The sequence below is a fragment of the Macadamia integrifolia genome, chromosome 2, assembly GCF_013358625.1.
Source record: "Macadamia integrifolia cultivar HAES 741 chromosome 2, SCU_Mint_v3, whole genome shotgun sequence".
Taxonomy (NCBI): domain Eukaryota; kingdom Viridiplantae; phylum Streptophyta; class Magnoliopsida; order Proteales; family Proteaceae; genus Macadamia; species Macadamia integrifolia.
Window position 1 is genome coordinate 10,340,460 of NC_056558.1, and position 65,027 is coordinate 10,405,486.

Consider the following 65,027-nt stretch of genomic DNA (forward strand, 5'->3'; position numbering starts at 1 on the left):
GCTTGCGCTGGACAGATGGCCATGACTTCTCTATATCACGCAATACTTCTAACAAATTCATAATATTGCAGTTGTCCAAATTGAGTGGGATTTGGTAGTGATTCTTAAGTTGTGTCAGTTCTATGGGTTCTATGGAGTGTTTAGTTGTGTCGGTTCTATGGGGGTACACTGTGATGTTATTTCTTATTTAAGTGTAAAGTACACTTATGTCTAGTCTTTAGTTGTGGACCCGTCTTTAATTGTAATTTGTTGCTTTTACATCAATATAAATAAGTGCCCCACCCACGGTTAGTGTTCTGCTCCTCACTCAAATCTTGGGCAGTGTTCTATCATCTACTCGTCTCTCTTCCTTATGTCCAGGTACTGATTCGGGTTCTGTTATTGTTACATGGTATAAGAGCTAGGAGGTCGGGCGTTTGATCCCAGTTAAGTGCGAAGGGTTTGTGTTATGTGTTATCGTGCCCCTTTGGTGCCACTTGATGGTATCATGTGTAGAGCTGTGTGTGTGTTGGGGGGGGTGTTATTGTGTGTCATATACATTGTTGTGGCTCTTACCTAACGATTTGAGTGTTTGGGATAAATGGTTGTAATGTTGTGGCTCTAATCTAACAGTTCGAGTGTTTGGGATAAATGGCTGTAACAGTGATCAAGCTACCCATGCACATATCTGACTTGGTGCAGGCATACAACATCTTTATATGTGCAGAGGGACGTGCTTGCTTGTAGAAACTTGAGGTGTACTTAATGGCCTTTGAATCTTTGAAGCATGAGTAATGTTATTGGCAAATGCCATGGGGGATTTAGCAGGGTAAAGCAAACTTATTTGTAAATGTAGGTTTTGAAGACGTAGCTCAAGCTCAAGTGGTTGTCATTGATTTGACCTCTCTCTGGAAATGATCCTCCCTCATTCTCAACCCAGAGGTCATGGATTCTATTCCAGTTCATTCACATTTGTGTCAAGATTGACCATTCGCTATCCATTGGTTCACATGCTTGAGAATTATTTTAATTATTCTGCAGGTGTGGTTGGCTCAAAAGTTTGAAAAACTTACTCTTAACAATTAACTACATCAGGAAACATCAATATAGAATTATGTCTCAATAGCCCATATGGTTTTCCTCTCGAATCTCAAGAAAATAATCACATTTTAATTTGATGTATTATGAATATATGATATTTAAATTTCTGTAAGGAGTGGCTCTTTATGTCTTTCTTTTACCTTACCATCATTCTTACCTTCTAATTTAGTATTTGGGTCATGCTTTAAATGTTTATTATGACAATCTGAAGTCTGAACATCATACTCAAGTCATGTATTCGTTGCAGGTTTCATTTTTGCTTGGGATTATCCCAGTATTTGTGGCATGGGTTTACTCGGAGCTGCTGGAATACAAGAAAAACTCAATTTCTTCTAAAGTGTGAGTTACACATAATTGCTATTGAGCTTGATTTCCCATTCCAAACTTTTGAGATTGGTCCTTGATTTGTATTCAGAAACATGGTAGACCACGTAAAGAAACTTTTTTGACTGAATTTACCATACACCAGTTTGTATATTCCATGAATTCAAGGGACTTACTTGTTTAAACTTGCCATTCTAGCAGTATATTGTTCAACTCTTTACATTTTTTGCTCTGTCTTCCAAAATTTTCCAAATGAAGAGGCTGAGCTAGCAAGGAGAAATGTAGCACTTGAAAATGCTGTCCTCTATATTTTATCTCACAGATGAAGACTGGATGGTGGATGTTTTCCATTTTGTGTTATTCTTCAAATACTTGATGTCTTTATCCTTTGCTAACTATTATATTGAGTGCATTTTCCATAATTCATCCACTCTTGAATAGCTCATTTATGTCAAAATTTCTGTTTCTATCATGTAGTTTTCAATTATGTTCTCTGAGTTGAATTGTTTAGTACTAAAATTTCATTTGTTACTTGAAGTTTCGCTCTGGCATGTGATTGGGATCTCCCAACCACAGAAAAAAATAAAATAAAAGAAGAAAAAAAATTGCCGAAGGAGGTAAAATAATTGAATGTGCATGGAACCTATCAGATTTTCTTTCATCATGGGCATCATAAAGAGGAGGTGAAGACACATACAGGGCTCACTAGTTACAACTCATTACTCATCTCCATTTGCATCTTATCTTTAAAATAAGAGGAATACCCTGTTACTGGAAATCTGGAATGCCAATCCTGAAACTTAATAGCACTAAGTCTGGCATGAACTCTAGCTAATTAATCAATATTTTGTAGGAAAATGTTAAAAATGCTTTAGTGTGTCAAAGGGAAGTAAAGGAAAATTATAGGCCATATTTGACATGGTAAATTGCATGGTACATTTCTTCTATTGTGTCTATCCGCATGTGCTAGCTATTGTATTTGTGTGGCAATATAAATTATTAAAAAGCAAAAAAGGGGAAGAGGAAGTGTGGTTAGAATGAAAAGATGAACAGTTATTGGTGTATGTATCTGTATTATATTATATTTTAAAATATTAAATTATAAATTACCATGAATTTGTATCCATACGCATTTTATTTTTGCAAGGTGCTGTTCCTGATGAACATGACAAGTGGCACTTGTTGCTTCCATATAGGTATGGTGACTAAAATGATGTGATGTGACAAATATATCTTACTGTTATCCATGGACTGTTATTATGCCAACCAAGTCACTCAATGTACAGATAGAATCAAACACGAGTATCAAAGGTCCAAAACTGTATTACGTGTATCTTTATAGACTGGCGAATCATGCACAGAGGGTGTTCAGGAGATTATAATATTTTATATGCGCTAACAAATTCTATATTGTTCTTTTCTTCACTTACAAGTTGCAACTTAAACCTGAGTGTTGTTACCAGGCATCCAAATGAAGTTCTTTTTTCTTTTCAGGATAGGCTGTGGTTCTGGTGGTTACACACTATTGTTATATGCACTTCTCTCCAAACATCCGGTCTTTCCTTTGAAGAAATACTAATTGAATTTATCTTTCTAGTGGCAGGAACTCTGATGTCAATTTGGTTGAGTTGGGTAAGGAAACGGTTAAAGAAGATGAAAGAGCTGTTTTATTGGAGGGGGGAGGTCTCCAATCAGCTTCTCCTAGAGTTTCAAGTTTGTCTGTGACATCTAACATTGTCAGGTTTCATAGGAAAAAACATATCCATTGTAAAATATTATACAGTATGTAATTTGTATTATCTATAACATATTGCTTGTTTGGTTCAGATTCTTGCTGATGGATGAGTCATTCTTGCTTGAAAATCGACTGACTTTAAGAGCCATGTAAGTGAAGTTGCTATAAAGATTGTTAATTACTTAATTTCTTTGTGAGGGTCTGATGGATAATGAAGATTTGATTTTCTTTCAGATTCGAGTTTGGTCTCATGATGGCCTTCTTTTATGTTTCTGATCGTACAAATATCTTTGGAGAATCAAAAAAGGTGCTCTCCTGTTAATTTAACATTTCTAATCCAATGTTATTTGATGCATTACCCAACCTTAGTGGGCATATCCAACATTATCTTATCCATCAAAAAGGGAAAAGTGCAAAAATTATCTTGAATAAATGAAAGTAATTACGTGGTTGAGCATTGTGGAAAACTCTTGAGTCATTCATAGGGAAGAGGAAAGAAGATGCCGGTGCTCTATTTGTGCTAGTTCATTCCTTATGTTTCTGAAGGGTAAACTATATCTGAGCTTCCTCACAGTTAGAGTATCTTGAGTATGGTTTAATTATACTACAATATAGGTATCCTTCAGGACTAAAATAGGTACAAGTTGAAGGGATTGCAGAAGTGATGGGTTCAGGGAAGACTCAGTTTCCATAAATTGGTAAATGGTTATTATAACAGATAAATTAATGGCTGAACGAGTTCATAGAACTGAATATTGAAGGGTGCAATTTTTCAGCAGCAGGTTAAAAATCAGGTTTAAAATGGTGCTACTTTGGCGTGAAATAGAAAAAGGGCAGGTACGGTCCTAAATGAGGAAATAGAGTTAAGGTTGGAACTAAAGTGGGAAAAAGGTAAAAGGGGGGGGGGGGGGAGACCTTGAAATGCAATTCTTTGCCCTTCACTTTTGATTCACAAAGTCTGTCAGAGTTAAATGTAAGTCTGGTTCTAGCTCTCAGGTCGTTGTAGTCACTTATTTAGCTCCTGAGGAATGACGGTGTTTAACCTGTCATTGCTCAATCAGGGAGTCATACGGTGTGAATGAGGGATTGCAATAGTTAATGGAGCTTAAGGAGATTATGAAAAATCAATACTGTACAGCCTACATATAAAGATACAACTGAATCACTCTAAACATTAGTTCCTTGCAGATGTATCATCTGAGTTGATGTATTTCTTCGAGGGCTGTTTTCTTGCTGTTTGGATTCATTATGCCCTCTTTTGTTTTTTCTGCCTTTTGGGTCTTCACCAATATAAAGTTCATTCACAGCATTGTTTTGTGGCTTGAAAGATGGAATTAATTAAGCTGTTTGTATTATTCAATATTAGTTTCCTCTTGCAAATTGTTTTGGTACCTAATTTCTTCCCTCCCCCCTTTCATCATGAATGTAGAATTACAATCGGGACCTTTTCCTGTTCCTCTACTTCCTTCTCATCATAGTTTCGGCGGTGACTTCTTTTAAGATCCACCATGATAAGTCGCCATTCTCAGGCAAATCCATACTTTATCTGAACAGGCATCAGACAGAGGAATGGAAGGGGTGGATGCAGGTTAGTAGTTCCACGACATGATAAACACACATTATTTTTTTTATTAATTTTCTTGAATTTCATTTTATCAATGCTGAAATCGACATGGAGATATCACTTGACTGGTGGGGTTTGTTAAAAAAATTTAAATTTTTAGCGTGATTGTTGAGAGTGCAGCACGTTTTATAAATTTGAGATCACCCAAGAATGTCTTCCACTTCATCAATAGGCTTGCATTAACCTAAGTTGCATGCCTAATCAGAATGTACTGGTTTATGACATGCTTAAATACTTCCTTTTATCTTCATTCTCTAGCATATACTTTTTATCTCTTCTATGGGATATACTTCATCTCACCACTTGCAGAAAATTTGCTTGGCTAATTATTTGGGAACTCTTTCCTGGCGAAAGATTCTATGATTCTGCTAAGCTTCTATTTGTTGTTCTTCTTCTTCTGGGTTTGGGGTTCCAAAAACAATTAAGATAAAATGTCATGCATAGTATGCAAATATACATGGAAAGAATTATAGTTTCTTTTTTCTTAAGCTTTTTTCTTCTCAAACACTGAAAATTCGCCTCCTGCTCATATCCATAGAGTTCCATTTGAGTGTCCTTTTCTCTCTCTCTCTCTCTCTCTCTCTCTCTCTCTCTCTCTCTCAATTTATTTAATTATTATATATATATATATATTTTAAGTTTAAGCTGGTGAGGTTATACTTTATAGGGATTCTGAGATCATACTGCCACACTTTATCGGGGCTTTTATTCTCTCATATCTTTTACCCAGGTATTATTTTTGATGTATCATTACTTCGCTGCAACCGAAATCTATAATGCAATCCGTATTTTTATTGCTGCATATGTGTGGATGACGGGATTTGGAAATTTCTCATATTATTACATCCGAAAAGATTTCAGTCTCGCAAGATTTGCTCAGGTAATTTACCACTTAATATCTTTCTCTCTTGTCTTTTCTTTTTTTCCCATTATCAATATGTTCCAGACACTAATGATAATTTCTTGGGCAGATGATGTGGCGGCTTAATTTCTTGGTGACATTTTGCTGTATGGTGCTGAATAACAGTTACATGCTATACTACATATGCCCCATGCACACTCTTTTCACACTTATGGTTTATGGTGCCCTTGGTATTTTAAACAAATATAATGAGATTGGGTCTGTCATGGCTGTAAAGATCGTTTGCTGCTTTTTGGTGGTTATTCTGATATGGGAAGTTCCTGGCATATTTGATCTCGTTTGGAGCCCATTTACTTTTCTTCTTGGTGAGTAACATGTTAGAGGTTTATTTCATTTTTCCTTCTTTTGAATTATTGCTGATCCCACACAACGGTCTAGGTTACATCGACCCAAATCCTTCAAAACCAAAGTATCCACTATTACATGAGTGGCACTTCCGCTCAGGGCTTGATCGCTACATATGGATCATTGGAATGATATATGCTTACTATCACCCCACTGTAAGTTTTTGTAGTCAGACTGCTGTTTTCAGATTCATTTTGGGTCCTTGCTTGGAAATATTTTCTCCATATTTATTTTTCCAGTCTCATATAATTTTGTTAGTACAGGTTGAAAGGTGGATGGAGAAACTGGAGGAAACAGAGGCCAAGCAAAGAATATCAATTAAAACAGCTGTTGTGATGGTTTCTTTAGTGGTAGCTATCTTTCTCTTCAGCATTATGTTTTCCTCTTAAATATTTATTTCTGATGCATACCTTTCTTGCTTTGTGTAGGTGGGATATCTATGGTTCGATTATATATACAAGCTGGACAGAGTTACCTACAATAAGTACCATCCTTATACTTCGTGGATTCCCATAACGTAAGAATCTTTCCCTTTATGTCTAGGGATATGTTTAAAAAATATTTTTAAATTTAATTAGTTTATAATGTGCTTTCCTCCTGTCCTTTTCTTTTATGATCAGTGTCTACATATGTTTGCGAAATTTCACACAGCAGCTCCGTAGTTTTTCTCTGACTCTCTTTGCGTAAGTTGCCTTTACTCTAACCAACCACTGAAATAATTTCTGATTTCCTAAGTTGTCCATTTTTTGTGGAGGAATAGCTTGGTAAATTATGGCATTTTCTGCTAGCTACTTTTTACTGTAACTAGTTTTGAAATAGTTTGTCTTCAATTCTTTAGATGGCTTGGAAAGATTACCCTGGAGACGTACATCTCACAGATCCATATTTGGTTAAGGTGTGTACATATCATCAATTCATCATCCGTTATTCTGATTAGGTCTTGATGAAAACTCAATCCAACTCAACTAAATGTTTCTTGAATTAATTAGGGTGGGCTTGTATCTCAATGAGACCTTATATTTTATTATTTTTGAAATAGGTTACAACTGTTTGTTCTTTTACTAGGCAGATTTATATTGCATGATTAGTTGACTGATTTGCAATAATGAATTAAGTATTTCAATAATTGATGAATTATGAGCTGAACTAAGGTTCTTTGCGAGGTTTAAAGTGCCTGTAACATATCCACCACATCTGTCCAACATGTTTTTTTTTTTTTTTTTTTCCAGTCTGACAATACAATGCTAATGGTAAACCAAAATTCTCATTAGTGTCAAATTCAATAGCATTGATTGGATCAATACCGTGGGTTATTTTTTTATTACATTTTTCCTGGCGTGGTTTTCAAGTCTGTTGGTTTTCTTCATGAAATCTCTGTAAAGAGCCAAAACAGCTGCAGTTTGGTTTTGGACTAAGATCTTGGGTAATCTACATTAGATCATTTATCTATTTTTTGGATCCGACAGAATATGCAAAATCATATTTGCATGGATTTTTCCTGGAGCAGCAGTTGTCATTGAATGGTAGTATCTGCTCAGGGTAATTATGTGCCCAATGTGTACAGTAGTATTATTAGATGGGTGAATCAGGAAAAAAAGGGTGAAGGTTTCATGGAAAAATCTATCAAGTTTTATGATATCTAATGGTCATGCATATTTTCTGATATGGGGACATTTCCATGGTGGGTCCCCCCAATGGCTTGTTTGTTTGCTCGTCCCCATGTTCATGCTAACAATAAGGTGGAATATCAAAATCATCCCTTCCAAGATTTCCTGAATTCTCAGGCAGAGTAATCAATTTTCATGGATTAAACTGTTATATCTTTCTTATGAACTTTCACAGATCACGCGTGCCAGATGGACAGCCTCACTGGTTACTGTCTCTTATCCCAAACTATCCATTGCTGAACTTCATGCTTTCTACGTCCATATACATTGCAGTATGTAAAAAGTTACTTGAACTAAAATTCTGAAATAGAGTAGAAATAAATCAGGAATCATTTAGTCTTCCGTCTTTGGTTGCAGGTTTCGTATAGACTCTTTGAACTGACAAACACATTGAAGACAGCATTTGTGCCAAGTAGAGACGACAAGCGCTTGATGTACAACATGATCACAGCAGCAGTTCTCGCAAGTGCCTTGTACTCATTGTCCTTTGTTTTGCTACTAGCACCTTCGATGCTGGTAAGAATTTTTAGTAAATAAATGAAAATAAAGTTACTTGACCTCATATGCATGTGTGCATTTATTTTATTGGGTTCTGTTGAGGTTCATTGACGATGCCCACGGTTTAAGCGGAATTGGCAACCGGATCAGCCTCCATGGAATAACCAATTCAGCAGGAATCGACCTGTACTGTAAAAGGCAAGTACAAATTGGCCAATCCAAAGCGGCCGGAATAGGAGCCAGCCGATTCCGATTCTTCAAACCAGGATGACGCCCTAAGATGTCGAACTTCAACACCTTACCTGAAGTACCTAATGAATGATAATTGGGACTTGTCGACCTCATGTCACCAAAGAATTGATTTTTTCATTAGCATTTTGTAGTATTGAGGCATTTGTCGTCTTTCAGAAAGCCATTTGATCTCCATTTTGTTAATAAATTCATAAAATGATACTTGCAGGTATAAATTTGAGCATAGAGAGTCTCAATTTTCAGTTCCTCCACGTTAAAGAGCGTGTTTGCTCTCATAATATAGAATTCACCAGACATGGATAGCAGAGCCTGACTTGCAAGAATGGATGCACTCGCATCGATGATCACTGGCATTTGAGGGGAAGGGTTAAGATGCTAAAAGGTTTGTTAAAATGTGCATCATATCAATTGTACAGGCTCAGATAAGGTATTAGTTGAGCTTCCCTCTTCAATTCCCCCCCCCCCCATAAAGTGATTCTGAAGCAGAGTTCTACATTTATGATGGACCAGGACAGTGTGACAGCAGCGGAACGAAGTCCCTCATTACCCTAAGTAATATCAATTTGAAAATTTTTTATAGGTGAATAATTGAAATGTTAATTTTTTTTTTTGGGTTAAGAATTGAAATGTCAATTACAACATTAAATTAATGTGAAAATGTTAAACAAGAGTTTAGCATCATCCCATGCCAGTGGAACTTGCATATTACATTAGGTCTCAATAGGCCATATCCTCTCGTTGCTAGGCAAACAAACGGCAGTGTCTGTTTGCAAGTAGAGTGAAGGGAAATGTAGTCAAACCATTTGTGAAGGAACTTCTGTAATCTCTTTACTACATTTCTTACCATATTTTGTAATTGTGTTCTGGAAAAAAAAAAAAATCAATAAAGGGTAAATTTGTAATCTCAGCCAGCAATTCTTCCCATATTGTTATATTTTTAAAAAAATAAAAACATTTTGTAGCCCCTCATTAGTGCCTTCCCTTGAGCTGTTTGCTTAGAGAACTCGCTCCCTTGTGTTTTTTTTAGATATAAAACTGAGTTTGGTTTTCAAATCAAGGAAATTTGATTGCAAAGTAAAAAAAATATCAATCAAATTTAAAATGTGTTAAATTTAAGGGAAAATGTGGGGGTTGTGCCAGACACATGGCGAGGTATAAAGATTACTTGTCCCTTATGAAGGGCAATAAGCCAATAATGCCTGATCTGTTGATGCTTCCATACGCAGTTCCATTGGTTTATACGTTGGTGCTGAAGTTGCATTCCCAACCAACTTTCTCCTTAAAATAAAAAAAGAAAGAATGCTACTTGTTAATGTGTGTCTACGTCCAGACATAGTAGGTGTGAGAAGACCAAAGACCACACTCCCTCGTACTAAAGATGCTCCTGGGTAGACATGCCTTGGGGCAGTATTTTCTTGCCATAAATTTAATTATTAATTCCATAATTATATAAGGTAATGATTACAAAAATTTTCCTTGCAAACCAGATGGAACCAATAGGATAGAGGAGGAAAAAATCTCACCATTCCAACAAACAATTATCATAAATAATTTGTCAAAACTAATTACTCAACGACGACTCGAGATCATGCCGTGATATATATAAGGTTGCCTACTTGTATTAGATAGCTTTTTTTGTTGCCTCAAGAATTCTCAAACATTGCAATTAAACCATTTCATCAAAGTTAATTATGGACAGAAACAAGGTGAGAACTTGATAATCTTTCATTGAACAGGAATACCGATGTTCGTTTTTTTGCTGCACGTATGTCTCCAAAAAGTGATGCAATTAGACCGTATCATCAAAATAAAAAATTTATCAAAACTATTGGATTGAAAATGGAACGTGGTAAGCTGCTATGTAGCGTCTTTTGTAAAGAACATAAAATTGCAGAAAATGTTCCTTCTCTTCCTCACTTTTATTAGAACCCCTGTGCTGAAAACTCTTCACTTATCCTAATTTTGGTAGGACTCATGAGATAGGCCAAATGTCAAATTTGTAAGTTTATCGCGTAAAGCTCTTTTAATTTTGAAGATAGTCCCTCGTTCGTTGCGAACGTTATTGACACAAGTATCTCATTTTCTAAGCCAAAATTCAATACAGGATATAATAAATAGTGGAATAGGTTTAGGCAGAATTTATAAGTCACACAAGCGTTCTTCAAAGGATTTTATTCATAGGAAACCCACATTTTCAGAGCAAGTGTGAGGATAATACATAATTCATGCAGGATGAGAACCGTACATTTTGGCATTGCTGCAATCTTCCGCACACTCACCGTCATTTTTACCTTGGAAATATCATTGACCAACTCATACGCATTACATTTTTCTAAGGCTTCATTTGGTGACAAGAAAGAGAATAAAATTTCCGAACCTTTAAAAAAATTGTATTCATCATTCATATCTCACTACTAATTCCAAACCATAAAAATCATTTCATTCATTTGAAAGGTAAAATAAAGGAAAAATTACGTGATTACTTATTATTGGGTTTGTCTTTACAAAAAAAACCCATGATATATTTGGTTGAATGAATTTATCCAAAACGAGGTTGGGTATTACAAATATAAACAAAATAGTGTTTTTCATGTCTTCCTTTGTATACCTACGACTTGCACGAAAACACCCCCGCAATCGGTTATAATTTTTCCGATTTGTCATAATTATCTTCTTCAATCGATTCTAAATTGTTCGATTTCCAGCAAATATTCTCCTCCAAGGGGAGTCGTCTTCTTTCTCCTACCCCTTCTTCTTCCTCTTCCCCTTCCTCCTGCAACTCCACCCATCCCCCTTCCTCTTTTACTTCTTCCAGCAGCACCACCCGCCTCCACCCCTTGCAGCAACCCAACCCACCCCAAGAACCTCCACCTGTCACTTCCTTTTCTTCTTCTTCTCCTTCCTTCAACATTCACTCACCCCTACACGAGGAACCCCTACCCACCCCTTCCTCTTCTTCTTCCTGCAATTTAAGCTCTCTAGTTTCAGTTGAAAAGTGGACGAAAGCTAAAGGAAAGAGGAGTGAGAGAAACCCTTTTTGCAATGAACCACTTTGTTCTCTCTCTCTCTCTGATGGGTGAGGCGATGGGGCAGTGGCGAGGCCGATGTGGACGGAGGCTTGTGGCGGTTGAGGCAATGGGGGGAAGGGTGCGACAAGTCAGGCGTGATGGCTCTTGGTTGGGGGTTGAGACCTCGGTAGAGGTCGACGCTTGCAATGGTCAATCAAAGGGTGCTGAGATGCCATGAGTGAGACAATATGGGGATCTCTGCTTCTTTTTTTTCAGTTGATTTAGTTTTCCTGCTCACTTTGTCTCCCTTTGCTTTTGTTCTTGTTTTTGTCTTTTGTTTTTTCTTTTTCCTAAGTCTTTGTGTAGGTTTTTTTTTTTTTTTTTTAATCTGAAGAAAAGAAAAATTATTAACTACTAAAATGAATGTCCATCAAGATATTAGGATCCCTAATTAGCTTTGACTAAGAAAACTAGATCATTGTTGCTTTTGTAACAAAACTTCGGTTTAAACAAAACATCTGCAGCTTCCAAGAAAAGAGTATTGCGCTCCACGGCCATAAGTTTGCGTTGTCAGCAAACATGAGATTCTCCAACTCCCTTGCATCACTCCAGATTTCGTCTATCTCCCATCCTTTTTCCCTAGTTAGGTTCATCCCATATAATAGGCTCCTTGTTGTCGCCTCAAGATGCTTGCCTGTCATCATATAATTAGTATAAAGTAAGATGCACTTCTCTTCGATTATAAGCGAAACAACCCAACCAGAAATGTTTTTGGTGTTATCAGTGGTCCCTGTGCAAATTAGAACTTATTTATTGAAACAAGGGAGTATTAATGTCTGGGTTGGTGCATGGTTATGTATGATCACCTATTGCTCATCAGAGTGCATGCGGATGCCATTAGAGATCCAGTACTCTACCTGTTGTAGTATGACATACGGATTGGGTTTAACACGACTTGGTTCTTGTGTTTCCAAATGTAATAACACATAATAATAATAACACTGAAAAAGAAATCCAATGTAGTTGGGGTTTAATAATCCTTTGGATTTACAATGGTGTTAGTGATCCTCATGCCTTCACACGATTCTCAGGGTTTAGGGTGGGTTTGTGAGGAGTAATAGGAAGGGGTAATCGACCTCTAGGGATAATCAGGAATTGTGAAGAATGAAGGAAGAGTTTCCGCCCAAAGCTAGAGAGAAAAAGATACTTCCTCTTGGTAACTTGATGTTTTTGGATTTGCAGCAGGGAGATAAGTTCCATGGCCTATGTAGCGAACGAAGAGATAATCTCTAGGCTCATCAGAGCCAACGAGAGAGTTAAGGGCAAGTAAGATGTTCTTGACTGTGGGTTTAATGTATGAGATATCAACGTTGATCAAGATAGTGATATCACCACTCATGAGCATACCACATAAGGCGTAGGACAAACACTATTCTTGGTACTTTTGTAATACCCAAACTTTTTGATTAAATCGGTGGAACCAAACAATAAGGTAAACCCAATAGTGGATAATTAAGTAATTTTTCCTAAAATAAAAGTCGCATCCACAGAATTTTATACAATCATTGATGAATAATGCTTATGAAAGTTATTTTTTGAAATCTCTAAAATTCTTTGCTTCCCCATGATTCCCATTACAATCGAATTGAACCCTGGTTGAAAAAGAAATAAAGGAAAAAAGAGTAAAATCAAATTAATACTAAAATAAAAATGTTTACAATCATTATAAACTAACATAATTGATTACCCACCAAACTAACATCCTAAATCTTGTTAACAAATATATTTTTTTGGTGGTAAGATTTTGTTAATATTCACTGTGCAGTTAAATCACTTACGATTATAAAAGAATAAAACTTACATCTAAAAGACTTAATTACAACATAAGATGAGTTTTTTTTTATTTTTTATTTGGGGGGAGTGGGGGTGTAATAATGAGAGTTCCAAGTTAGATATTACACAATACGAATACAAAACTTTCCTCTCTAATTTATTATAATTTTGAAAAAAAAATAATTACAACCAAGAAAATATAATTACAAAATTCAAAGAGAATTATAAGTTAGATTACACAATCATGGCGACAAAACTTTCCTATTCTATCAGTTTCACTTCAATTTTTTAAGTGGCAACGATGGAGACTTTAAAGATTTAATTTGACCTATGAGGAACCACAAGATCAAATACCTTATATTCAAAGACAATAACTAAAGTAAATCCAGATATTGTCATTTTACAGCTCCCTTACCTCCCACCTGCTGGCTCTCATTCACAACTTCAAGACCAAAAGAATTGTAGGGAAGAAACATCCCATCGGCAACATCAATACGACTTTACCATATTATAGTTCAAAACACAGAAAACGAAGAATAAAAGAGCCAGGTAAAGAAGAGCGAGTCACTAAAATTTCATAAAAATAATATAGAATTCATATGAGCCTTTCATTATCCTCTAAGCCATTCTCCAATAACCTTGGTTCTTAGGCACAAATTGAACTCTACCAATTTCCACGTCCAATATATCCTCCCCCAACAATAGCCTGTCAAGTTCACCCTACCCTCACTTCTTGTTCTTATTCTCTTCCTTTTCCCTTTCCCGCTTCTTGTAAAGCCTCTCAAGAACACGCTTGGCCTCACATTGAGGGAAGTTGTCTAGGTCATAGTAGTGAGGTGATATGTCCACCAGCCTGCAAAGAGAACAGAATCAGCACATTATCCTGGAAAACTAACAAACAGCCCTACCACTTCAGCTTACATGGTATATGACCCACTTTGTCACCTCCTCTAGACCATGGAGGAACCAACATATCATCTTTTTATTACCCTATTCGTTGTCAATTGGTGTTCAAGTAGAGGCATAGACTAAGATAACCAGATTCAACAGAATAATAGTCCCCGCCAATTTGCCTCTTATATCTCTCTCAGCATAAATGACCATTAGCCCCTCTTCCTTGTCAATTGGCAGCAAATAGACAATAAAAAGTGAAATACCACATTCACCAAATAAAGGATTGGCCTATGATAACTGGACTCCAAAAAATGATTAAGCAACTGCCTCTAATAAGAGCTCTCTCAGCACAACTGCCCATGAGATTGTTCTTGAAGCAAATCTTAGGCCCTACTGTGTGAAAGCCTGCACTTCTCAACCTAGAGATAACCCAGCAGTTCAACCAATGGGAAGGACCCACGACAATACATGCAGCCACAATCCCACCCTAATATCCTAACCAGCTAAGCTTCTCTTATCACAATTGACCATTGAACATATTCTTTCATGAAGCAAATCCTAAGCCTACTGTGGAGGAACTACAGCCCTCAAACTAGACCATGTTTCTATATCGGCCTTGACCGATCCTGATCCTGAACTTTCCAATCCTGATACACATGTATGGTCCAAGGGTAAAAATGTAATAAAAACTCATATAAAAAAAAAGGGGTAAATCTGTCCAATATTGTCCAATCCAGGCCAATTTGGAATTTTGGATCGGTATCAGCCTTGACCAATCCGATGACTATTCCTGAGTTTTAGAACCACCTGCTGCAATCCAACTAAAAGATAAGCCCCACAACCTACACAATACATCCTAATATTACAATAAGTCATCAACTAGAATAGTGATACATAAAACCATGCACAATGTACGAGTAAACAGAAGGTCCTTGAATAGATGTAGAAACATACCATTCACCTCGAACATCAGTAACTGTACGAATGAAATTCCGACTCGTCAATACATACTCGTTGTAGATGACCCACTCCGGCTTGTGATCCAGGCAGTTAGAAGGATGAAGGTGAACCACCTGAACCAATAACAATTGGGGTCAATGTCATCACAGGTTTTTCTTCAATATACATTAGATTCTAGCAATTTCAATCAAAAAAATAACTCATCAATTGAAATATATGTTATCAATACTAGAAACATGTACCTGATTGTCTTTCACTGTCAAATAGTGACCAGTACGCTCAAGGTGAGCAACCTGCATAAAATAACCGGCCAGCATAGCTTTCCTTATGTTTATGTAGTAGTCTCGGCTGTTGAAATCTGTGCTGCATAACTTCAGGTTGAACCTTGCCATAATGCGAACCAACTGTTGCCTGACATTATCAGCAGCCTTCAGGGTCCTATGATTGATAAAGTTTTCGTAACACCACTGAGGATCTTCATCTGCAACGTTCCATCACAGAGCGGATTAGGTTAGATACAAAAACTTCGTAACGGACTTGTAAGTAATCCAAATGACCAGAAATTTTGGTGCTTACTGTTTTGCTTGTATGCATGATAGACATTCAGAAGTGTGAGGTGATCCCCATCGATGTGTCCAAATCGAGCTTTCGCTTCGTCTGCAGCTTTTTGAGCCTCCCTAGGCCGGACAAAGCAATTGGGTACTAAAGAAAGAAATTGTTATCACAGAGGAGGCCCACGGTAGGTCAGCAGATGCATAGAGGCGAGACGACACCATTTGCTTCATGAGAGAATACTGAGAAACTGCAACTATCTGCATCAGCACTTACTTAGGAATTTCTATGGTGCATGCCAACCAGTGGCATGAAACCCGAACAAGGCAGTTGCTGATGACAAACCTAATTGGACAAAGTAAACAACCCTAATGCAAGGTGCATGAATTTGCACACTTGCAAGATCCATGACGAATTTGATCTACCATTACCCCCATTCACATATAGGGACTGGGTCTGATGCAAAAACATGTGTTTTCATGTAACAGAGCACTTACAGTATAAACATGTCTTGATCAATGTTATACTGCATGTGCACAGTCCCAATCGGTCCACAATAAAGTTCCAAAAGAAGTAAATGAGAGTAAGCAAGACAACAGAGAATTTGGTACCATACCTGAGAGCATGGCTGAAATAGAAAGGATTTCGTTTGAACAGTCAAATTCAGCACTGACAACAAGCATCTTTGACATTTGAGGATCCAAAGGAAATTCACTCATTATTTCCCCCAGCTTGGTCAAATTTCCTTCATCATCCAGTGCACCCAAGTAGTTCAAGACCTCCAGTGCCCGCATCAATGTCTCCGGGGCAGGAGGGTCCATAAAATCAAAATGCACTAGATCATCAATTCCAAGCTTCTTTAAGGTCAGAACCGTGTTTGCCAGATTTGATCGCAGTATCTCAGGGTAAGTCTGTGGCTGGAGATCATTGTGGAAACTTTTTTCAGTGTAGAGTCTGAAGCATTTTCCAGGTTGTGTTCTTCCAGCACGACCTGATCTCTGGTGTGCACTTGCCTTTGATATTGGAGAGACCAGTAAAGATTCCACCCGAACTCGTGGATTATAAACCTTCTGCTTGGCGAACCCAGGGTCTATAACGTAAACAATGCCATCAATAGTCAAAGAAGTTTCTGCAATGTTGGTTGACACTACAATCTTCCTTCCAGGAGGATCACCTTCCTTCAGTGGAGGTGGGGCAGCCTCAAAAATCTTCTGCTGCATAGCTGGAGGAAGTGTTGAATACAGAGGAACTACTTTCACTGGGCCCACCTGGTCACCCATATTTCCAATTTCTTTTGTTATTTTCCTGCATGCATCTTCAATCTCTTCCTCACCAGTAAGGAAAACAAGGATGTCACCAGAAGGCTCGCACATGTGTATCTGCACAACCGTTCGAATTGCTGCTTCAAGGTAATCCCTCTCAGGTTCCTGTGTGTAGAATATCTCTACTGGATGGAGCCTTCCAGGAACTTTCATAAGAGGTGCACCATAAAAGTAACCCTGAAACTTCTCGGCCTCGAGGGTTGCACTCATCACCACCAGTTTCATATCAGGCCTATTTTTCAGTACTTCTTTCAGAAGCCCAAATAGAACATCTGTTGCTAAGGTTCTTTCATGAGCCTCATCAAGTATAATAACTCTATAACGTTCCAGAAGGGGATCTGTCATAGCTTCTCTCAAAAGCATACCATCTGTTAAATACCTACAAGCAGTAACACAAAAACAACAAATACACCATATTTTAGCAAGAAAATAATAGAAATATGCAACACCACAACAAGACAAAATCAAGAACAGGAAAACAATATAAGTAAAAGTGGACAGCCTGTAATCAGAATCAATATTATTGCATTAACACAACAAAGAAACTTACTTTAGAACAGTTTTTGAACTACTGCAATCTTCAAACCGGATGCTGTAACCGACTTCTTCTCCAATTGTTACATCCATCTCTTCCGCAACTCGACGGGACACAGACATCGCAGCAACCCTACGAGGCTGTGTGCAGGCTATCATCATCTTTTTTCGTTTGTCAGGTGTCTCTAATTCAACCGCATCCAAAACAAACTGAGGGATCTGTAGAGCAGCAATAGACATATTGTCAAAGGTTGCTCTTAAAACAAACACATAAAATTAATCAACCTCTGCTATCCAAGCTATTTTCTTTAGGAGGGAAGGGAAGAGGTTATTTAACTATGAAGCCCAGACCCGAATAATGTCTCATTCGCCTAACATCAAGAACATCATCTTCATTCTGCTTTCCAAATCTACGCATATAATGAGTCCAAAATGACACTGAGAATGTGTATTTCGGAATTTCCAATTGAAGCAATCAATCTATTTCCCAATCAATGCTCATTTCTAGTTTCAGACAAGTTTTATTCCGTTCATCAGAGCATTATTCTAGAGGTTCCATAACAAGCTCACCCGAAGATGCTATGCAAATAATCATACGGAATACGTAACTGATAATGGAAGAGTCGATCAATACGCAAGTAACATAAACAGTTTAGGGGAATATGTTATACACCTAAACATTGCAACATATATATAATGATTACAACTTTTACAAACTTGAAGCAACAAACGAAGCGATCATTGCACACATAAGTAAGCATGTCTATTCCAAAACCTAAACGGAAACTCGTTATTACTCCACATTCAACAATATGCATTTCAAAATCAGAAATTAGATACCAAAGAAGAGAAGAAGAGCGGAAGATTTTGATTATCCACACTAACCTGAGTTGTTTTTCCGCTACCAGTTTCTCCAACCAATATCAACGACTGGTTAGCCTTCAGAGCCTGGAAAAATTCTTCTTTTTGTTGCCATACCGGAAGCGTCTTCCTCTTTTCCAGGATTTCATAGTACCTCTGTGAATAAGGTCGGCCATTCCATTTATTAATGGCAGGATTGAGGAAAGAGCCACCATTAACACTAGCTTTCTTCGCGGAGACAGAAGTTTCGTCCACCACATCAAACAAGCTCACCTTCCTTTTCCTCTCCGTAGACATTCCTCTTACCGATTTAAATTCGATAAACCTAGAAAAACCAATAAGCTAATGGACAGGAAGGAGATGCCAGAACGACGAGCTCAAAAAACCCTAACGGCTGACTGATCTTCGACGAAAACCCTAAAAACGAACCCGACGAAGAAAGAAAAAAAATACAGATACTCGTCTCCTGCAAAAGTGGAAATCCTAAACCCTAGATTTATCCTTCTTTTCCCCACTTATTGGCTTGCGAGCTCTCAAGTCCGCAAGAACCGACGGGGAGGAAAACTAGATCTTATTAGGGCTTCAGGCTTTTATAGCAGAGAGAGAGAAAAGAACCCTCACGAATTACTGAAAGTCTGAAACCGACCGACATATAAATTGTACATCCCACGTGCTGGCGCAGGGACCACGCTGCATCTAGAAACCGTTTCCAATATACCTCCAATAAATGGGAGAAATCATAATAATAATAATAATAATAATAATAATAATCGAAATAGGATAATTCTTTCTATAAAAAAAAAAAAAAAAGAACGAGAATGCTTACCCAAAAAATTACAGTAGAAAATAGCATGATCTCTATGCCAAGACACATGGAAGGGAAAAATAATCACTCTACAACACATGACATGTGGAAATCCCCTGTCACTGAGACTTTCACGTTTACTTCGATTGGCACGTATACTAGTGAAGAAGTCATGATGCCTTTTATAAAAATCTCTCAAAAAATAAATATAATACTAATTATTATTATAAATGGGAGAATGTTTTCTATCTAAAAGTGTATGCAACACTAGCAAGAAACACCGATTTAGAGCTCTCCCTTTGATATAATTAAAGGGGGACAATGAGGTCATTACATAGGTAAAGGAGAGAGATTGACACAGCTGTATGAGGGTGTAGGGTATACCATGGACAATAAACATTGTAAGATATAAATTCTTGACGAATTTTCTTTTTCACCAAAATATGGACAAGAGAACCCTATCCACTTGCGTGTCCACTACACAAACACACAAGTCAATGGGCGTGCAAAGGCATATGGGCAAGGAAACATAGTCTTTTTGCATCCGCCTATGTCTAGGTGTAGAGACAATGCAAGGGAGCAAGGTTCCTTTTCTCCAAAAAATATATGTATGTGGGAGAGGGTTTTCTATAATGGATTTGGCTCCTCTCCAACTAGCTGGGGCCCAACCATGCTTTTGACGGCTGAGAGGATCTGAACATGCATCCCAACACATGGGCACACACCCCAAGTCCTCCTAGTCGTCGAACTCTTAGTTGGGTGCCCAACCGGTTTGAGAGAATCTCTTCCCCCCCCCCCTAAAAGGTGCCATGAACCTACACTAGTGTGAGGACTAATGGGAGCACATGAGAGCATCAACAACAGTGGGATTTCCATTTTTCATTAGGGTGGGGCCGTCATTTCGCCCCTCCCAGTGTCTGAGTGTAGAAGTCACACTGCCTGTGCCTTCTAGGCTTCTTTTTTTCAATATATATGGGAAAAAGAAAACTACTTGCTTGCATATGTCTACACTTAGACTTAGACACAAGGGGGCATGAAAAGACTGCATTACCCCCCCACCCCATGCACTGAAGATGCTTCCATGTGGCCTTCCATGACTTATACACTAATGCGGTGACCATGCAAACAGATAGCGTTCTATATATAATTGATAAATTTACAATATTATCCTTATTTTCATCCTGCCACACGATAGACCCGTATGGTCTTTAAACTAAATATGGGAGACTACTGAAGGAAAAAAGGGAAATTGAGGACCACAGTGGCAAGGATAGAAAAACAGGTTAGTGACTGTATTTCTTGCACCTTAAAAATTAGAAGGGAAAATGATCTTAGATTCTACACTTTATTACCTCCCTAACATGTGACCTCTACCATGGCCCTTGAGAATTCACAATATTGATAAGTCTACAGCTCTCTTTGGTATGATTTCTATTTGTATGTATTAACTATTTTGTAGAAATTATTTGTGATAATAAATTATAGACCGCAAATAGTATTCATTTGGTTACTATTTATAAAATAGATTATATAATGAAAAAATAGGTTTCAGTTTTCACCTTCAACTTTGAGCTTCGAGCTTCGAGCAAGAGAGGTGGTAGGATTTGGGGTTTTTTATTGGAAAAGTATAAAACATGCTGAAGTTACATATTTACTATTGATTTTGAGTGGTTTAGCACACATGCTCATTTAAGGTAATAAAAATCAACATAAATGATATATTGCCACAAATCACAAATAGCTTGAGAGTAATTTATGATTTATTCTAATTTATTATAAATAGAAATAAGTGCTATAAATTATACCAAACACTTGTAAAAATAGAAATATGTCAAATAAATACAAATAGAAACCAAGCCAAAAAGAGCCTTCGTAAATAGGGGTAGGGGATCCTACGACGATGTGTAAAGCAATCTATACACCAAACCAATGGAGGCACTGGAGAGGACGTCGTGCGGTTCATCAACATGACTCACATTGTGAATAAAATATTGTCACTAGATCGATTGGGAATGACGAATCTACATATTTTTGGCATGACCCATGGATATTGAATATACCTTGCTTGAGTAATGTCACAAATATGGAACTTGAGCAATCTCTTTTGGTCAAGGTAAGTAATGCTACCATTGCTCAATGTTGGAATCTCAATATGCTTTCTACTGTTCTGTCCATAGACATTGTGAATAAAATTTTGTGCATACCCATACTCCAAAGTCAAGATTCTTGGAGATGCAACATATCGCATAGTGGAGCTTTTACTGTTAAATTGGCAATTAGATATTTACAAAATTCTAATCCTAATGTAAATTCCAATAGGTGTCAATGCTCTTATATTTGCTGTCACTGTTGGTGATTTTTTTGGAAACTGGACATCCACCCAAATTTTTGATTTTTGATTTTTTTTCTGAAGTCTTGTTCTTGGTTGAATTCCTACAAAATACTTACTAGAAAGATGGATGGCATTAGACCCGTCATGTGGCTTTTGTTATTCACATCCTGAATCTATATGGCAAACCTTTATATCATGTGATATCATCAAAAGATTTTGGCTGCAAGCCCTCTTGGGTTGTGAATTGAGTCTTTCTCTACTTCTAATTTTCAACAACTCATAATGCATTTATTTAATTCCAATACTATTCTAGCTGAGTGCAGTAAGGGTTTTTTCAAAATCTTCGTCATCATTTGCTATTTTATTTGGAGACATAGGAACGAGATTGCCTTCTCCAAGGAAAGGACTAACCCAACCAATATATTGAGGAGTGCAAGATACTAGTTGCATGATCCAGGCATAAAGCAAAACCCAAACCAAGGACACCCCTCTCTCGTCCACCCAATATAGCCCTAGAACATACGAACATAAAAACATTCATATTTGTTCGACTATCTCTGACATAACTTCAGGAATGATAGGATGGGCTTCTTGTTTAATCCAACATAATACTTGCTTCTCTTTTATGTCCAATTATGTGATAGGAAACCATACTGAGGTAGGCACAAGGGCCCTACTATTTAGATTGAGGCATGTAAGGAGTTAGGATGGCTAGTGGAGGAGATTTGGACTGACAATAGTGATCCAACAACTTTTTGGGACCCTAGTATCAAATCGTGGCCTTTGAGCATCCTACCTTTGGTTTTTGACATAGACTTCAATCCAATTCTTTTTTTTGTTTAAGCTCATGCCTACCAACGAATTGGTATTTTTGTCAAAAATTTAGCCCAAAACTCTTTATCTACTAAATGTGTAATTAATGGTGACACCCCAAACATAAACTTGCCTACTATAATTTGAATAGATTTTTTTTGGGAAAATTACGCCTCCACCGCTTTTTCTCTTGTACTTTGTCAAAATTACACGTAGATGAAAGAGGGCTGCTTCTTGAACCTCTGTTTTCTTCAACCTTGAAAAGACGGGTTGAAATCGTCTGCAATTCCGATCTTGTACAATTCCGTACAATACCACCTTCAAGCGGTGACACGTGTATTGATACCAATACAATGGTCCAGATCTAGTACAACTAATAAAACATTAAATCAATGAAGAGATATTTAAATCAAATCTGGACCATTGTATTGGTATCAATACACGTGTCACCGCCTGAAGGTGGTATTGCACAGAATTGTACGAGATCGGAATTGCAGACGATTTTTGTCCTGAAAAGACTCGGGCTTTACCCCTTTTAAAACATAAGTACAAATTTTAGGGTTCGTGGAATTTGAGTTCTTGGGAGATGACATTGATTACCCCTTTTCTCAGCTCAGGGTTCATCAGGAGTGGAAGGATGACAAATAAGTTTCTTCCCAGTGAAAGAGGGTTTATGGGATTTGAGTTCCTGGGTTAATTATGAACTTTAATGGGGTGGGTAAAGTGTAGCAGAAACTCCAGAGAAGAGCGCGGCGCCAAGGAAGAAGAATTTGGATTTGTCTAACATTTGCCAATCAATATCCGAAGGGAGATGTATTTCTGGAGGCGAATCTTCTTCGGCAGCAGCGCTCAAACTCATCTTCGCCACTTTTGAAGATTTGAAAGAGAAGATATATGGAATTAGTACTTTAGTCCTTCTTTCAGTTCTGATAAGCTTTCGTATGAAAAGCTAAACTGTACAAAACAGCGAAGCAATCTCTCGGAACAAGATTAAAAAACAGATAGAGACAAAAAAAAATCCGAAAACCTAACTCTCAACCTTCGGCTGTACAATAAGGGGATCCAGTGATACAGATTACTACCGATTCATCAAAATTATCAATCTATGATACAAATTACTAGTATTGAAGTCTAATAACAGTAAATTTCTTCCTCCTCCGAAAGTAGACCTTAGATCGAGTTCGAACGTGGATTAACACGTATGGATCCCACTATGCTTTGCCACGCAATCACAGAGAGGTTCAGAACCCAAACCAGAAGACAAACTCGTGTTTGCAAATGGGTATTTTCGATCGATTGGTGATTAGCAAGAGAAGCTGAAGATTCGAGAATGAAATGGGCTCTTCTGGTACTAGTTGTTTCTCTTGGTATCTGAAACAGATTGCCTGGTTTGAGGAGTGGAAATTTGAGGAAGAGCGAGAGGGGACAGAGTTGCAGGAATGTTATCAGCTACCCTATTAAGGATTTTTTCTTTTAGGTAATATGGTATTTTTTTGAGGTTTAAAACTAATCGACACCGTCAAAGCCTGGGGAGGGGGCATAATTTCTTCAACCCCTTAGATCCACGAATAATTTTGTCAAAGTACAGGAGAGGAGGGCGTAATTTTTCCATTTTTTTTTATTATTACAAAAAAAAAAAAAAAACAAAGCATGCCTCACATGTCAAGAAGGAGAGAGAGAGTGTGTGAGAAATATACACACGAGTGATCCGTATAACTTTTTCCTTTTTAAATATTAGGAAAATGAAAGGCAAAATGTTTAATGCTACATGGCCGACTAAGTATATATGGTGTTCAGAGTAATACACGAAGTAAATGGAACAATTTTAATTAAAGCGTCTAAAATACTTCATTTTTCTTTTGGGGGGGCGGTGTAAAGCAATATTGTATTTCATCCAATAATTAAGGCTGCGTTTGGTTGCAAGGAAAATGGAAAGAGAAGGGAAGTGAAGCGATTTTTTTTTTCCTTTTGAGTCGTTCGGTTGCAACAGAAGTGAAGTAAAATTAATTTATCATAACTATTTGGTTGGATGTAAAATTGATGTAAAATTTTAAAAAACTAATAATCCAACCAAAGTCCTCAAAAAAAAAAATGGTTGGGGGGGGGGAGAGAGTACTTTTCAATCCAGAACCCACCCAGCTGTTCAAAATTTATATTAATTATGTGAATCAGGTCATTCAAGGTCTGCACCAAATCAAACCAGATGTCATCAGATACTATGTTCTATCACTAACCAAAATAAACCATTTTATTTTATATATCAAATGAATGCAGCATAAATAAATATTTAAAATAATATAAAAGATGATCACAAAGAAAACAGTAATAGATCACAAGTGATAACGACTGAAAGGTCAATTCCAAAAGTCTTTTGATCAAAACAAACTCAACAGGGTAATGCTCCATCTGGCTTAAAGCCAAAGTCTTTTGGTCAAAACAAACCCAATTGGGTCGAGAGAGAGAGAGAGAGAGAGAGAGAGAGAGATCGTTGAGAATCATGAACGGGGTGAGAGTCACGAGCGTGAGAGATCGTGAGAGTAGGGTTTTTTTTTTTCTTCTTATTTTGGTGGGGAAATAATAAAGGAGATTTTAATGGTTAAGTGAAATTTTGTCACATGTAATGTATATTTCCCTTGCAATCAAACATCTAAATTTATTTTTTCTGGGAAAAGAATTTCACTTTACATAAAAAAATTGCATTCCCCTTGCATCCAAACAAAGCCTAAGGAAAAAAGAAAAGTGGATAATTCCATAAGTTGCAGGTTGTAGGAGGAACCTCCCATGCCATATTAATGGTCGTATGCATGAAATGGTATCATCGGTGGCTAAGGATATAAATGGATCAGATACGGATTGAATGTGTTTGGATCCGAATATTTCTTGACCTGATTCGGATACCCTAAACGAATACATGCAGATTGAATTCGGATTTTCAACTATCCGTTTACTAGCTGACTTGTGTAATCTAAACATTCCTCCCCCCACTGAATATAATTTGCTCTTAATCCATCTTTCTAAATTGTTTTAGCTCTTTTCCTCATACTGTAGAACCTGTTTAAACTTCAAAAACCTTCAAAATCATTATTTGATTATTTAATCAGATCGAATAATTATTTTTTAGATAATTCGGATTTTACTTTGGATACCTTTTAACCAAATATGGATACCCCTAAATGAATACGAATACAAATTTGAATTCGATTTCGACTATCCATTTACATCCCTATCGGTGGCAACCCACAATAGCTATGGAGAAGAGAGAATAATAATAAAAATAAAATACCTTGAGAAGGGCGTACTCTAAATACAGTCCACATCTAGAGTTCTAAATTTAATTTTAAGGGAAAGGCTGTTAGCCAACTCCCCAGAAGCCCCAGAGTGTTCTCTCTCTTATTAATGAAAAACCTATCTGCCCCTACATACAAAGTCGTTTCACCACTCTTTCATTGGTTCGTTTCCCCTCTGCCATTTGCTTGGAGAACTATATATTAAGCTTGAGAATTATTGAAAATATTGGAAGGTTAGAAGAAAAACAAATGAGAAATTTGTTAGTGAACTTTCTCAAATAACCCAGAACGCCTTCACTTATCCAACTTTTGTTTTACACATTTTTTTTTTCTGGGTAGAATCTATAACCATTTCACATTCCTGCTTTCATATATGTCAAGGGACATCCTATAATACTTTATGGAATGGTAAGCTATCTAGTTTTGGGTTTATAAACTAAAGGTAAGAGAATGCCACCTGCTCGCATGGTCATTACACGAACACACAGACCAGTGTGAGGCCACACATAGACATCGAGGGGGGCAACATGGTCTTATCATGCTTTTATGTGTCTGGGCATAGATACACACAAGCGAATAGGGTTCTTTTATCCATAAAATATTAACAAAAAGGTTACAGCTATTGCTTGCCCTATCTAGTTGATCAACTTCTACCAATGAGCATCATTTTGTAAGATTCCATTCCCTCTCCCATTGTTTGGTTTTATACCCCAGAACCCAAGACAGAGCAATGGTTCATTCACTTTCCATCTGACAGAAAACAAAAAAAGAGCAAAGTACATCACATAAACCTAAAATACAAAGTACATAAAAGGTCACATCTACAGTCTGCGCAAAGCAAAATGTCTTTTTTCAGAAACTAATAACATTAGACATTAACAACTGATCTAGGTTCACAAGGTACATAAGGCCTAAACCTATTGTCTTCACAGTTCTCACTAACAACCCATAGACCTCAAGCAGCATTCCCAAATGACACTAGCCAACCCCAATTCACTGTACCATGACAGAGAAGAGGAGGGACAAAGGTTTGGTAACAGGGACTGAAAAGGGGAAAAAGAAAGAATCTATGAAGTGTTCTTCCTTTCTTTCTACAAAGAGAGTGGGGTAGGGTGAAAGGAGAGACTATGACCTAAGTGTCATGGTCAGTCTTTAACCCAAAGATCCCCAACCCTATCGCTTCGATGGTCTCTCATCATCCTCATCACTACCATCATCATCAGAATCATCTTTACTTGATCTCTTCCTCTTGATCGAGATCTCACCCTTTCCACCAGTGTCATCATCATTGTCCTTGTCCTCTTCATCGAAATCTTCCTCCTCTCCATTCTCTTCCACCGGCTCAAAATCACGAGCATCTTCCTCATCTTCAGCACGACCAACAGGTCTTACAAGATAATCTGTTCCCATATCCTCCTATGTAGTTAACATACCATAATGTCAGAAAATGAGACAGCTAGAACACGAGATCATGAATGAAGCAGAATAATTATCAAAAGGAGGTATAAGAAAAGTATGCACATTAGGAGGAGATACAAAGGATGAGAGAATAAATTCTAAGCAAATCATCAGACTCCCCAAATAAAACAATATAAATATATGTTAATAAGCATGGGTCACTAAGCCTGTAAGAATACCCAAGGCAGAAAGTATGAAGGAACAATTAGACAGCCGATTTCATAACCGAAACACTGCCCAGTTCAGTCCGGTTTTCACCAAAGGATAAAAATAATAAATAAATGTCAAGTTTCAAAGATAAATAATGATAAACCGGAAAATTTATCCAATTGAACAGGGCAGTTCACCCCCAAAAAAGGGACAGATTTCAAAAACCACCTGAGTTTTTTGAACAGGGCAGTCATGAATCGAGACTGGACCAAAAGAGGGGGCATTTCGGTTTTTTAAACTATGTTTGAAAGTGCACAATGGCACTGATGGTGGTTTAAATTCCCAAGACACCATAAAAACCAACAACTAACTGCAATCAAAAGCCCACAGAGATAAAAACCCAGTAACTTATCCTCTATCTTGAGTCTGGGTTAATTATAAAATCCCAAACTCAAGCCAAAACCAGATTACAAAATTTTATAGTTTTTTTACGCAAGATCTAAGGACCCTCACATATGATAGTAAAAAATACAAAACGATAAACATAATAATAGTTTACTAGTTGTTCTGAAATGCCAAAGAAAATTACTCACAGAAGCAATATTTTAATCATGAAATGGTTTGAAAGAAAATAAAACAGATAACCCATGTTGTTGAAAGTAAGACCCAACAGATGACACCACCAAAGCATCTTCCAAAATAAATAACTTCGCCAAATGTCAACCCCAAAGCACCCCCATCTCCACCCCTCCCCCACAGGTCATAAAATCCTACTATGGGTCACAAAGCTAAAACAAAGATCAAAAAAGCTTTCTTAGCGGGTAAGTATAATGGTATTCCCCAAACTATTCCTTTTTGTCTCTTGAACCCTTCATGGCAGTGTTTGGTTGGTTTATGCAAATCATACAAAAGTTAATTGTGTAACAGTCAGTAAAAATAAAGAAACTAGAATGGAAACTGCAGTCCAAATAAATTTAAAAAATTGATCTTGTGTCACGTATCTGAATTAAGTAGCAAATTTGAATTTTACTGGCTTCAGTCAGGTAAGCAAACTTTAGACTAATCCATACATATGGCCCTTTGTTCCGGGCCTTGGGGGGATAAGTTCTTGAGAAAATGACATTCAACCTCATTAGTCAATCCAACCCAAGGATAAACCAAGGATTCTCACTTTACTTGAAAACCCTAACCCAATGAAGTTGAGTCCTGACTCCACCAGGCCCATTTCATCATTGTACACAACATTTTAAAGTGCTAAGTGCTTTCACAAAAACTCAACATCTGACAGAACCATAACCCACACCACCTGAAAGCTGAAACCAATGTAAGGTCCTAAATATCTATTAAACAACCCAGAGAGGACTGAGATTGGGTTTCCCTATATCCAGACTGCTTAAAAAATTTTATATTCAGGTCTTTCTCTTTTTGGCTGATGAACTTTAAACATCTCTACGCTCAAAGCAATCTCCGCATTAAGCAAAACACTTCATTATATAATGAATGGTACTATACATGGTATTTCTCATTGTGATTGGGCTTTAGAAGGCCTCAAGCCTAGCCAAAACCAAACACAAATTTAGTTCGTCCAACTAAAGATGTGGCAGCTCAGTCGCGGCCCAAATTTTGTAGATAGATAGACCTCAAGGTGCCCCGTTCACAAATAAAATTTAAGCTCCAACATAGTTTGCTAGGTGGCAAAATAGAGCTTTGAAAATGTTGGAGTATGGGAGACTACACAGTAGCAGTCAAAGAATTGTTGACGTGGGTGGGCATACATGTGAACACATTCCAATACACTAGTGGGGTACATGATTGAATTAGCCTCTAAATTTGACATGTTGCTAATCCATATCCAGCACTCTCTATGCAATGGTCAGAATTGCCACATCACCACATGGCACAATAAGGTGGGCTGTCAAGGAAGCCCATCCTATGCGGGTTATGTGAAAACATTTATGCCATACTTAACATTTGTTATAGTGTCATACTACGGAAATAGCACTAAACAGGTTTTTGTTGAGAGAGAAAATAATGAGGGGAATTTTTCAAAAATAAAGAAGATGAAGATGAAGAAGACTTAACAATACAAAGCCCAAAAAATGTACTATTTGAAAAACTGAACATGGCCAAACACACGCAGACAGATGAACCCAAAAAAAAAAAGAACAAAAGGGAATGCCAAAATTCATTAGCAAACATCACACCTGTGAATACGAATGATAGGTCAGGACTTCAAATTAACATGTCCAATGTAGAACTCTTAAAACAAATGACTTCACTGGATAATACAGACTATCGGATCAGTCAAATTCTTTTGCAGAGTCAAATCTAATCTAATAGAAGGATCTACAAATCAGATAGCCATACAAGCTGAAATTAGGTAAAGAAAGGATCCTTAGTGAGCCATATCAAGCATGTGCATCCCAACCTCTTTGTATGTGTATCAGATGTAAAGCGAACAGTGGTTTAGTGACAGGGTAACTAACCAGGAATTCCTTATTCCCTAGAATAGGCAAAAGCCGCAAAACACCATATTCTCAACTCTACCCCCCCCCCAAGTGGCGCTTAAAATAATAAAAGAAGCAAAAGAACCGATCAAACTCTTCTCAACAAAAGAGGTCAGCATTTTCAAAACTTGCAACAGTTATTTTTTTTCAAAAAAGTTGGATTTTTAAGTAAAGTACATGATGTTGAATAGTTTCACAAAGGAATTGCAAAAGCAAACCATAAAAGAGATAAACCCATTCAAAAGATAAGCAATGTAAGAACCATAAATTGAAAACCAGAAACAGAGAACAATGTAAAAATTGGTACACACCAATACTGCCAGTAACATAAGGTATCTCTATGACAAAACAGAAAAAAATGAAATGGAAACTCAAGAAGTTGCTTCATTACAACCACACCACTAAAATAGAAGAGAAACTTAAGAAGTTGCTTCATTACAGCCACAAAACTTGTAACAAATAAAATTAGCATGTTTCATGGTTTGTTGTAAACTCGAGTAAAACAGCAATAAGAGGGAATAAAACACACAAATACACACTATTATCAAGTTAACTTTAAGCAAAATACTCCTATAACATCAACAACTTGCATACATCTAAAGTGTAGTGAGGGTTAAATAAAGATGATAATGAACAGTACCACAAAATCTGCAAAACAAAATTGCAGTTAAAAAGAAAGGGGGGGGGGGCTAAGAATCAGAAGCATCAGGAGAGCGAAGGATACTCCATTGCTTGACCATACACAATTGATTAGCAGATACCACAAATACAAGACCAACAAAAAAGGGAACCTATAGATGGCACTCGCAGCTGAATGGAACATGAAAACCCTAGCAAATAAACTATCCAATCATTTCTCAGTGAAGTTTTTCTTTATTCACATGATTAAGCACATAGTATAATTTTTTTTTTTGGGGGGGGGGGGGGGGGGGGGGTGGGGGTGTGGGTGTTGAGCGTGTCTACAAATATCACAGATATCAATGAACTAATATGTAGGGAAATAAAGGTAATTTATATTTGCAAACAATTAAATAGAATACATATGTAAGCAAACTGGTAAGACGGAAACCAAGGTCATTTTTCCCATCCTTTTTTCCTTTCTTTTTTTTTTTTTTATTTTTTTTGGAGGTGGGGTAGGGGGTTAGGGGTGGGGTGGGGTGAGCGGTGCGTGGGGGTGGGGGGGGAGCGGAGTGGGGTTGTTTCTTTGGTAGCCATGTCAAGCTTAAAGCTAAAATCATAGTAAAAGGAGACCAATAAATTTTTATATTCAAGACTAGAAACACAAAGAAAAATATACATAGAAACTATACAGGATCAAGAAGGATCTACAGATTGGACATTTTTTTGCATATAAAAAAAATATAGTATCAAGAGAGATCTATAGAATGGACATTTTTATTGCATATAAAGTAGGAAGACTTATTTGAGATGAAGAGTAGCAATAAGCTTCTACCAAAAAAAAAAAAAAAAGCAATAAGCTAAGAACAGTACTAGGCTTCTCAATGAAATCAGGAAATTGCAGTGGAAGAGTATTTTGCTACAGAAAAAATAAGGCTGCAGTTGAGAGATTATTTATTATTACCTCTTCCTCTCCTTCGTCTTCATCGTCGTTTTCCTCACTGTCATCATCATCATCGTCGTCGTCGTCGTCGTCGTCGTCATCATCGTCATCGTCTTCCTCATCATCCTCTTCATCGTCTTCCTCGTCATCTATGGAGTAAACTTGTGGAGCAGCAGCAGAACGAGGAATCTCCTCAACACCATCATCTTCCCCGTCATCTTCACCATTTTCACCGTATTCATCATCATCTTCCTCATCCTCATCTCCATCCTCCTGCTCATGTCCTACCGTATCATCGTCTTCATCCTCACCGTCATCGTCGACAACATCTTCGCCATTACAGTCATGGATTTTGCCATTCAAAACCCTTATTTCCTTCTCTTTCTCGAATTCCTTTTCCTCATCCATGATCTTCATCTTCTGCATAAATTTTTTTTTTCCCGCAGATTTTCCAGTTAAAATCGAAGAAAAAAAAAATAAAATCAAAATCAAAATTTAGGGAAAACAGGGGAGGAGAGAGATGGAAGAGAATACAGGAATTTCTCCGAGCTTTTCCAGTAGCTCTGCAACCATGATCTCAGCCGTCGAACACGAACTCTCACAGATCGATGACGTGGCAACAGAACGGACGGTTAGTGAGGACTCTACCGATAAGACTCTGTGTTTATGTGTTAGAGAAGCTTTCCGGCGCGCTAGATATTCATCCTCTCACGTGTGGAAGTGTCAAACCCTTTAGGGTTTGGGCTTGTACCTATCCTTAACGTATGCGCTGATGCACGAATTGTGTCAATTAAGAACCAAACCGGAAATCGAACCACCGTTTCAAACCGATTCAATCGAACCAAAATAAAATAGGTTCGGTTTTTTAAAACCGATTTCAATTCTGTTCATTTCGATTTCAATTTTAGATTACAAATCGTTGTTTTGAATTGAACCAAATCGAATAAAGTGTAACCCATTTAAAGAAACTGAAATATATCATATAGGAGAGTGAAGGTATCTCAAGGCCTTTTTTTTTACTTTTCTCACAAAGTACGTACTAATCTACATAAAGAGATGGTGAAGAGAGACCCTTTTATTGTATTGGAAAATGATAAATTTTGATAGGTGGAAGTTTACGATAAACCCATAATCCAATAATAATGTCATATCATCAATGGTGAAGGTAGATGAGTGAAAGAAAATTAATCTATATCCAAAAAATAACCATACAAATATATAGCATTTAACTTTATAAATTTTTTATTATAGATAATCCATTCCATTCATGGTTGGAGAGTCTGCAATATGGATATACATTAGATGCATGTTAATAAAATTGGGTATTTAATTGAATTAGACTTTAAAATTTGATATATGATTAATTTGTACTATACCCTCTCTGTCTGATAGTAGGGATGAATACATCATTTATCCACAGGACATAATACATGCCTTGTGACGTTTATAAATATAATAAATGACGTACAAAGGATGATTAAGAGCTTTCTCTCACCCTATTATCTCTAATATTAATATTGCTTACATTACACGTGAATGAGACCACATCAGAACACTCAAAAGTGATCCCACACCTACCAAATTTGCACCTTAGCACTTAACAAGCGTGCACAAATTGAGCCTAGCTATTAGGCTATCAGGCTATCATTACTATCTTAGGCTGTGTTTGATATACAATCAATATGAAATGATAAAGAATTTTTTTTTTCAAAATACATTCTAAACTTCGAATCTATTTCGAAAATACAAACCAAACACAGCCTTGACATCTAAGTGGTGGTGAAAGTTAACACATCATGTGATTTTATGTTTGGGTGAAGAAGAAGCATTCCCTTCGTTACCAGCTAATATCAAATACTTGTCCTTCCTGGTAAGCTTGGTGCACTCAAACCCCAACACTTGACCCAGTTCCTTCTGTATATGATTGGCAACATCAAACCTTGATTTAGCATCATCATGACACGTGGACGATCTAGATACCTTTTCAAGAAACTGGACATGGTAAATGGGACTTGGGTTCATCAGGAAGAAGAGTGGGTCCAAGCATTTAAGCCCACCTGCCGTTGTACCATAGAACATGGTGACCTGCACATGCATGGCAACTGGAGCTATCTCATCACTCATTTCTGCAAATAAGGGACTGAACCTCAAAAGATAGGGTTCCCTACAAGTGGTCCCTTCTGGGCACACCACAAGATCTCCTTCACTTAACAGCTTCTTCATCATCTTTGCATCTTCATCTCTATCTCTTGTTAATCGGATGGTTCTGATTGGTGCTAATACCTCTGATACTCTACTCAGGCTATATGTGACAGCAGTGAGAGGCTTCCTGATGGCAGCTGAAAGGTAGAGTGGGTCCAGGAGTGTTCTGTGATTACACACGTAGAGAAGGCCCTTTACATTTGGGTCTTGTTTGGATGTGGCAGATGAAATAATGGGATTGGGGGATGTTTGGAATCTCATCCCACTGAAGCTTAAAATTGGGATCATCATATTGTAGGGCAATAGTAAGGCAATAAGGGCTCTGAAGATGGCAAGGAAGACGCCAAACGGGACCCAAATGATCACGGCTAGTGTGGCAAGTGGGGTGGGCCTGAAAGCCAATCTACCATCATGGAAGATTAGTGGTTGGGGGTATTGAACCTTTGGTAGCTCATGCCAGTTCCTCTTCTCCGTTTCACTCACCATGTAGACGTTCTCCTTCTGCCATGAACAATAGTAAATACCATTATTTAATGCTTTAATTTGTAAATAGTGATATTACACCAAAATTAGTACTTAATTCAATAAATAAATAATTAGATACTGTCCAAGTGTTTAATTAGCATAATTAAAATCTAGAGAAAGAAAGCTTAGTGGTGAAAAAGAAGGATGGCAAGTTTCTATCATGTGACACATCGAATGATACATAAATTTTGTGGATGGGTACACTAAGGTTTTTAGTCTATGTGCCAAGTTTCAACTTAAGTAGAGTTTATCAAGCAACAAAATAAAATTTTGAAACTGAAAAACTGCAAGAGGCCGGAGCATAGACATAGAAAGATGGTTGAAAAACAGAAGATTATATGTCACTCATCGAAAAATATTTGATTGAATTAGGTTGAAATGTAATTAACTCAATCCTAAAGACCTATCTATCAAAAAGTTAGAATTGCTATCGCGTGAGAAAAAAAATTAGTAAACCACCTTGACAAGTGTATTAGGATAAGCCATTTTGATGAACTTTTGCTAGAGAAAAAAAATGTGTTTCTCTTGAAATCATTAGTAAAACTTCCCCTTCTTGATATGTACACTATCATCAAATTGTGAATAATAATTTTTTTTTTAAAAAATAAAATTCTAAAAGATAAAATTAAAATGAGAATGTAAATTAATATTCTTCCGTTCCTAATGGAGATTGATTCCGTTGCTTGTACAATCAACTAGTTGTACCGGTGAGCATCAAACACTTGACCCTTTTGCTTCCAAATATACCCCTCTTTGCTCATATAATAGCAAAAAATGAGATAGATGTTAAATGTTCACCCATACTATCAAGTGATCGATCATATGAGCAACAGATTCATTATGTTCCTAACGTGGGCTCCAAAAACTACTGGAAATTTTTTTTCTCCTTATACTAGAAGGATACCATAAATCAAACCAAATTTTATTTTTGGGAGTGCAAAATAGTAGAAAAAAAATTAAATGCAAAGGGTATTTATGGTAGAGCAGTCAGATATATATATATATATATAGCTGTCAGTCATGAATAGTGAATGTAATATTTTTACTGTGAAGGATTTAAATGACTCACCTTGCAATAAGAGAACAACTTCGGATGCTCATGACATTTGTTATTCAACTTTTGAAGGGCCACAACATCACAACCCATTTTGGTCTGGTTTTCTAGAACCTCCAAAACCTCACCATTAATCAAATTTTTTTCCTCCATTAAACCCACACAGTAACCATGGAACACCTTCAACTCTCTACCCACAACACAATCAACCTGTAAATAGTCTCTCAAGAAGCCATCAACCATCACTGTAGGCAAACAACTAATGCCTACCTTTCTCCCAAATCTCATAACCACTTCAAAACCTTCAAGACCCACATCTTCCAAGAAGAACTTAGGCAACACAGCTCTCCCAACTCTACACTTCTCTCTTTTAATACCCAGAAAGCAAACCATGACCATTAGGTTTAAACCCATCTCTTCACTAATCATGAAACAGATAAAGGGATAGAAGAGGAGAAGAACCAGTGCCCTTAAGAGCCCTCCAGCTTCAAAAGCCACAAGCATGAAGTAAGGAAACAAAGATGAAGACCTCAACAATGTTCCCTCTACATCAAAGACTATGGTTTGGTTTAAAAGCTCATCTGATCTGTTACAGGCAAGAGAAGAGAACCTCCGGAATTTCAAAGAGCTGACCTTTCTATGGAGAGAACTTGATGGGCTCCTCAGTCTCTTGTGGAGAACTAGAGAAAAGAAGAGGAAAAGAGTTTTGAAGAAAGAGTAGAACGCCTTAGTACTAGCCATTATCATATTTTCAATTCCTTTAAATGACTTAAAGCGTACATGGATTATGGGAAACCATTCCTTTCCCCCCTTATTTATACAAGAACATTTAACCAAATGTCCCTCACTTTCTCAGTTATTACAAAAATGGTATTATATAAGTTTGCTAAGATCCAGCTATTTGGGCCCTTTGACTCTTTGACTTTGCGTGTTGAAGTTTTCGACTAAAACTTTGGGTTCAGCATTAATTCCTATCCTCGATTGCTCATAGACCAAAATACCCTTTTTTTTTGTCAAATTAAAGGGTGAAGAAATATGAGATACCCTCCAATTAAAGATTTGAGCTCCCATTATAATTACATATAAGATAAACAAATAGAAGAGACACATAAACTTTCTCAACTCACAATGTGGGGGAGCTCACAAATTGAAGGGGGTCAAGAGAAGAAACACTGAAGGAGAGAGAAAGATACTACTGAATTAACCTTTAAGACCTCAGAGAACTTTTTCCCATGACATAAAATCTTACCAAATTTTCTTATAAGATCCTAAAGATTTGGTGAATTGTCCTCATTTCTATATTGATTGGATCTTGTGGGGGGCTTTTCTTCCATTATTAACATATTAATATAGTGGCACTTGACTTGGTTAGTGAGGCAAGGCGTAGTTAGACTAGACGTGTTAACTTCCTTCTTAATCATCGGCTAAATATGTGTTAAAAAGGTGTTTGAAAAGACATATGTCGGTCAATGAGGGAAGTGGGATGGGTTAGTCATGGGTATAATATTTTTTTTGGTATGATTTAAAAACCTAGAATCAAGAATTGGATCGGTTCAAATTGACTTTGATCTAGAGTAAAATCAATTGGAATTGGTTCAGAATGGATAGAAATCGGCCTAAACTCTAGTTTAATTTACGTAAAAGGATTGATCTAATCTATTAAACTGGAAATTAGACAATCATAAGCAAGGATTTAATTATTGGTATTTGTTATAGCAAACATCAACTAATTATATGAAAATAAATAAAGATAGATTCACACAATTCACAGAGATTTAACGAGGTTCACACACTAACGTGGTGTGCTACATCTTCGGGTGAAGAAGAAAAAGTTTCACCGTACAGAAGAGAGAATACACCCAAACAGCAGCGAGAAAACTTGCCCTGAAACCCCAACTCGAAACCCCGCCCAAATTACAATGACTTGCTTAACAAGACTATAGTACATTATATACTCCTCTAAGTCACGGGTCGATCCATAAAGTCGTGATCGATCAGGTTGAACCATACTGCGGGGGGTATGCCCTCACACCCCCATATCGGGCCAACCCCTGTGCTTATATCATAAATCTAAAAAAACTTCCAATTCGGGCTACCACTAAAATATGTTAGAACAGGTCATTCTTCAAAAAGGGTCAAGAATTCGAGACAAACTTAATAGTATTGGTAACGGTATCGACTGTATTGATTTAGATCGATCAATATTATCTCTATTTTTTTTTTTTTAATGATTTTACCCCTAATATCAATACAATACCCGATCCTGGATCAATTGTGTATCAAGACTAGTCTCAACCGATAAAATACAGCTGATTTACCAATATGACAGATCCGATACCAATACCTAAACCCATGAATTCATACGACGTCCCCATGGAGGTTGAAGAAATTGGTTGAAGATAAGGACTGTACTTTGTTGAAGGTGCTGATCATTAAATTTAGTTATAAATAAGATGGTTGTGAAATTGTGATTGATGTTTCTACTTGACCCAACCTGGAGCCTTGTATAGATCTTAAATTTTGATTTATCATACGAACCAGCCATTTGGCATTGTGACATGGTCCCATGGTTTGAGGAATCAAATCATCGATTCCGGTTGAATTGGATTAGGATTAGTAGATTTCGATTCCGATTTTGATTCCAATTTCAATCGAGACATGGAGCTATCCAGGGGTGTTCAACGTGCATATGATGGTTGGGAAGCCTTAAGGTGCATGTTCATATGTTGGATGTGTGCCAGGGTTTTCCCAGTCATCCCAATTGTCGGAGGGAATCTGAATCCTTTCGATTTTAGTTTCACTCAGATGTTTAGGATCAAAGTCAATTCTGGCCATGGTTTAAGAAATTGGGAATCAGTCTCAGCATTGGTCTCCGCCTATATCCTAGATTCAAGTATCAGTATCGTATTGATATCAGTGTAATACCTGATCGATTCAGATCGATTTTCCCTATTGTTTCAAGGGGCAAACAATAAAAAAGTATTTAAAAAAAAAAAAAAAAAACAAACAAAGACAAAGTGACCGATACATATCGATCCTTATCAATACCAATCTCAATCCTTAACAATACCAATCTGTATTGTATCGTGACTAATACTAATACCGATAACTAAATCGTTAGCCTACACTGATCTCGATCGGCCTATATTAGTTTGAATTGGCAGGAATACCCCTGGTTCACCGATATGGTTTTGGCAAAGAATCGGCATTGACATCGATCAGTACCAATCCAACCGATTCGGGCCATTGATCCGATTCTTCAACCATGCACCACACACGTACAAAATTGGAAAGATCAAACGAGGTGGTCAATACTCACCGACGTCCACAAAGTCAAAGTCAGCGCTACCAGACTGGCATCTACATGTAAAATAGTGTGAATTCTAGGGGTATTCACAGTAAAATAAGAAATGAAAGCGTAGAAGAGGGGAAGGAAGGTGGCCAAGCCGTGTGGTTCTGGGTTTGTCTCGGTGTATACAAAGTTGCAAACATGTGGCTTTCCTAATTTGCCCTTCTTAGTTTCTTCTACTCTTTCGTGTCTTGACTTTTGATGTTTGACCTGGTCAAATATTCTACCCTAAAGATTAGGTCTAAAGATGATAATAAATGTCACAAGCTCCACTTGGCATAGTTGCAATCTGGGGTGCCAAAACTTGACCCGCACCAAGTAGGCCTGATTTGAACCGATCGGTCGAAGTCAGGTGTCAAGCTCAAGCATTGATCGATTAATAATCGAGAATTCCAGTTGTAAGTTGGTAGCCTGATGATTGTTCGATGTGATTGATTGTTTATAGCCTTATTCGCACATTTAAGCCCATTTAGCCCGATTATAGCTTATTTAATGACTGTTTATGACTTGTTTAAGAATCATTTATAGTTGAATTAGTCAATTAACTCATTTAAAAGCTGATTATAACCCAATTGGCCCAATTACCTTAAGTTCAATCATTTTTTGGTAATTGACTAATCAGTTGAACATGAATGTATCCATACTCTGGCCTACAAGGTTTGATTACCTAAATGAACTAAAATGATGCAAGCCATAAATTGTTGGGGACGATTAGGTCCCTACTATTGAATATCATTACCACGAAACAATGATGCTAGATGGGTCATCATGAATGAACTACAACAGCTTACCTAATCTTATTATCACATTACCTCAAGAAGTTTCTAGCAGGCAATGCCAAGTCTCTCATGAATATCAAGGCCACTTGGGCTGGGTTAAGACCAGTCCAGATCAGTTCCTCATAGGTGAAAGCTTCACATATGGTTTCGTGACAACACATGTCATTTTGTTTCCATGAATGATCTTCCAGGTTGTCATTAAAAGTATTTAGAGAAGCATTTGTGGAAGAAAAACTATACATGAAGAGTCAAAACACTCCACTTACAGGGAGCTGATCTGGACTTAATTAAGCCATCGGATTGTGTCTCTCATGAACACCAAGGCCATATGCTTGGATTGGGCTTAGTTTGAAGGATTGAGTAACCCGACTGAACCTTATACTAAAGATAGTTTTATGGGAGAATGTTTTCTTGTTCTATCTTCCACTTTCTTACATAAAATGACCTCTCTGGTCCTTATTCACGAAATTGTTTCGTCACTCCTTATTGATGCATTTTTCCTATGTTGCTTAATCAGATAACCCTCTCCTATAATTTATACAATGCACATGAAAGCATTCCAATTGGGACTATTGGGTACTCTCTCCTGGATGGATGGATGGACACACACATGATTTACGTCTAAAGGAGCGATTGTTGTTATGGTATATTCTTTGGTTGGATTGACATTTCCTTAATTATACAATTGCTTTATATGACAAGATTTATTAGGGCATTAAGTTTTTCCGTCAACCAAGTAGAAGAGAGAATCTCCTCTCCACTGGTGACGTGACTTTTTGATTGGACTCCTGTATGGTCACCCCAATCTGCTATTTTATATCATAGGTTTCAAAACACCCTTCCCTACTCTAATCAAAGGGTTCAGGACTCCGTGGAGAGGAGATTTCTCTTCACCAAACTGGTTCCTTAGTAAGATCTCTTGAAGGTTTAGAGTTTAGGGTTTAAGGTTTAAAGTTTAGGGTTTAGGTCACCAATCCCAAATCGGAAACGATCTCAACCGATCCAGATCCCTATTTCAGAGCTTTTAAGCCATAAAGAATGGTACATGAATCTAGTCTGAATGAACAAATACACTTTGAAGTTTGAACATGAACTTTGTCAACGAGCATTATTGGAAAGTAGTAAGATAGATAGATAGGTACATAAGACTATGAATGTCTAAAGCCCATAAGTAGTTGTAGTGGGCTTTTAATTGGCCAAAGAGACGTACGGGGCTCCCTAAGTGCTTTGAAAGCCAAAATGGGCAAAGGGAAGGACGGCGCCGCGTTACTTCTCGTCTCCATGGCTCTGTAGAATGGGTAACCATTATTTCTTATGAGCTTGCAAGTATGGCACATTAGCTGTCCAAACTCTACTTCTTTTAATTTACTTTCTTCCTCGTATGGGAACCCACCAGGCTTCATTAATGGCTTTCACAAGGACAAAGCTAAAGAGTACGGATAAGCTCCCTCAGATTTATTTAAAAAAAAAAAAATTATAGATAAGCTCCTCATATACATGAAGAGCAATGATTCTGTGTATGATTTCGTAACGATACGTATCCTTTTTTTCTTTTTGTTTTTTTACAAATGTTTCTCTAAATACTCTTAATGGAAGGGTGAAAGGGAAATATGCGAAACCAAAAGGACATATGCCGTCACAATACCGTGTAGCCTTCATGAATGAGGAGCTAATCCGGGAGCTCTATGGACTCTAGTTTGGATGGAACTGGCTTCTACTTTTGACGATTCAGTGTGCCAAGCACGAGCTTAATTATGCATTTGTATGAGTTTTCATGGTCTCTTTCGTGTTCTACACACCTAGTTTCGTCAACATGAAAAAGTGATGTGACAATTTTGATCATTGGATATTTGGAAAAAAATCGTCTACAATTCCGATCTCGTACAATTGCGTGAAATACCACCTTCAAGGGGTGACACGTATATTGATACCAATGCAATGATCCAGATCTGATTTAAATGCCTCTTCACTGATTTAAGGTTTTAGTAGTTGTACCAAATCTGGATCATTATATTGGTATCAATACACGTGTCACCACCTGAAGGTGGTATTTCATGGAATTATACGAGATCGGAATTGCAGACGATTTCAACCCTGGATATTTAGATTGTGTTTAATATGTTTTTTTGGAATGGATAATTCTAGTATGCAATGCATTATGAAACCCAAGGATTTTATTTCCATTTCTTTTTGACATTATGTCATACATTTTGGACTTTAATTTTGTCAAGTTCTTGTATGATAATAGACAGTGCCTCTAGTGGCCACATGGGCGAGAATAACTTAGACTCGGCAAAAAACGTATTTTTGCCTTCATATAGTAGGTGAAGAGTTCCACAACGCATTGAGAATCTTTTAACCCACCACATTTCACCTTACGATTGGACTGGGCAAAGGTCTTTTTGACTTCATGAAATTACAATAGGGGAGAAGTTCATAAAACCATAATCATATCACCTGGACAAAGAGATTCTATCAAAAATACTTTTCTACTTCAGTCATTGTATTTATTTATTTTTATTTTTTATCAGAATTGGACAAGAATGGGATTGATATTTTTCTTCTAACATGCAAAGAATTTATAAGACTCCAAGGATAACTACTTTTCTTCTCTTCTCTTTTATCCTGATATTTTTCATATCCTTATTTTTGCACTGTGACTGTACCCCCAACAATAACAATCAAAATCTTATCCTAACTTAATGGAATCAGTTACATGGGGATACCAAGTAAGGACAAGCGCAAAGATTCATGCAAAAAGATTGATGGGCTATGAATAATCATAACTCCTCTCATATATATATATATATATATATGTTATATGACACCTGTAATTGTTATATGTTAATTCCTGAGGGCACTGAGCTGATGGGGTAACCAATATATAATCCATATCCAAAGACCCAAGCCAACAAACCCATTTGGGAAAATGATATCTGATTACTGAATTTTAAGTAGAAAGTTAACAATCCAAATGGTCCAACCATTTAAGGATGGGCTATGTTGAAAATGTCCAAAGCGTAAAATAGTCATTGTACTTTTTTTTTGACCGGCCATAAGTTTGATGTTTTAGGTGAGGGTATAATAGTCTTTACAATATAAACTAACAATTACATCATCACTTAATAGAGAAGACTAATAGCATGAGTGTTTTTGTCATTTTCCAAAGCTTTTCGTGTCATTTTTAAAAGTACAAGGGAGGACGTAGCTTCTCATATATGAAGAGCAATGATTATGTGTGTATGATTCCATAACGATACATATCCTTTTTTCATTCACAGACGTTTCTCTAAACACTCTTAATGGAAGAATGGAAGAGAATATGCGAAAGCAAGGACCCATGCTATCACATTACCATGAAGCCTTCATGTATGAGGAGCTAATCCTGGAGGTCTATGGACTCTAGTTTGGATGGAACCGGCTTCTACTTTTAACAGTTTCAGTGTGCAACCACAAGCTTAATTATACAAGCAATGTTCAAGGGAATCTCTTGTTGTGATCAGCATTCGTATGAGCTTTCATGGTCTCTTCTCTGCTCACCAAATTTCGCCAACATGGGAAAGTGTTGTGATAATTTTGACCATTATATTTAAGTTGTGTTTGATATGCATTCTTGAATTAGACAATTCTTAGTCTACAATGCATAATGAAACCCAAGGCCTTTATTTCCGTTCTTTTTGACATTGTCATATAGTTTTGGACTTCAATTTTGTCAAGTTGCTATATGATAATAGACAATGGCTCTTGCGGCCGCATTGGCGAGAAAGATGAAGACTTGGCAAGAAATGCATTTTTGCCTTCATATAATAGGTGAAGAGTCCCACGATGCATTGAGAATCTTCTAAGCCACCACCCTACGATTGGACAGGAAAAGGAATTTTTGACCATGAAATTATAATAGGGGAGGAAGATCATAAAGTCCATAATCATGATTGTCACCTTGGATGAAGAGATTCTATCTTCACCTTAGAGGCAAAAATACAATTCTACTTTAGTCCTCGTATTTTTTTATTCAAGATTGGACAAGTATAGGATTGATATTTCTTCTTCTAGCATGCATTGAATTCATAAGAATCCAAGTGTAACTACCTCTCTTCTCCTCTTTTATGCTGAACTTTTTCAGATCCTTCTTTTTGCAGTCTGTCCCCTCCTGTTATATATGACATATAACTCCTGTAATTGTTATAGGTTAATTCCTGAAGGCCCTGAAAGCTGAGCTGATGGGGCTAACCAATATATAATCCATATCCAAAGACCCAAGCCAAGAATCCAATCCGGAAGATGATAATATGATTACTGAACTTTCAAGTAGAAAGTCAACAACCCAAAGGCACCAACAGGTACTGAAGAACAAGTGCTATTTGCAGACCACTAATTTAAATCTATACTTATTGTACAGGAGAAAGCAACTTCCCTAAACATTTCACCCTCAGTAAGCAAAATTTCTACAAATACACACAACAAAAATCTTCAAAACGAGTTGTTACGTACCGAAACCGGCAATGACACCCTGCGTATCTGTATTTCATTGCCTTTTCAATAAATCTGAATTTGATTGTACAAAAAAAATCGATGGAAATTTGAGTGGCTTCAATCCCAATCAGCCAATTCCATCAATTCCAATATGATTTTTAAAACCATGAGAAGGAAATAAACAAATTCTGATGCTGTATATAGTTAAATCCTATATTGCAATTTATATATCAAACATATTGCTATAACAATAATGTTTATAAACAAAAAAAAACCATAGGAGTGCAAGGAGTCAATTACTAATCTACCAATAATTTAAGATGTCCACCAAATTATTAAATCAACAGGGGGTGTGTGTGTGGAGAGAGTTGCAGATCGCTCACGGTTTCAAGCAGTCTATCTTTCTAGTGTTTGGGTGAGGAGAGATGAGCCAATGTGGGAGAAAATACGGATGCAAGCGTACTGAAATTTTACCTTCGAAGGCACGGCCACGGTAGCAAACTCTTTCCAATCTTGGGGTAATGTTGAGGTGATAAGAGGTAAATGTCACCATCGAAATTGATAAATACAGCTTCAGGATTATCAGGATGGAACCCCATTAGCATGCCTTGAGGATCAGCGCTAGGGGCATAAGCTCATGTCTCAACGAGCATTGGCCCTCATTTGAATGGAAAACCAATACGTTAATGTATGTAGCTCGCTCATTGAACATTGTTATCTGGAGTAGGCCATCAGTAGACTTTCCCATGATGCAATCTCGGATGCAGGCAATGGGTGGAGCTGCAATCACCTCCATATGCCCATCTACCTTATACGGATCATACACCCCGATGCCAAAACCCAGCCAATGAATAGCACCTCTTATCACAGTGGGCTTCCTTGAAAATTGCAAGTGGCTATAAGAGCCATTGCCAGTTACCACCACCATGGATTGTCTAGTTACCGCCACCATGGATTGTCTCCATTTGCCCGTCTCAGATAAGAAAGTCGCCATCTTTATAGCGTTTCTTGTGTCACTTTCATAATTGCTAGTCTCAGCATGTACCACTTTGTATCGGATTGATGAAATAATGATACTTGTAACGAATACTGTTGGTATACAATGTCTTGTATTCTATCACAGTTTAACCCAGAGAGTACTGGTGCAACGCCTCAACAGACAGAACGACGATTCAACTAGCCAGTTAACGGGCCGTGTGGCCCCCCTATATAGCAGGGGGTATAAGATAGCACAACCCCCTGCTCGAATTTTTTATTTGAGAGAAATTGTGTACTTTCCGGCTTAGGATTTTTCGCTATATATTTGCAGCGAGTGCTTCTTTCTCTGTAATACAAGCAATACTAAGAGATGTAAAGACGAACGTTGTAACCCTATTCTCCATTGATAATGAAACAGGATCTCATCTCACCAAGGATGTAGGCAACTTTGCCAAACCTCGTAAAATCCGTGTGCATTGTTTATTCTATTTTTCTGTTATCTTCTGCATCGTTTTAGGATTGCGTTTCTATAGATACATCATCCCAATCAGCAGCGACAACAAGACCCATGAGAAATGAAGCAGAAGACTGATACTTTTTAGAAGGAGGAAGTTGGTATAACTCCTTGGTGATGGGGTTGAATATAATAGGTACTAGGGTGAGTACCACACAGAAGAAGACCATTGGAAGAACAGATGATGCTGCCGAGCGAGTTAAGAATTTGTTTAGATGATTCCAAACTGATGATATCTCCACCTCCTCCTTTCACTGCCGAACAAGTCACTTTTGGTAATGGTGGTGGTGATGTTGCCAAGAATTCAAATGGTTACTTATTGACAGATCTGACAACAAAGTGGGCTACCATTTTTAGGTTTTGGAAGAAGCCCAAGAGGTGGCATTAACGAGGAGATGCGCTATAAATTTTACGGAAACTAATGTCGGGGATAAGGTTGTACCACCTCTTTGATACGCACTTGCATTTGAAGACCGATTTAGGGGGCAAACAAATTAGAATCTCTGCTAGAATGTCGTCGCTGCAACACAAATCTGCGCCACCATCGTCCCTGGCCTGTGTGTAAGAGGAGATTTCAACTGTATGGAGCCTTCCAGGAACTTCCGTAAGAGATGCACCATCATCCTTGACCTGTGTGTAAGAGGAGACTCCAGGAACTTTCATAAGAGCTGCACCGTAAAAGTAATCCTGAAACTTCTTGGCCTCACGAGTTGCAGCACTCATCACCACCAGTTTCATATCAGGTCTATTTTTCATTGCTTCTTTCAGAAGCCCAAATAGAGCAGTATCTGTTGCTGAAGTTCTTTAACGAACCTCCTCCTTATCAAGTATAATAACTCTATAACGTTCCAGAAGGGGATCTGTCATAGCTTCTCTCAAAAGCATACCATCTGTTAAATACCTACAAGCCAATAACACAAAAACAACAAATTCAAGACAAATATTAGCAACAACATAAAAGCAATATGCAACACCACAACAACACAAAATCAAGAACAGGAAAACAATATGAAGTGAAACTGAACACCCAGTATTCAGAATCAATATTATTGCATTAATATAAAAAAGAAACTTACTTTAGAGCAGTTTTTGAACTACTGCAATCTTCAGGCCGGATAGTGTAACTCACTTCTTCTCCAATTGTTACATCCATCTCTTCAGCAACTCGACAGGCCATAGACATCACAGCAAACTTACGAGGCTGCGTGCAGGCTATCATCATCTTTTTATATTTGTCAGGTGTCTCTAAGTCAACAGCATCCAAAACAAACTGAGGGATCTGTGGAGCAGCAACATACACACTGTCAAATATTTTTCCCATAAAATAAACACAGAAAATGAATCGAGCTCCCCGATCCAAGCTATTTTCCTTGGGAGGGGAGAGGTTCTTTTTAGTTTTAACTATGAAGCCCAGCCAGCCCCTAACAATGTTGCATTTGTCTAACATCAAGTATTCAAGACCACCAACTTCATGCTGATTTCCACATCTATGCGTACCACCGAGTCCAAAATAAACACTAAAAATGTTCTGTTTTTGAGTTTCCAATGATGCAATCAATCCATCTCCCAATCTATTTTTCCAAAATTATGCATACAACAAGCCACAAAAAATGTTTAACACGTGAAAAGATGTTCTTTTCTAATCTGCAACATAAGTTTTACTCCATTCATCAATCCATTAATTATTCTAGAGACTCCATAACAAGCGCAACCCCGAGGATGCTATGAACGAGAGGTATAATTACTAGGAGTCTGTCCCTGACCATGATAAAAGGTAAAAAAATGCAAGCAACATCAGCAGTTTCGAGGGCTATGTAACTAACTATACACCGAAACATTGAAACATACATATAATGACGAATTTGAAGCAACAAAGGAAACGATAAAAAACTAAACAGAACCCCTTTGTGTCCTGTAACATAGATTAACACTCAAAACACAAACTATATCAGTTATTCCTCCAAATTCAACAATGTGTTTCCAAATCACCAAAGAACATGGTACAACTCACACCGCATCGCCGCATACCTCATGGAAGAACCAACCATTTACATATATGAAAGAGGTGGAGAAGACGGGATAGTTTTATTATCCAAACTAACCTGAGTTGTTTTGTTGCTACCAGTTTCTCCAACTAATATCAAGGACTGGTTAGCCTTCAGAGCTTGGAAGAATTCTCTTTTTGTTGCCATACAGGAAGCGTCTTTCTGTTCTCCAGGAAATCATAGTACCTCTGTGAGTAAACTAGTAAGGTTGGGCATTCAATTTATTAATGGCAGGGCTGAGCAATGAGCCACCATTAATAAAAGCTTTCCTCGCAGAGACAGAAGTTTTGTTCACCACGTCGTCAAACAGCCTCACCTTCCCTTTCCTCTCCGTAGACATTCCTTGTACGGATTCAAATTCAATAAACCTAGATGAACCAGTAAGCTAATAAAAAGAAAGCAGAACTCAAAATCCCTTAATGGTATTTCTGAACAAACGGATGTAGGGTCGATTTGGATAAGAGATTCCTATACAATATATATATATATATAAATCAGAGGCTGAATGATCTTCGATGAAAACCCTGAAAAATACAAATCATAAACCCTAGAGTTATCCATCTATCCCCCCCCCCCCCCCTTTCTTGGCTTGCAAGCTCTCAAGTCCCCAAGTAAAAACAGGGAAGAACACAGATCTTATTAGGGATTCAGCCTTTTAACAACATAAGAGGGAGAGAGAACATATATACGTTTTTCCTAGCTGTAAGCCTGTAATCTAAGCTGTTACCAAAAAAAAAATTCCAAGTTATAATCTAAGTAGGTTACAAAAAAGAGGTGATTGGCTTGAGGGAAATCATAATGTAATTTCATTTTTTTGCCTTTTAAAAAACTGCTACAAGCCTACATCCACTTTTTGTGATAAGTTATAAAAGTAAGGGTGCAAATGGAAATTCCATCATGAACCCACTCCATATACCCATCAACTTCCTGCTGATTTCGACATCTATGCATACCGAGACCAAAATAGCACTTAAAGTGTTCTGTTTTAGAGTTCCAACGAAGCAATCAATCCATCACTCAAATCTATTTTTCCAAATTTATGCATACAACGAGCCACAAAAAAAAAGTTTATTGCATGAAAATATGATCTTTTCTAGTCTGCGACAAAAGTTTTACACTATTCATCAATCAATTATACACCTAAATATTAAAAACACAATAACAAGCACACCCTGAGGATGCAACAATTGAGGTATAATCACTAGGAGTCTATCCCTGACCATGATAGAGGCAATAAAAAAATGCAAGCAATATCAGCAGTTTAGGAAGCTCTGTAATTATACACCTAAACATTAAAAAAAGGGTGTACCCAGTGCATGAGGCTCCCGCCACGGCAGGGTCTGGGAAGTGTTATAATGTACACAGCCTTACCACCACTTCGCGGATGTTCCCCGACTCGAACCCGCGAACACTAGGTCGCAATGCAGCAACCTTATCATTGCACCAAGGCCATTCACAGATACATATTAGAATGAAGTGAATTAAGACAAGTAATCTCCATTGTCTTTCAAGTGTAATGAATTACTTGTAATTTTGGACACCCTAACTGCAGTGAAGGCCCGGTTTGTTTCCAAGTAAGAAGATGGAAAATAAATTTTAGCTTAAAATATGATATTTCCACGGTTTGTTTTGAAGTAAAATACAAAATTCATAGGGAAAAATAAGAAACTTCTAATAGTGAGACTAAGAAAAACAGAAAAACATTCAATTGGTAGACATACCTGCAAGAGCTATAACCAAATCATCCTCCAGTACCCTTTAAGCTTGCCCAGTTTTACTCAGTTGCAGAGTCTATGCCAAAAACACCTAAACATTGAAACATACGTATAATGACTACAATTGGAACGAACTCGAAGCAACAAAGAAAGCGATGTGTATGCCAGAAACTAAGTGTAACATAGATTAACATACAAAACATAACCTATGCAAATTGCTCCAAATTCAACATGTACTTCGAAACCACCAAAGAACCAAGGTACAGCACTACATCGCATATCCCATGGAAGAAACAACCAATTTAAATACCAAAGAGGTGTAGGAGAGCGGGAAATTTTGATTATTCATACTAACCAGAGTTGCTTTGCCGCTACCAGTTTCTCCAACTAATATCAAGGACTGGTAGCCTTCAGAACCTGGAACAATTCTTCTTTTTGCTGCCATACAGGAAGCGTCTTTCTGTTCTCCATGATTTCATAGTACCTCTGTGAGTAAGGTCGGCCATTCAATTTATTAATGGCAGAGCTGTGCAATGGGCCACCATTAATACAAGCTTTCTTGGCAGAGAAAGAAGTTTCGTCCACCTCGTCAAACAATCTCACCTTCCCCTTCCTCACGGTAGACATTACTCGTACGGAGAAAGCAAAACTCAAAATTCCCGAACAAACGGATGCAGGGCCGAATTGGATAGAAGATTTCAGAACAAAAAGAAAAAAAAAATATATATATATATATATATATATATATAGATCAGCGGCTGAATGATCTTCGATGAAAACCCCAAAAACAGAAACGTGAAAAGTACAAATCATAAACCCTAGAGAGTTATCCTTCTTTTGCGGCTTTGCCCCAGTTCTTGGCTCGCAAGCTCTCAAGTCCGCAAGTACAAACAGGGAAGACAACAGAGCTTACAAGCGCTTCGGCCTTTTATACGCAGACAAGGGAGAGAGAACATACAGGATTTGTCCTAGTTACAAGTAGGTTATTTGTTCTTGGAATCCGGCTCCACTACACCGAGGCAGGTGTGGCAGCCAGCGCTGAAACAGGGTCTTTGAAAAACCTAGCCTAATCTTCAGTTCCTTGTTTCGGCGAGGGCCGCGACGCCCGCCCTTAATTAAGGGTTAAGAAAATCCATCCTTAACTCGCCATCAGGGTCAGACTGGGCCAACTTTGATTGGCCATACAATATCAATCGAGTGAGAAATCAGGGTTGGGCTCAACCCCCGACCCTGACTTAGGGTCAATGATTTTTAGCCCTGACTTCCCTTTAGGGCCATATATCTTATCCTAAGCCCTGTTCAGGCTCAAGGTGGGCTAGGGTAGGTTCACGCCTATAGGGCCAAACTTGCACTCCTATTAGCAGTACAAATCCAGATCTTTACTAATGCATCCAATACCCCAACATGCATCAAACGACTGGAAGGACCCCAACACGTACAAAAGGACGGAATACTTAATCAAATTTCCAATTCATCATAGAATTTGCCTCCGTATGACCAACTTTGAGTGGCTCTTATTGAAATTATGTCATCTTTCAGGGAAAGTAAATTCATATGGTCTTCTTTACAAAAAAAAAAAAAAAAAAACCATCTTCTTCTCCTTTATCTTTTGATCTTATTATAAATTGTGGGCTTGAGAATTTATTTCAAAGATAAATTGGCATTTTTCCTTCTATCATTGGATATAAGAGTAGCCATGACTTCATTCGTCTCAAGGGTCTCTTTCATGTACAAGAGAATTGTTACCATGTGATCATACGATGTTGGAAGCGACGACTGCAATGATAAGGCTTTGTCTTCATCCTCAATCGAAATCTCCAGGCTTACAAGTTTGCTTACAATATAATTGAATGTATTGAAATATTCTAACAGATTCGTATCTTCTTCCAATTGTAGAGAATGCAATTGCTTCTTCACGAACAACTATTTTCTTGGAACCGTTGATTTTCATGTTGAGATCCTTTTTACAGAGAGCTTATCCAATCGATAGTTCAAAAATTTCTTCGATTTCTGGTGATGAGTTACAGAACTTATTGTCTTTTCTTCCATCTCTTCTCAATCTTAATCACTCACTTTTTTTTTTTTTTAAACCAAACCTTGTTGTATTAGATGATCCTTCATCCTTCGTCTTTCACCGGTAGAGGGTAAAGTTATCATTCCCATTGAAATACTCGATGTCATACTTCACGCTTGATCCCTTGTTTACCATCATGATAGCAAACCCTAGATGAGAAATAGTGTACAAATAATTCTAAAATTAGAAGAATGAACAAATTGGAAAAAAAAAATTTCTTGAACAAGTGAAAAAATGATCCAAGTTTAAAGGTTAGTTGCTAACCCATTTTAAATGTTTTCTTCCAAACCAAGGTACCCTGTAATTAGGGTCGTCCCCATCTGAAAGGCAACAAACACCTTCAATATTGGCTTGGACTAACTGTGCCTTGTAAAGTACTATTTTCCCAGTTGCTAAACCTTATTTTCTTGGAAACATTGATCTTCACGTTGAGAACCATTTTACAAAGCTTATCTAATCAATAGTTCAGAAATTCCTTCGATTTCTTGTAATGAGAAACTAGGAGAAAGATTTTTCATAATAGAGACACTCGATTGATAGAACTTTGCCACACTCTCTCTTTGTCGCCCTTTCCTTTTCAGATTTTTCAAAGGATTCAAATGAAACATTTGAGTGAGAGAGGATGATAGAGGAGAACATCATCTTAGAACTCCAAAGTATAAGGGGTCGTAGGGCAGGGGGCAAGGGTGGTTTGGATCCTCTTGCTGTTCAAGGGGAGTCGTTGGAGAGGATCCCAATCGGGGTTAAGAGGGAGGGTAAGGGAGGGGGTAGGGTTAAGAGGGAGGGCAGGGTTACGAGTACCAATGTGCAATAAGAAAGTTATTCTGTTTTTGTTTTCTCTTTTATCTATTAGTAAGGATTATTAAGGATTGTGAAAAATAATGTTTTATTCTTAAAAATGAGCATTCTTTTTTCATTGTAGTGAAAAACATAAGGCATACCTACCAAAAACAAAAGAAAAGATCGAAAGCATAAATGTATATCCTACCGGATCAAATATGCCTCTAGACTCTAAAGCCTCAAATCATATGGTTTGTAGATGAATATATTAGTCTGAAATTCTGAAAATAAAAAGCTATATATAATAAAGGGAAAGTGTTTTCTGAGGATTGAGATTGCTATGCATCCGTGAGAACCAATGGAAGTACATGAGAAAGCATTCACAGAGATTTCATTTTACCTTTTATGGGGTGGCCAATCATTTTTGCACCCTCATGTAACATTGATCAACATCCTTTCATTTGTTTTCAATTATCCCTACTTCCTTACCTGGGATTTAAATGTCGGAATTGGATTGGTCTTTGTTGATACTGAATTGGATCGGTTGTTTTACTTTCTTTTATTTTCTAATGATTTTACCTTTGATCTGATGTTGATACCCAATCTAACATTGACCAAATTCAATCAATATCAATACGACCCCACCAATCCAATATCGATACTTAAAACCCTATCCCCTGCCTTGGCAGACAAAATACTTAATCAAGTTCCCAATTCGTCATAGAATCTGGCTCCCATTTATAAATAACATCTAGTGGCTCTTAATTAAGAAAAATAATAAATAAATAAATGTAGTGGCTCTTAATGAGAATATGTTGTTTTTCAGGGAAATTAATTTCATATGGTCTTCTTAACTAAAAATAATTCATATGGTTTTATTCCCCTTGTATCTTTCATTTTAAGATAATTTACAGCGCCACCCTTAGAGAATGCCACAATTATAAGAACATCCCCTCTATTTCACCAAATTAGACTCAAACCCTCTATCGTCAGGCACTGTTAAGTAAAGAGGTAAAATGACCATTATACCTTCTTCACTAAGACTCATTTTAACCCAATTCATCAATTTTTGTTTCTCTCTTCCAGAGTGTAGGTAGGTCTGCAGATGGCGGTGGCGCTGAAGTCGATGGTGGTGGCGAAGGGGGAGCCTTTGAGCTGTAATACGATGATGGGACCCCAACTGATGTAAATGCCGACATTAATGATAGAGACTATTCCAACGGCCTCTTCTTAGCTGTTTTGTATACTGTGGTGTGGTAGCATTTTTGAGAAGTGGCCACAGTCACGGGAACTGTAAATCTGATGCGAGTGCGAGTGCGAGGTCGATGGCACTGGGCTGGAACAAAGCGCTTGCTCGCTGGCTCACCGACTTTCCGGTAGGTATTATCACTTACTAGACCCAGGAGAACAAACACCGGCAAAGATCCTTAACCCCAGTTGGCACAGGGTTGACCTCCTTCTAGAAATCCCGCCACAGTCAGGTAACCGCAAAATTTAATCCCAATAAATATAATCTAATGGGATAATGGGATAATCCTCCCAATCCTTACCCTTTTACCACTACTGTTCCTCTCCACTAATTTGACTAATCTTATAGATTTTTCTATTAGTATATATTAAAATTTGAATCACATCTACCAGATCTGCTTCTCTCTCGCCGAAGATGCTTGATTCGTCTCTTGAGAATTGAGTCTGGTCACTTTCTTTCTGTACTTCCAAGAATTGGTGGTAAGGCATAAGGTTGGAGAGGGTTCTATCCACAGTTTTGGCAGAGTTCCAATCATTTGTTCTGAGCCAAAGACTTAAAATTCTTTCGTTCCAGGTAGTAGCCAGTGAAATGGGGCTTATGAGTTCCAAAGATAAACCGAATAACTAGTAAGGGATATTTAGCACAAACCAAGACAGTGATTTGGGTTTTGGTGGGAAAGTTTTGGAGGCCAATCAAGAAAAGGGTCTCCTTTTATGTCTTCCTTAGCTATTTGGGTTCTCTGACCGATCATTTGATCGGAGACGGTAGTTCTTGTCCTGTAGGGGGAAGTGAGAATAGTGGGAGGCATAGATTTTTAATCGCCGTCCGGCGCTGCTATGAACGATCGCTAGCAGAATGGGGACCAATTACAAGGGTATTTCAGGTTTATATTTAATAAGGGCATTTTGGTATTTAAAATAAAATATTGTTGTTAACATCAGCATAGAAGATATATTCCTTAACAGTGACTGACGGTAAAGAGTCTGAATCTAATTTGGTGAAATAGAGGAGATGTTCTTATAATTGTGACATTCTCCAGGGGGTGGCGTTATAAATTACCCTTCATTTTATTATAAATTGTGGGCTTGAAAATTTATTCTGTAGATTAATTTTCATCGATGAAGATTTCACTTATGAAGAGGCTCCGACATACATAGCCTTTGATAAAGAGATTTTCTCTTCACCTTGTGGCAAAACACTTTCTCTTCCTAATTGGCTATGTTTGACAGCCAAGAAAAGAAAAAAAAAAGAAAAAGAAGAAAATATAAAATTATATTATTTTCTTGGTTTAACCAATCTTCGTTGTGATTGGTAGAGAAGATTCTTTTATTGAATTTCAAAATCCTCTAAAATATTGAATTTTTCTTCTGATGCAAAAAAAAAAAGTCTTACCTAACGCAAGAAATTTCTTGTCTTTTCTTCTATTGATAACCAGAGAGACAATTTTTTCTTTTTTTACCATTTTATATCTTTCTTCTCTTTTTTAGATTCCTTTTTTCTCTCGACTACCAAACACAGCTTTATAGGAGTAATATTTTTCTATTACCATGCAACGAATTCAAGACTCTTGCACCAAAAAAAATAAAAAAAAAAATTCGAGAGACTCCAATGCGAACAACTTTTCTTCTGCTGATCTTGTTTAAATAGTTCTTTTTGCACTGCAACTGTCCCCTCCCTCTTACATGTTATGGGTTTAAGTCTCCCACAACGCCAGGTTAAAACCTAAACTGCAGCCCCCCACCCTTATTACTGGAGCACACCCCCATAAAATGTCCTAAATATCCCCTCATTTGACATGTTTTCCGTAATTAACACCCCCCTCCAACGCCCAAAACTGCACACGGCATTTTTTTTTTTTTGGGGGGGTGGGGTGGGGGAACCCTCCCTCGTATGTCATACACCACCAATAATTTTGTTTTTCTCAAGAGAAAAGGTTCAAGGTTGACTACTTGAGTCCACAGTTCCTGATGGCTTTGAAAGCTGAGCTGATGGGGCTAACAAGCAACAATAGATATATAAGAGTTATCCATATACAAAGATCCAAGCCAACAATCCAATTAGGAAGATTATAATCTGATTATTGAACTTTATAAGTAGATAGTCAACAATCCAAATGGTGGTCCAACCAATATCAGAAACCGGTTGACTGTTTTGTAAACATTGGTTTATGAGCATAATACCACATCCCTAAGTCTATTATATCAAGAGGTACTGAAGAACAATTGCAAATTCACAGACCACTAATTTAAATCTCTACTTGTATAGAGGAGAAAACAACTTTCCCTAAGCATTTCACCCTCAATAGGCAAAATTTCTACACGTATACACAGCTGAAATCAATAAAACGAGCTGTTTTGTACCAAAACTGGCAAGGACACCTACATATCTTCCACCGGAGAGGCCTCACAGCGCCTTCCAAATTCTCATTGACATTCCATTTCTCATCCAGAAGCCCTACTCACCTCTTCCCCGGGAGCAGACCCAGCAACCTGTTCCACAAAACTGCAATAAAGGAGACAGACATCAGCAAGTAACCACTATATTATGACCCTAATGCAATGCAAGAACTAAACACATAAGTCACTGCTCTTAAATCATCCAAAAAGATTCTTGTAATGTTGGAAACATGCAGTTCAGGACGGGAAAGAAAAGAGTAAAAACTTACTTGGGTGATAGATTATTGGTTCCATTGGCATCACTAGCAGGAAGAGTCTTATTATATTGAACTGCAATCACTCCAATAGCTGTTTCAGGAGATCCCTGGAAGCTGACACTAGAGCTGCAGCTTTTGGAGCACATTCCTGTAATGAAAATCTAAAAAACATGAAAAAAATAAAAAATCCACTTGACACTTGGAACATAAATCTTGCAGAAAATTGCCTCCCAGTCAAGTTCATAGTATAGAATTCGGCTTAATGAATATTTTTTTAGTTTGGCAGAGAACTGTACCAACTCCCTGTCATACCTACTGGTTTTGGAGGACATGTTTTATGTCCAAAAGGTTCAAGTCATAGAATGGGGATAAGAAACTAATGAGTCTTGGTTTAAATATCAAGAGATCCAAGTATAATCAGATACAACCCAAATGACAAAGGGAGATGTGTGAAGAGCCAATTCTTTTAAAGCACCAGACCCCTGCCCTAAAAGAAAGCATCAGCCAAGAACTTGTCTTAATCAACAGATAAAATCATACGGGTCTACAATCAGAAGGTAAAGTTGGACTCTGAGCATGACATGCTTCATACATCACCTTATGACCTTTCCAAAAGCAAATAAAAATGTAGCCTCATGAAATCTAAAGATTACCAGCCACTGGCTCACATTGTCACATAGACTCTTCTAAACAATTTAAGAACAGGCTTCAACTATTGCTGGGTCCAACAGTCAACAAAATTTCTTTTGCAACATATCTGCAATCTCATTAGTTTTTTCTTCCTTGTTTGTGGAAAAGATCTACCAAGATTACAAGTTATGGTTGGCACAATAGAAACTTCTTATTTAGTTTTTTGAAAAAAATATCAAAATATAACAATAACATAAGATCTAGAGATATATGACATGAAACATAAAAGTCAAACTTTTGTATTCTGCTTGGTCTTTTGTTAAGCAGAATATCCAGCATCTAGCTTAGTAAAATCCACACGGCCAAAAAAACTCTACAAGATAGAAACATTTATCTCCAAGATGACACGGGTCACAGATGGGACAAGGTTTCCATGAGGTAGATCTATATATATATATATATATATATTAGTGAAAGTTCAGCAGATGTAACATACAGACAAGCTGACAACTTAGATGCATCAAGCCATCACACTGCTGATGTAACTTGTGGACTTATAAATTTCCATTCTCTACAACAGCAAAAGAAGGTTCTAGAAGAAGTGCTACAAGGTTCTACTGGATGAAATTGTAAGCTGAAATGTTTAATGGCATAATATGCATGAGAATCCAGGAAACCTGAAAGCCGAAATATATGAGGTAAAGTTTCAATGTTAAACATAAAAATCAGTTCTACTATATGCCAATGTCACCAAATTTCAGCATACAAAATACTTGAATACTTTGTAACTACTATATAGAATATGGATACTTGTATATAAAATACTTGAGAATGGAAAAAAAAAAAACCCTACTTGAGTCCTTTGTAAATGCAATCAATCCGCTCAACAGGTTGATGTGCAAGATGAAACAGCAATTTATGATCCCAGATTTATCCAGAATTTAGAAATGACTGAAAAGATAATTCTAGTACTACAATAATAACATCATGAAGTTTGAACTGCATATGTGATACAGAGTTTCTGCAGTATCTAATAGAAAATTTTTCCCTTGGAAACTCCCATCTAGAAATCCAGTTCAAATATCCTAGTTATTTAAAGAATGAAACTAGACTATTATTTGACCAGAGGGTTCATATCAAACTCACATTATGATCATTGGTCTTGAATACATAATTAAGATCATTAAAAGGAAGTACACTAGTTTAAAACACAGATATGTCATCCACTATGCACAACCTATACTACAAAGCTAAAAAACACCTTATTTGTTAGTTCATATTCTTGCTTCTAACTTTGAGAATATAACAATATTTGTCAATATGCAATCAAATCTTGGGTATCAACCACAGAGAATGGATCGCTCGTAATAATTAGCCTCAAAAGCAAAGCTGAAGTCTATAAGCTAAATTACAGATAAAGAACATCTCATATTTTATCAATGATTTACCTAAATTGATTCACCAATTTAGAGTAGCAAGTGGAATCAATAATAACTGAAAAGAAGGTTAAATTCATTGGTTTTACCTACTGCAACCATGAATCATTGGTTTACTAGCATAGAAAACAACACAAAGTATACAAGAACATAAAGAAATTATAATAAATTATTGAATAAACATGCAGGAATCACAAGTAAAGACGTACATGGTGATGTAAAGAGTCAACTCAAACTCTAAAAGACAATGTTACCTTGAAAAAGCATTACAAGGCAGAAAAGTATGGTGATGACCATGGCACACACATTGCTACTTGATGATGATGCCTTGGATGCTTTCATCTTCTTCAATGCCTTCATCCGTTCAATCCTGGCCCGCTTCAACATAGCAAGCTCGGAGATCTCTCGGATCAATTTCATGTCAGCAGCATCCAATGATGGACCTCTGGGAGGTCGTGGTGGCTTTGGAGGCTTTTTAGCGCTTGTCTTTTTACGTTTTTCCTTCACCATTTTATTTTCACCAAGGCCCAATGATTCTTCTCCTGACTTCTTGTCTGTTAACATATCCGAATTCTCTGGACAAACATCAGCACAACTCGAGGCATTGGCATCTTCATTTTTGATAGCACCATCAAAGCTCACAAACCCATCCCATGCCCTACCCAACAATTTCTTTGTTGGTTTAGCACCTGTGTATTGTTCATTATTCCCTTCTTCTTCACTAGTAGTACCACCACATTCAAGATCAATAAAAAGATCTTTTTCGCTCAGAGCCATGTGAAAAACACATAACCCACTCTATCCACGCTAGCCTTCTAAATCATGAAACTGTACACTCTGCTTGGCAATACCAAAAGTTCAAACTTTTCCAGTCAACCTCATTGACACAGTTGTCTCTCACCTCTTAGCTCTGCTGTTGAGGATTCTACCCAGTACCCACGAAATCTTGATACTTGTAAATTAAACAACCTTTACAATTCCAATTTATTGTTTAGACCTTAATAGGAAAAACCTCCTTCCAGAGTCTATCCTTTCTCCCCTCGGCCTCCAGGAAATGGAAATCGAAGTTTTAAGTTCCTAAAACAAATTGTAATCACAAAAGAGAATCCTGCATTCACAAATTAAAGATAATTAAAAAATATATATAATCTAAATGCAGCTGCTCGTATATCCTCTTAAAAAACATACAAAAGCAACTGGAACTAAATAATCAAAAACGTATTCAGCAGAAAAAAACAGAAGAAACTTCACCATATCCCCAAAATGAAAAATAGAGAAGATTAACCAGAAACAAATGTAGCATATCAAATAAAACGTGAAACGATAGATAATCCCACATAAGATGAATCAAAAACCCAAATGCAGAAAAAATCGTGAATACAAATACAACATATAGATGATTAAAAAGATAAAACAAAAGAAATAGAAGAAAACGGGCTACGGCAGTAATACACGTACCTTCAATGAGAACAGAGAAGCACTAGATCCAATGAAGTGGCCCTTAATAGAAACCAGAGCTGGATTAGAGATGAATGCGTTGTTTTCTGAAGGAAATTTCCAGAATTTTAAAGTTCTTTAAGTTCTAACCACTCAGAAGTCAAAATGGAAAAATTAGGAATTAAAAAAAGTAAAAAATTAATTAAAAAAAAATCAAACAAAACACAAAGAAAGAACAAAAAAGTTGGAAATTAATCCTAAATTACACAGAGAAAAAGTCATAAAAATGAAAAAAAAAAATGGAGGAGAAAGAGAGAGAGAGAGAGAGAGAAGGGAGGGGGAGAGTAAATGGATATTCGGAATTTAAAAGGGTCCTTCGCTCTGAAGATCCGTCGGTGACGGATGGGGAGCTGACTCTGACCTTTCATGTTCGTTACCATGTGGATGGTCTCTCTCTCTCTCTCACACCAGCAGACGTGTGATATAATATCTCGTGGGACAGTGGGACCTACTATCACCCACTTTTTACTGGATTGAGCTCCTCTGTCGCGTAATACGTGTCGGGTGCATATTCAACGGTTAGAAAAACCTTGACATGGAATCCAAGGCGATCACACGCAGCTCAAGGCATTGCTAGACGTTGGATGCGTGCAGGACATTGTCTTGCACCATAGAGGAGCCAAATCCTTCTCTCAATATATAATTTTTAAAGTATCAGCATCAGGTTTTTATGTATTGTCTCATAACCATATCTGACACAATACCGAATTGGTGAATAATACACACAAGGTATAATTGTCAAAACTTGGTATTTTGATATGGACCAATATTGATACTAATACCAATATCGATATTAATACATATCAATCTATTGATACTACTGTGTTTATTTTATATTGTTGGTATTATTGATATCCGATATCAAAACCTGATTGCAAAGCAGTACTAGCATCAATGTCATTCTCAACTGCTATCAATATTGATATGAATTGGACCATATTAAATGGTTCTGCTTTTAATTTTGATTAATTTTTTTATAAAAGGTTTATCCTTAATTAGAAGATTGGTTAGGTATTGATATCGAGCATGGCCAATATCAAAACGAATCAACCGATATAATTCAATCCCATACCGTTTTTAAAACCATGTCGTAGCAGTGAGGGTGTGGCATGTGAAAGATGGAGTGCAGGATTTTGTAACTTACAACATGCATAGTGATGGAAGAGTCTGGCACGAATGGTATGAGTGGGAGACCCGTCCACGGTCTACAGCTTGGTTAGCCGACGTGCGGTCCACTGAGTTGGGCTTAAGAAGCCCACTGCTGGAGATGAAGAATTCTCAAACATGTCATGGGTGATGGCCCCATTACCAAACCTCCCTCACATTTTCATTGACCTCAACTCGGTCCTCTCTTATGTTTTTTTTTTTCCCTTAAATTTTCTTCCAATTTTCAATTCCTTTATAGTTAGCATTATACAAGTCAAGTCAATTCAAAAATACATTTGGGTGTCTATATATGGGGCCCACATGATTTACAGGGAAAGAGAAACGTCAATTGCGGAGATAAGGGCGTTATCATTGTGAAGAGGCATGAGAAAAGATCCTCTCCAACACCACCAACCGTCCAACGACCCATCCAAGGGCTGAGAGGGCTTGGACCGTGAACTATGGACAACATGCTAGCCTTTTTTTTTCCTTGAAAGAAATTTAATCATGGGACAGGGATCTTTGCCAAACTGTGTGGCTATTGTGTGGCTTCTACTATATCATTATATGGGGGATGGGGTGGTTATTTTGTTTTTCCTATATTTTCGTGTAGATATCAAATGCAGGCACCAAGGGACTCACAAAGAAGTCGAGGAAAGGACCTACCTTTTCATAAAAGTAGGAAAGATATTAATGGTTCTATGACAATGTACTGTCAAGGAAAGGAGACTTGATCGGCTAACCTGGTCCTTAAGGCACTCTCCTAGAGAAAAAGTGCCAACCACGGACCACCAGGACAAGCCCTGTATTGAATTCTTTTTGCCTTTAATCATATATCCTCTTATATATTGACATGCACTACCCCTCTTGGTAGTCCTACTTAGGTGTGCAACTGAGCCGGACTTTATAGAGTTTGGTTTAACTCAAGTTGTGAAGTCCCCATTACTAAGCCTGGACCAGCCTGACCTCTTGCCTGCACATGAGGACCAAGCCCAATATAGTTGGACTCAGCTCAACTCAGGCCCAGAGGTTAAGGCGAGCTGGGCCAGGCTGGGCCCGAGTTTTCTACTTTCCCTTGCTTACAAGTTATAAACACAAATTTGAACCTGTCCTTTGACAAAAGAATCAGTATCACAACATATTTTTATACCCAAGAGATCACTACATTAGGCTATATCGAATCCATACCGAATATTCCACTTTCAAAATAAAATGACTTATGGATGAGAAGAAAAGTGTAAATGAAAATCAATGAAAAGAACAAATGAAAGTGGCAAGAGGCGCAACCCAGCAAATCAGGAAATATTTGTAAAATAGGATCCACAAGTTGAATCTTTACTCTTCAATAGGTTCTACCCGAGGTCATACTTAGTACAAGACCCAAAATATGCATATCCTTACTCTCTAATGTCATTGTATCAACAATATACAAAATTAAGCATATATATATATATATCATACTACTATATAAAAGTACGTACTCCCTACCTTTGGTATACTTTTTCAAAATGATCAAAAAACCATTTACATCTATCAAAACAAATTCCCAAATGACAAAAAAATACCTGAAAAAATCCCCAAATGACCAAATTCCCCTCAAAATTGAATATGAAAAAAATATCATAATAAATTCTCTATAATTCTTTCTTTCTCTAAACGTGGAGGAGAAAGGGGGAGAGTGGAGTATTAAAAAAACATATAATTACAAACCCTAAACCCATTCATCCTCTCACCCTTAAAAATGGAAGATAAATCAAATAATAATAATAAACTCTATAATTCTCACTCTCTTCCTCTCTAAACGTGGAGGAGAAAGGGGGAGAGTGGAGAGAGAAATAGAGAAAATTATGATGAATGGGGATGGAATGAACAATTATGGAGAGAGATATACCAACAAAAAAAGAAGTTAATAATAATAAACTCTCCATAATTCTCTATTTTTCTCTATTTCTCTCTCTCTCTCTCTCTCTCTCTCTCTCAACGTGGAGGAGAAAGGGGGAGAGTGGAGTATTAAAAAGGCATATAATTATAATTATTAACTATTAAAAAGTCATATAATTATAAACCAAACAAATGCACTATTATTCCTCCTTAAATCTCTCTCTCTCTCACTTATCTTCTTTGGAAAAAACGTGGAGCACAATGGGGGGAGATTTTTCATAAGGACAATAAATAATTATGGAGACATTAAAAAGGTAAGTATGGAGAGAGATATACAAAAAAAAAAAAAGGCTCTTAAAATCTCTCATTTCATTCCTTACAAAATCTAAACGTGGGGGAAGAGGTATATTCTCTCTATAATTCTCTTTCTCTCACTCATCTCTCTAAACGTGAAGGAGAGAGGGGTCGAGTAATCATTAATTATAATTATTACATATTAATGGGATAAAAAAATAACTACAAAATTATAGTATGAAGAATTATGGAGAGATTTATTGCGCTATTATAATTATAAATGAAACAAATGCACTATTATTCCTCCTTAAATCTCTCTCTCTCTCTCTCACTCATCCTTTTTGAAAAAAAACATTGAGCACAATGGGGGGAGATTCTCCAGAGAATTATGGAGAATAGGAAGGAAATAAATAATTATAAAGATATTAAAAAGGTAAATATGTTGAGAGATATACAAAAAAAAAAAAAAATCTCATAAAATTTCTCATTCCATCCCTTACAAAATCTAAACGTGGAGGAAGGGGTATTTTCTCTTTATAATTATCTTTCTCTCATTCATCTCTCTGAATATGGAGGAGAAATGGGTAAAGTAATCATTAATTAAAATTATTACGTATTAAAGGGATAAAAAATAGCCTCAAAATTATAGTCACATAATCATGGATAGATTTATTGCATAAAAACGGTATCTTTCAATCAACTTTCATCGACTTTACAAGTTTTTATACAATAGAATCCTTCCTCATATATACCACAGAGAGGACAAAAAATCAACTATAATATCCCATGATTTCTCAATTTTCTGTTTTTTACAACAATAGTTCAGAATATTTCAAATTCCTATTTCTTTTTCTATTATAGTAGCACAAAAGTTCTCAACTTCAGCTTCTTTTTCTCTCGGATCACTGGAACTGCATTTCTCAATTTCAGATACTTCACATCCATAAGGTAGTATAATTCATTTAATCTCATATAATTCATTTAATCTACAAGATAGAGCTCAGGTGAAAAAATTATTGCACTATATTATGAAAAAATCTCCAGAGGATGCGGAAAGCAAGCATGTTGTCACGTACACCGCTTTGACTTGATCAGAGATTAGTTTTTTCTTAATCAGTCTCCATGGTTTGTAATATTATGATTTATTAATATTATTTTTATATGCTATAAGAGAATTATTTGTGAAATTGATGCCATTCTCAAGACCTCCGTAGAGGAAGACGAGACATATGTTTTTTATGTTTCATGTTCCCATCTCCTTTCTATTATGGGAATTGCACTATTTAGTTTGTGGATTTTCTCTCTTGTATTCAGAATAATTAGGTTAAATTTTTTTTTTAGAAAATACAAACTTTGAAAAATCAGCTCACTAAGCTTTTCAGAACTTCCTTCAAATGGATTGACCCAATAATCTTGTCTTAAGAAAATGTTTAATTAGGAGACTACCACCACGTGCATTTGCACGTGTATTTTTACTAGTATATATATATATAATCAATAATTGCCCCTACATAATACATCAAAACTTACAACCTTTTAGTAGACCTAGATTTTCTTTTTCTGTTACTTCGTCAATTCAATTTCTCAACTTCACAATGAGAGTATTATCATTGTGAAAGGCATGTACTGTGGAGTGTGGACAATGTACCTGCCTTTTTTTTTTCCTATTTCTTATTGTAAACATTATACAAGTCAAGACAATAATTAAAAAAAAAAGGGTCAATGAAAAGGAAGGAGAGAATGCATCTGGGTATGTATGAAGGGCCCAACATGATTAATTACGAAAGAAAATGTCACTTAGGCTGTGTTTGGTAGCCAAGAGAAGAAAAGAAAAGAAAAGAGTATACATTTTATACTTTTTATACTTTTTATACTTTTTTCTTTGGGTTAAGAATTTTTCTTTGCACTTAGTATGTCTTCACCCAAGAGAAGATTCCCCTTTTCAAATTCAAAATTCCTCTTGGGAATTGTGAAATTTTCTTTTGCTCCCCCACAAATTTTCTTGCAAAAAACACAAGAAAACATGAGAAAATATGAAAACATAATAAGACAAAAATGAATGATTACATAATGATTTCCTATGTGTCTCTCTCTCTCCTAAAATTCAAAATTTTTTGAATTTTTTTTTTCTTTTCTTTTCTTCTCTTGGTAACCAAACATACATACTCTTTTTATTTTCTCACCATTTCTTCTCTTTTCTTTTCTTCTCTTGGATACCAAACATAAGAGGGAGTGTTAATATTGTGAATATACGTACTGTGGACAACATGCCCACTTCATTTCTTTTTAAAATTCAATTGTGGCACCATCACTTTTTTGTGAGGGGGCATGCGAAATAATCCACACATAGATGAAGGCGTGCAAATCTTTTTTTTCCATAATGTTTAATCATGGTAGAGTCACTTGTTCTACCAAAAAAAATGTCACTT

General features: G+C 37.0%; 6 protein-coding genes across 17 annotated transcripts in view; 1 reads left to right on the forward strand and 5 right to left on the reverse strand.

Moving 5' to 3' along the window:
• Positions 1 to 9,128, forward strand: part of LOC122072314 (protein REDUCED WALL ACETYLATION 2-like) — an 11,515-nt gene extending 2,387 nt beyond the window's left edge. Inside the window, exons 2-16 of one of the 6 annotated variants that reach the window (XR_006138377.1) lie at positions 1,328 to 1,419; positions 3,008 to 3,145; positions 3,232 to 3,288; positions 3,374 to 3,446; positions 4,569 to 4,727; positions 5,494 to 5,643; positions 5,735 to 5,990; positions 6,064 to 6,380; positions 6,459 to 6,547; positions 6,651 to 6,713; positions 6,869 to 6,925; positions 7,873 to 7,969; positions 8,055 to 8,213; positions 8,656 to 8,874; positions 8,958 to 9,128. Coding sequence is in view for 4 of the 6 variants with exons in the window: in XM_042636908.1 (XP_042492842.1) it covers positions 1,328 to 1,419; positions 3,008 to 3,145; positions 3,232 to 3,288; positions 3,374 to 3,446; positions 4,569 to 4,727; positions 5,494 to 5,643; positions 5,735 to 5,990; positions 6,064 to 6,380; positions 6,459 to 6,547; positions 6,651 to 6,713; positions 6,869 to 6,925; positions 7,873 to 7,969; positions 8,055 to 8,213; positions 8,298 to 8,306 (1,716 nt within the window). In the remaining 2 variants the exon portion in view is untranslated. Of the gene's footprint in view, positions 1 to 1,327; positions 1,420 to 3,001; positions 3,146 to 3,231; positions 3,289 to 3,373; positions 3,447 to 4,568; positions 4,728 to 5,493; positions 5,644 to 5,734; positions 5,991 to 6,063; positions 6,381 to 6,458; positions 6,548 to 6,650; positions 6,714 to 6,868; positions 6,926 to 7,872; positions 7,970 to 8,054; positions 8,214 to 8,297; positions 8,607 to 8,655 lie in introns of those variants that run through there. The other 5 variants (XR_006138378.1, XM_042636911.1, XM_042636910.1 and 2 more) reach the window with 5 other exon arrangements.
• A 4,619-nt stretch (positions 9,129 to 13,747) lies between these two features.
• On the reverse strand, positions 13,748 to 19,026 carry LOC122067085 (probable pre-mRNA-splicing factor ATP-dependent RNA helicase DEAH2). Of its 3 annotated transcripts, XM_042630936.1 has the most exons (7): positions 18,436 to 19,026; positions 17,567 to 17,769; positions 16,311 to 17,395; positions 15,719 to 15,844; positions 15,385 to 15,623; positions 15,137 to 15,255; positions 13,748 to 14,141 (listed from the first exon to the last, which is right to left on the reverse strand). In XM_042630936.1, exons 1-7 carry the CDS (start codon positions 18,706 to 18,708, stop codon positions 14,015 to 14,017), a joined length of 2,172 nt encoding a protein of 723 aa, XP_042486870.1. In that variant the 5' UTR covers positions 18,709 to 19,026; the 3' UTR covers positions 13,748 to 14,014. The 3 variants fall into 3 exon arrangements, with proteins under 3 accessions (XP_042486870.1, XP_042486876.1, XP_042486881.1); XM_042630942.1 differs by lacking the exons at positions 13,748 to 14,141; positions 15,137 to 15,255; positions 15,385 to 15,623 and having other exon boundaries at positions 15,813 to 15,944; XM_042630947.1 differs by lacking the exons at positions 13,748 to 14,141; positions 15,137 to 15,255; positions 15,385 to 15,623 and having other exon boundaries at positions 15,813 to 15,954.
• A 7,353-nt stretch (positions 19,027 to 26,379) lies between these two features.
• LOC122072009 (prostatic spermine-binding protein-like) lies at positions 26,380 to 32,037 on the reverse strand. Its single transcript, XM_042636509.1, has 3 exons — positions 31,859 to 32,037; positions 31,346 to 31,744; positions 26,380 to 27,064 (listed from the first exon to the last, which is right to left on the reverse strand). Exons 1-3 carry the CDS (start codon positions 31,895 to 31,897, stop codon positions 26,822 to 26,824), a joined length of 681 nt encoding a protein of 226 aa, XP_042492443.1. The 5' UTR covers positions 31,898 to 32,037; the 3' UTR covers positions 26,380 to 26,821.
• A 622-nt stretch (positions 32,038 to 32,659) lies between these two features.
• LOC122059627 (probable glycerol-3-phosphate acyltransferase 3) lies at positions 32,660 to 35,876 on the reverse strand. Its single transcript, XM_042622540.1, has 2 exons — positions 35,121 to 35,876; positions 32,660 to 34,027 (listed from the first exon to the last, which is right to left on the reverse strand). The coding sequence occupies exons 1-2, from the start codon at positions 35,850 to 35,852 to the stop codon at positions 33,119 to 33,121; spliced, it is 1,641 nt and encodes a 546-aa protein (XP_042478474.1). The 5' UTR covers positions 35,853 to 35,876; the 3' UTR covers positions 32,660 to 33,118.
• A 9,506-nt stretch (positions 35,877 to 45,382) lies between these two features.
• Positions 45,383 to 50,044, reverse strand: LOC122092173 (probable pre-mRNA-splicing factor ATP-dependent RNA helicase DEAH2). 5 transcript variants are annotated; one of them, XR_006144126.1, is made up of 5 exons: positions 49,314 to 50,044; positions 48,965 to 49,049; positions 47,301 to 47,585; positions 46,275 to 46,477; positions 45,383 to 46,099 (listed from the first exon to the last, which is right to left on the reverse strand). XR_006144126.1 is itself a non-coding variant. In XM_042662529.1 (5 exons), exons 3-5 carry the CDS (start codon positions 47,388 to 47,390, stop codon positions 46,037 to 46,039), a joined length of 345 nt encoding a protein of 114 aa, XP_042518463.1. In that variant the 5' UTR covers positions 47,391 to 47,611; positions 48,965 to 49,049; positions 49,314 to 50,043; the 3' UTR covers positions 45,383 to 46,036. The 5 variants fall into 5 exon arrangements, 4 of the variants coding, with proteins under 4 accessions (XP_042518463.1, XP_042518459.1, XP_042518451.1 ...); XM_042662529.1 differs by having other exon boundaries at positions 45,383 to 46,088; positions 47,301 to 47,611; positions 49,314 to 50,043; XM_042662525.1 differs by having other exon boundaries at positions 47,301 to 47,405; positions 49,314 to 50,039.
• Positions 50,045 to 55,118: 5,074 nt separating this feature from the next.
• On the reverse strand, positions 55,119 to 59,660 carry LOC122089072. Its single transcript, XM_042658509.1, has 4 exons — positions 59,239 to 59,660; positions 58,035 to 58,888; positions 55,727 to 55,862; positions 55,119 to 55,563 (listed from the first exon to the last, which is right to left on the reverse strand). Exons 2-4 carry the CDS (start codon positions 58,555 to 58,557, stop codon positions 55,503 to 55,505), a joined length of 720 nt encoding a protein of 239 aa, XP_042514443.1. The 5' UTR covers positions 58,558 to 58,888; positions 59,239 to 59,660; the 3' UTR covers positions 55,119 to 55,502.
• Positions 59,661 to 65,027: the final 5,367 nt, after the last annotated feature.

What these genes read in the sequence shown, in the direction of transcription:
- LOC122067085 (XM_042630936.1), bottom strand. Translation starts at nt 18,708, where the DNA reads ATGTCTACGGAGAGGAAAAGGAAGGTGAGCTTGTTTGATGTGGTGGAC. An exon ending in TATTTCAGCCATGCTCTCAG is followed by an intron (nt 15,845 to 16,310) that starts GTATGGTACCAA and finishes TTCTTTCTTTAG; the next exon opens with TACCCAATTGCTTTGTCCGG. An exon ending in TGACAGTGAAAGACAATCAG is followed by an intron (nt 15,256 to 15,384) that starts GTACATGTTTCT and finishes TTATTGGTTCAG; the next exon opens with GTGGTTCACCTTCATCCTTC.
- LOC122072009 (XM_042636509.1), bottom strand. Translation starts at nt 31,897, where the DNA reads ATGGTTGCAGAGCTACTGGAAAAGCTCGGAGAAATTCCT. An exon ending in AAAAGCTCGGAGAAATTCCT is followed by an intron (nt 31,745 to 31,858) that starts GTATTCTCTTCC and finishes AAATTTATGCAG; the next exon opens with AAGATGAAGATCATGGATGA. An exon ending in AAGACGAAGGAGAGGAAGAG is followed by an intron (nt 27,065 to 31,345) that starts GTAATAATAAAT and finishes TTAACTACATAG; the next exon opens with GAGGATATGGGAACAGATTA.
- LOC122059627 (XM_042622540.1), bottom strand. Translation starts at nt 35,852, where the DNA reads ATGATAATGGCTAGTACTAAGGCGTTCTACTCTTTCTTCAAAACTCTT. An exon ending in AGTTGTTCTCTTATTGCAAG is followed by an intron (nt 34,028 to 35,120) that starts GTGAGTCATTTA and finishes TGTTCATGGCAG; the next exon opens with AAGGAGAACGTCTACATGGT.
- LOC122092173 (XM_042662525.1), bottom strand. Translation starts at nt 47,390, where the DNA reads ATGGCAACAAAAAGAGAATTCTTCCAAGCTCTGAAGGCTAACCAGTCC. An exon ending in GTAGCAACAAAACAACTCAG is followed by an intron (nt 46,478 to 47,300) that starts GTTAGTTTGGAT and finishes GCTGCTCCACAG; the next exon opens with ATCCCTCAGTTTGTTTTGGA. An exon ending in AGTTCAAAAACTGCTCTAAA is followed by an intron (nt 46,100 to 46,274) that starts GTAAGTTTCTTT and finishes ATTGGCTTGTAG; the next exon opens with GTATTTAACAGATGGTATGC.
- LOC122089072 (XM_042658509.1), bottom strand. Translation starts at nt 58,557, where the DNA reads ATGGCTCTGAGCGAAAAAGATCTTTTTATTGATCTTGAATGTGGTGGT. An exon ending in CCTTGTAATGCTTTTTCAAG is followed by an intron (nt 55,863 to 58,034) that starts GTAACATTGTCT and finishes TTTTCATTACAG; the next exon opens with GAATGTGCTCCAAAAGCTGC. An exon ending in ACCAATAATCTATCACCCAA is followed by an intron (nt 55,564 to 55,726) that starts GTAAGTTTTTAC and finishes CCTTTATTGCAG; the next exon opens with TTTTGTGGAACAGGTTGCTG.